Source organism: Helianthus annuus, chromosome 4, assembly GCF_002127325.2.
Source record: "Helianthus annuus cultivar XRQ/B chromosome 4, HanXRQr2.0-SUNRISE, whole genome shotgun sequence".
NCBI lineage: Eukaryota > Viridiplantae > Streptophyta > Magnoliopsida > Asterales > Asteraceae > Helianthus > Helianthus annuus.
Genome location: NC_035436.2, coordinates 14275910 through 14347998, shown reverse-complemented (window position 1 = coordinate 14347998; position 72089 = coordinate 14275910). Strand labels below are relative to the sequence as shown.

Below are 72089 nucleotides of genomic sequence, written 5' to 3'. Positions count from 1 at the left end.
AGGGCCTGAGGAAGGACCTGGTGGAAGAGCCTGAGGAAGGACCTGGTGGAAGGGCCTGAGGACGGACCCTGTAAAAGGACCTGAGGAAAGGGCTAGGGGAAGGGAACCCGTGAAAGGACCTGAGGAAGGGGCTTGCGAAAGGACCTGAGGAAGGTCCTAGGGAAGGACCTTGGCTGAAGGTCCTGAGGATGGGGCCTGAGGAAGGGGCCAGCGGAAGGGGCCCCGCGAAAGGACCTGTGAAGGACCTGGTACTAGCAAAATATTGTTATTTTACATTGGTAAGAGTGAGACATCATTACTCTTTTTTCTTTTTTCAAAAAGTAAGGTCACATCACCTTGGGAAGATAAAAGCTTAGCTTTTTTTTCTTTTTAGTTGTCAGGATAGTAAAATAGGAGTGGCTAGTATATCGGATAAGATTAAGGAGGGGAGGTTGAGATGGTTTGGGCATGTGAAGCGGAGGCAAACGACGGCACCAGTTAGAGTAGTGGAAACTCTTACTGTGGAGGGGAGGAGAGGAAGAGGCAGACCCAAACTGACATGGGATGAGCAGATTAGGCATGATTTACTAGAGTTGCATCTTTCTGAGGACATGGTCCAAGATAGGACTTCGTGGAGGCGTAGGATTAGGGTTCAGGACCTCTAGAGGATATTACAGTAAGGTCTTAGGTGTATTTTAGGGACGTAGGTTTTCTTATCCTTTAAGTGACTTTACCGGTGATTGTCTCCTTGTGTTTATGCCCAAATGATGTTGCATGCTATTATACATGATTTACATTGTATTGTGTCACTCTTATCACTTTATTGGTATTGGTCTTGCTATTGGTGACTTCTTTTTCTATATTCTTTGACTTGGTGTATCGGCATGCGGTTCGTTTTGGAGCTGAGGGTCTCTCTGGAAGCAGCCTCTCTATCCCTAGGGATAGAAGCAAGGTCTGTCTACATCCCACCCTCCCCAGACCCTATAAGTAGCTTTGCTATTTGTGGGATTTACTGGGTATGGTTGTTGTTGTTGTTGTAGTTGTCAGGATAGTAAAAGTCAAATGAATCTAAGGTAATTAATAACTTTCTTGTTAACTGTATATTTTAATTTGTATATAAAAATTAAAAGAGTTGTTGACAGCTCATGTCAAGCTTTACCACATTACTTTTTTGTACTTTTCAAAGTGGGCAAGAAGTTTTACCTTTTGACTAATATTTAGATTCCAACTTTTTAATATGACGAACCTTAACTTGTGTCATCATGTCCTAACAAGATCACCATGATTTATTAAAAAAAATCATTTTAGTGTGACTTAAATGGTGGCTAACTCATCCAAATCACCTTAAGACACTGTTAAAATAGTATATGGTAGAATGTAATCTAATACTCCATTACCCTGTAACGAGGGCATGTTTTTGCAATTCAATAGCATTTAAGTCCTAACAACGACCGTGAAATGAGCCGGTTTTTGCACCCTATATAGTGGCCATATATCTTTTTGTCTACGAAACTAATATGTTTCATAAAGAGAGCATGTGTTCCGTCCATGCCCCTTGCTTCCCCCCCCCCCCTCCCCCCCTTTTTTTGTTAAAAGCAAACATGGGTGTCTGAGATATCTAAATACATGTGTTTATGTTTCTAAATATAAAAATAAGTTTAGTATAAGGTTTGATCCTACCCCAATACTTAGATAAATATTAAAATTCTAGAGGTCACATGCATCTGTCACAAATACATGTGTACCAATGTTGGTTTTTATTAAAAGAAGAGTAAACTGCCATTTTCGTCCCTGAGGTTTGGTTACTTTTGCCACTTTAGTCTAAAACTCAAACCTTTTGCATCTGGGTCCCTGTGGTTTCGGTTTTATTGCCATTTTGGTCCAAAAATGAAATCAGGTCATACTTGTCTTATAAAATCCTGCAATTTTGTCATTTTCCTCATGGGCAAATCAGGTCATATTTGTCTTATAAAATATGGTATTTATTTATAAAAAAGAAATGATCATTTTGCCCCTGCAGAAAATGAAAAAATAACAGGATTTTATAAGACAAATATGACCTGATTTCATTTTTGGACTAAAATGGCAATAAAACTGAAACCACAGGGACCCAGATACAAAAAAATTGAGTTTTGGACTAAAGTGGCAAAATTGACCAAACCACAGGGACCAAAATGCAGTTTACTCTTAAAAGAAATAGAGTAAACTGTAATTTTATCCCGTGGGGTTTAGGCCAATTGGCACTCTGACCCCCTCTAACGAAATCATTGCAATTTTACCCCCAACGTTTGGTGTTATGTCGCAAGTTTACCCCCGACGTCAATTTTGTTAACAGATCTGTTAACTGGAATGTGAAATGACTATAATGCCCTTTAATATTACCCCCCGTGTTTTGTTCTACTCTGTAATATTACCCCTACCACCACTGCCACCGCCATTCACCACCACAACCACCACTGCCACCTCCAGCCACCACCCTCCAACACTCTCAACCAGGTACCACCACTGTCACCGCCATTAACCTCTCAAGATCCAAATCTCACTCTTCCACCTTTCATGTCACACCCCAACCGATGGCGGAATCATCGGGGCATGGCATTGAGCGAAACAGATTGTTTAGAAGTTTCCATAACAACTATCTATATAATCCAGTTAAAGATACGTCCCATACCGTATCCCGAATAAACAAATACATTATTACAGATAACATCCAAACAAGTAGTTCTGTTCCGACAACTCAGATTTAAGTTAATACAAAACATAAATATTGTTCAAATGCTCCTAAAGACCCAGCCTGACAAGATCTACAGACAACTATGCCCTAGTTGCTTGTTCCTGACAGACAACTATTTGTTGGGGGCCTCTAAAGCTTTATTCTAGCTTCACTTCCCTAGCAAGCAAACATCTTAAACACTTGTCACATACGTTAAAATAAAGTCAATACATAAAATGTAAAGGTGAGCAACAAGTTTAATAATAGCATATAGAGTTCGAATAGTTTACGCATAACCAGCACGTACACAGAGGGAAATGATGCATGTTAATTATCGACATGGACCTATCGATACCAACGACTGCGGGTTGACTGTCCGAGACAGTTCGCAATACATGATTACCACCGTAATCCATGCAAGTAATTGTCCTTAACAACCCCCGTGGGAACGTGTCACACCCCGATTTCCACGTGTTTCACCGGTGGGCCCGGTGGGGGATTACCGTGACGTAGTTGGCAACAATATAGTCAAACCACACAATATTTAAAGGCACAACGGAAGCATAAAGATAGATATATTTCAACTATCGAATGAAATATCCAAGTATCACGAATAGTCGAAATAAATCCACAGGGGATCAAAATAAAAATAGAAATATTGTTCAACAGATAGTGGCATCCCAAGCTTGCGAGACTCTAACGATGTAAGGAGTGGCCAGCCTATTTCGTGTAGAACCTGCATTTAATCTTTTGGGGGAAATACGTCAGTTTACACTGGTAAATACATTCAACCGACACTTTTGAAAAAGGTTTAATAAAATTAATTTGAATGCACAAGGCACAAACTCTTTATAACTTGGGATAATTTATAAATTAAATCTTGTAAAAGAATTACATGTTCACTATGCGTTCAGTCGCCCGGGTCATGCCGAGTTTAAGGTTAATAGACACGCCACATAGCATAAAGCCATGGCGGGAAAACCAACGGTTATACCTTTATAAATATAGACACATTGTCGGGTGTACGCCTACACCCGCGTGTCGAGGTCGTGGCCATTTCGTAAAATGATGCCAAGGATATCCGGAACACGGTCATTAAGCTCCCAAAGGCGTAAAGCCAACAAAACCAATTTTTAAACGGGTCACATTGAAAACACCCAACTACTAATGAGTTGGGGTCAATTGCCCGACCAAGCGGTATTTTTATATACCGTAACCCAAGCCCGTATAACGGAAAATAAGTTAAAAGTATTTACCTGAGCAAGTAATAACCTCAATCAAACAAATGCAAGTATCTTTTACTGGTCTCCTATTCTGGAACGAAGGTTTATAACAACTTATTAGAATCCTAACGGGTCTTTAATTTAGCCTTAGCTTAGACCGGTCAGTTTCAAAGGATAAATACGGTTTAATCGCGTGAAGGGCGAAAACCGGAAATGGAATGTGGTTTGGACCCAACAAGTTTGAAGACTTGTTTTATTTGGGTATAATAACCACACTCGGGATTTTGAAGTAAAAACGATAAGTTTGACCCGTTTCGGCTAGTTTATGTAAACTAGTGACATAAACCGAACCGTACGCGAAAAAGGCGTAACGGGTAACCGTAGGAGTCCTACACTGGTTTCCTAAGTTAATATGCTCTAAAGAGGTTGTGGTATCAGTAGAATACCTTCCATTATGCCCGTAACGAGTTTTAATCCCAATATACGCCCCATAGGGGTATTTCGGTCTTTTTAAAGATTATAAAAGTGGTTTCCGAGTTCTATAGGAAATATGAGTTTTACGAACAGTTTATAAAGTTCAAAATACTTTATTTATTATTGAAAATCAGTAGCAACTGGAATCGGGTCAAAATACCATGTAGAACTCAAGTTATGTTCGAAAAGGGTATATCCGGTATTTACCGAATCAATGCCATAATCGCAGGTTATGAGCAGGTTAAAAATAATTAAAAATCTTTAAAAATCTCAAAATATTATTTTACATCAGTGTATAAAAGGTTTGGTGTTGAAATTTGGGTTTAGATAGGCTTTATGCTAATTGCGCCGTTTAATTACTAAAGTTTCCGTAATTGCGCTATTTAGCATAACTCCTATTCTAGACCTCGGATTGACGTGAAATTTTAGGGACATGCTTAGAAATCAGTAACTAAAGTTATTGTCCTTTCACATATCCAAAATTCTCGTTTTAAAGTAAAAAGGGCGTTATGGTCAACTTTTAAGCTTTTAACGGAAATGTGCGAAAGACTCGGACAAACAACGAACCGGTCACAGAGGGTTATACCATCATGTAACCTGGTCCTAAGAGAGTCCTAAGGCATATCTAAATCATACCATAACGAGTCAGAACTGAAGTCAAAGCAAAAGTCAAAGTTTTGCGACTTTCGGTTCCGAACCGGGTCAAAACAGTAAATGGTCGGATCAAACAAGCTTAGACCATTTATATTACTTATTATCATGTTGTATGAGTGTTAAAATAGGTTACACGCCATCTACATTACTGATTATGCATAAAATCACAATTTAGCATTCTGTTGACTTTTTCTAAGCAAGTTTGACTCGACATTTGGACTAGTTAGAGTGGGAATCAGAGGGTGCCTTTTAAGGGTTTAAAGCCCACATAATTACCAACATATAACTACCTTTGATTCGACAAATCACTGGACCATTTGTGGTTTATCGTTAAGTCAATCGTTAATTACGACGGATTGACTTTTAGGCTATATCTAAGCAAAACTTAACCAAGAAAGAGTGGAGCATACTTACAAGAGTCCTATGCACGACTTGTGAAGCTTAGAGAGAATGCTTGAGCTTCAGAAATGATCAGAAAGCAGAATGAAGGTGTGAAGAACTTGGTTGCAACTCATGGCCCTTTTATAGTAAATTTGGGACCTTAGATCATTGCCACACAAGTCTACAAGTGTTCTTAGATCACAAACATGTGTCCCTGAGTGCTAGGGGACGTTTAGGGGTCGCCCATGCTGCTCATAATGGCCAATAAGTCGGTTAAAACACTCAACAGTGCTTCTGTCCGAATTTTCTGTATCTGGGAAGCTGACGCGGCCCGCGTAAGAGATCACTTAACTTTTACGCGGGTCGCCAGAATCCTTCTGACAAGCCCATATCTTTCCTGTGCTCGCGGCCCGCGTAAAGTCCCTTAATTCTTTTACCCAGCCCGCCTGAGACCTATTTTTCAAGATTTTCAAATCTTTTTAATAATTGCAGTTGGCCTTTCGGTTTCGAAGGGGTAACTTTGCACTTTGGGCCTCATTTATTACGTACAAGGGCCCCGTGACTTTTACCCGCGTCGTTAAGTCCTCGGTTAGTTCTAATACTACCCGAAAAGTCTTAACTTTCATTGTTGACGCTTTTAACCCTTCGCACACGAATTCGATCATAACTTTCTCGTTTTAAAACGGAACGTTGCGAAATTTATATCGTACATTCTTGTGAGCGTAATTTACTGTTACAAAGTCTTGGGTTCGTTAAAGGGTCACTCAGAGGTATAACTTAAATATGTTGGCACATTTAACCCCTGTAGTTTCTAATCTCTCACTTTCTTCCACATTTCGTTCCGTACGATCCATGATTTATTCGTTTGAAGGTACGAGCATCATTTAGGGTTACTGTACAGTATATTTATCCCTTGTTGACATTTCAAACCCTCGAATTCACATACTTTCAATGGTTGTCAACTTTAGTCCCTTTGGTATTATTTAATGCCACGTGTAAGCTTATGACACGTGTCAATACATTATTGGACGCAAAAATTTCGAGGTGTTACATCCTCACCCCCTTAAAAGAAATCTCGACCTCGAGATTATTGAAACAAATGAGGGTACTTTTCTTTCATTGTGGACTCTACCTCCCACGTGTACTCGGGACCTCTACGGGCATCCCATTTTACCTTCACAATCGGTATATACTTCCTGCGAAGTTTCTCAACCTGTCGATCCTCGATCGACACAGGTTTTTCAACAAATTTTAAGCTTTCATCGATGTGTACATTTGTGTGCGGTATAACCAGTGATTCATCAGCGAAACACTTCTTCAGGTTATAGATGTGGAACACATTGTTGATACCACTGAGCTCTTTCGGTAAGTTTAATTTGTAGGCAACCGATCCGACCCGTTCGATTACCTCGAAGGGTCCAATGTATCTCGGGCTTAACTTGCCTTTCTTACCGAATTGCATCACCTGTAACAACTCTCATCAAAAGTTATATTTATTTAAATAAATTGTCCAATAGGAAACCCTAATTGAGAAACCCAAGTGATTCTGAACAAACCCTAAAATTTTCAGAACATTTGGAATCAGGATTAGGGCCCCTAAAACTAAGGGGGGTAAACCCTAGTTATAATTATCTACACAAAATGCTGTCAAAAATGAAATTCCACGCAACGTCGACTCATCAGGGCTAGATAGGTAACGAAGCATGCCTAGTCTACTTTGACATCTCAGGCGACACGCGGCACGTGCCACGGATTCTTCCGCGACTAGCGGGAGGTGCAAATTTAGGGTATAAATACAGGGGCTTGGGACTTGATTCCTGGCTTCAGTTCGACGTTGAAATTCTTTACGTACACAAAGTTAGACACTGTTTACTACAAAAACACACACTGATCAAGAAGTGCTACCACAATTCAGGGTAATAACTCGATCGCTATTACGATTCATTTTCCGACCGATCAATATATCCAATGGATGTTCAAGTGTCGCCCACATTAGGGTTATACTTTGTCGTTCGTCGTTAATTCGATGGATGTTTAAGTATCGCACTTTGTCGTTCGTTGTGAGAATTTGATCTCGTGAGTTATCGTAACTGCTGTATTGATCACTAACCCGGTTTTGTGTACATTATTATTTAAACTAGGTTATCAAGGCTAATCCATATTCTGTCCGTATTAAATCTGCAATGTGAGTCATTCTCTTTTTATCAACTGTTTTACAATACTCCAAATTATTTTCAGAATTATAATTACAGTGATTAAGTTTATGTAATCACCAAATTACAGCCAGTATGTGGGGTGTTGTGCACATTACTACTGTTTCTATCACTTTAGGTGGGCGAACCTAAAATTAAGTGATATACGTCATTCATTGGGGCAGCCAATGGTGATACGACCATAGTCACAGATCCGGTCGAGTGACAAATACTGTGGGTAGTTGGTAGATATCAGAAACATATGTAAAAACTCTTAATACTGTAAATTATAATAAACAAGTCATTTTAAATAAATAGAATGATTCACTCAGTATTTCCCGCTGACAAAACCTTTTTCAAACATGTTTCAGGTGATCTATTGTAATTCAGGAAAAGTGCTGGGGAGCATTTCAAGCTTAAGAAAGTGGCTCATTATAAAATAGAGAAATATGTTTTCTAAAAATAAAGATTTCTCAGTAAAATCATGTTATTGTAAATTACCGGGATTTTATCCCGAGTTGTGAAATAAAATAATCGGGAAAAGTTTTTAGCTTAAAAAGATCCTGATAAATAAAATTCCGCTGCTAAAATCAATTAAATATATATCACGGGATTTCTGTCCCGCGGCTCCTGAAACGGGTCAAACCGGGTCGGGGGCCGTGACATCACCCCCTTCCAGGGTGATACCTTAAGTAATACCTTGTCGCCTACTTCGAAGTTGAAAGGCTTACGCTTCAAATCTGGTAGCTTTTCTGCCTATCTCGGGCAGCTTTCAATCGATCGCGGATTTGGACAATCTTGTCCGTTGTTTCAAATATTATATCAGGTCCTGTCATCTGGACATCTCCAACTTCTGGCCAACAAACGGGCGTTCTACACTTTCTACCATATAGGGCTTCAAGAGGTGCAGCCTTAATGCTCGTATGGTAGTTGTTGTTATAGGAGAATTCGACCAATGGTAGGTGGTTATCCCAACTACCACCTAAGTCGATCGCACATGCACGAAGCATGTCTTCCAACGTTTGGATTGTACGCTCACTTTGTCCATCGGTCTGAGGGTGGTAAGCCGTACTGAAGTTCAAACGTGTGCCCAAAGATTGTTGGAAACTTTTCCAAAAGTGTGACGTGTATCTGGTATCTTTATCAGAGATAATAGATACAGGCATGCCATGAAGGGCTAAAATCTTATCTACAAACAACTGGGCTAGTATATCGGAGCTATGAGTCTCCTTTATGGGTAGGAAATGTGCTGACTTAGTCAGTCTATCAACTATTACCCATATTGTATCGTTTCCCTTCTTTGTCTTTGGCAACTTGGTGATGAAATCCATCGTCACCATTTCCCATTTCCACTCGGGAAGTTCAGGCTGTTGTAGCAAGCCTGACGGCTTTTGATGTTCAGCTTTTACTTGCGCACAAGTGAAACACTTTGCTACATAGGTGGCTATAGACTTCTTCAAGCCTATCCACCAAAAGTTTGCCTTCAAGTCCTGGTACATTTTATCAGCTCCAGGATGAACGGAATATCGGGAACTATAGGCTTCCTGAAGGATAACGTCACGAAGACCCCCATAAACAGGAACCCATATCCTTCCGTTTAATCTCAGAATTCCGTCTTTGCCATAGGATAACTGCTCTTCAGTTACTCCTAGCTTTTCGTTTGGATAGTTAGCTTCTAACACAGCTTCCTTCTGTGCAGCTAACAATCGTTCATTCAGGCTGTTCTTGATTTCAATGCTCTTGGCATTGATCCTTATTGGTTTCACTCTTTCTTTTCTGCTCAAGGCATCTGCGACTACGTTGGCCTTGCATGGATGGTATCTTATTTCACAGTCATAGTCGTTCAGAGTTTCCATCCAACGTCGCTGCCTCATATTCAAATCTTTCTGATTGAACAAATGCTGAAGGCTTTTGTGATCAGAATAGATCACAAATTTAATGCCATACAAGTAATGCCTCCAAAGCTATAGTGCAAATACAACAGCACCCAACTCTAAGTCATGGGTGGTGTAATTCTTTTCATGCACCTTTAATTGATGGCAGCCTGACCTCAGATCAATCTTGGAAAAGTAGCTCGCTCCTTGCAACCGATCGAACAGATCGTCGATCCTGGGCAAAGGATATCTATTCTTGATTGTAACTTTATTAAGCTCACGGTAATCGATGCATAGACACATCGAACCATCTTTCTTTTTGACGAATAAGATTGGCGCTCCCCAAGGTGATGAACTGGGTCTAACAAAACCTTTGGCTAGCAGATCATCTAGCTGCGTCCTCAATTCTTTCATTTCCGTGGGTGCCAATCTATAAGGTGCTCTTGCAATAGGCGTGGCTCCTGGAATGATGTCGATACTGAATTCCACTTGCCTATCTGGTGGCAAACCAGGCAGTTCTTCTAGGAAAACTGTAGGATAGTCAGAGATGACTGGAATGTCTTCAATCTTGGGTTTCTCCTCACCGATAGTCACCTGTGCCATATAAATGACACATCCTTTCTTTAAACATCTGGATGCCTTTAGCATAGATACATGTGCAAGCAATCCATGTCGAGTATCTCCCTGAATGGTAAGTGGTTCTCCAGACGGAGTCTTGATTACCACTTATTTCTTGTTGCACACAATTTGGGCTTGGTTATGCGATAACCAATCCATACCCAACACTACGTCGAAACCAGCGGGTTTAAAGGGTAACAGGGATAAAGGAAATGAGTGATTCCTAATGGATATAACACATCCATCTAACACAGTTGAGACTGTTCCCATAGTCCCATCTGCTAGTTCTACTTCATATTTCACATTCAAGGTTTTAACAGGCAATTTTAACAACTCACAGAACTTATCATCCACAAAGGATTTATCTGCTCCAGAATCAAACAATACTCTTGTGAATACATCATTGATAAGAAACGTACCGGTTATGATGTTGTCGTTCTGGATAGCCTCTTGAACATTCATCTGAAAGACCCTGGCATTGGTCTTTTTCCCATCATCAGCCTTCTTCGCTAGCTTCGGGCAGTTAGTCTTGATGTGCCCTTTTTCATTGCAACTATAACAAGTTGCATCCTTGAGTTTCTTGCACTCAAGAGTCCTATGCTCAGAGGACTTGCATATCCCACATGCTTTCGGCTGGGATTTCTGTTCATATCTGCACTTTCCGAAGTGGTGCTTCTTGCAATCATTGCACTTGGGCCTATCGCCTGACTGTCGGTCATTCTTCTTGGTCTCCGATCCCTTCTTGTGGTCACGATTCCCCCGGTGCTTCTTGCTTGACCTACGTGAATCATCATCTTCACGTTTCCTCTTCTCACCGTCAGCATTTCTCAGAGATCTCTGCCTCACTGCATCCAGTGTGAGAAACAGAGATATATCCGCCACGGATCTAAATGTAGCAGACCTAGAAGCCTTTACGCTAGCTTTTATCTGGGGCCAAACCCCCAATGAAACGCGCGATCCGTTTGGGTTCCGGGGTCACAAGGTACGGAACCAATCTTGACAGGGTGTTGAAACTAGTGAGATATGCCTGGCAATCCAGGTTCTTCATGACCAATGATAAGAAATCAGATTCTATCTTCTCAACCTCGTGCTGAGGGCAGTAGTTTTCTTTGATGAGAGCAATAAATTCCTCCCATGACATGCTATACAAAACAACCTTCCATGAGGCTTGAACCAATGATCTCCACCATGCTAGGGCTTCACCCTTGAATGACTGTGATATAAACTTCACCACATCCCTCTCAGCACAACCGCTAATGTCCACAACTGTGTCCATTTCGTCTAGCCAGGTCATACAATCCACCGCGCCTTTTTCCCCAGTAAAATCTCGGGGTTTGCAGGAAACGAAGTACTTATACGTGCAACCCTTGGCGCGAGGTACATTATTGAACACTGTATTCTTAGGACGGACACTACTCTCATTTGATGAGTGCCGATCGTCGTCCTTCTTAGGCTTAGACGGGGTCGAGGGTGGTTTGCTGTGAGATTTAGAATGGGTTCTTGGCTTTGTGTGTGGTGTAGATAGGGTCCTGCTTCGAGACTCGCTGTACTCTTCATACTGCCGATCTAAGGCCGTCTTCACAGCGTTGTCTACCAAAGCTAATTCAGCGCCCGTTACATTAATTTGGGCGTTATCATTGTCATCCTCCTTTGAATGACTATTAACTTCATTTGGGTCAGCCATTTAGATCTTGATCTGCTACAAAGAATATGACAGAATTTTATTTAGGAGTTTATTATGGAATTGTCTCTTAAAAGCTTGAGATGTGAACTTTCCCGCATTATCCATCTGGATGTTTCTAATTTGATTATCGGGGAAATTGGCTCTCAATTGTATGATTTGAGCTAAAAGTCGGGAAAATGCTACATTTCGGGTAGCTAAAAGGCTTACATGTGACCACCTTGAGGATGCGTCTATTAAGACCAAGAAATAGCGAAATGGTCCACACGGAGGATGAATAGGCCCACAAATATCCCCTTGGATTCTTTCTAAAAATGATGGGGTTTCATGTATCAATTTAATTTGTGAGGGCCGAGTTATAAGTTTGCCCAGAGAGCATGCTGCACATAATAAGTATTGTGGTAGCAAAACTTCTAAATTTTTTTGAGAGGGTGCCCGGTTGCACTTTTGATTATTCGTCTTATCATTATGCTACCAGGGTGACCTAAACGGTCACGCCATATATTGAATGTGTCTTTATCTAACAGCTTTTGGTTACTCACCATGTATGATTCGATAGGATTGATATTAGTACAATATAATCCAAAGGATAAGGCTTCTAATTGTTCAACAATTGTTTCTTTGCCATTTTTGTTGGAAGTAATTTGAAGATATTCAATATTATTTTCAGATATTGTTTTTAGGTGGTAATCGTTTTTTCGAATATCTTTAAAGCTGAGTAAATTTCTTCTAGATTTACGAGAAAATAATGCGTTATCAATAGTTAATTGGGTACCCAAAGATAATGTTATGTGTGCTCTGCCGGAGCCTTCTATAAGGTTACTGACACCAGATATAGTACTAATCGATGTCTCTGCTGGAGACAACTCAGAGAAAAATTTCATATCTTTGAGAATAGTGTTAGTACTACCGCTATCTACCAGACATTCATCACCCATAATAGCTCTACTGGAGCTAGTATACATATTTCTTCAAGAAATAAAAATAAATAAAAGTTAATTCAAAGAAGTAAAATGAAACATTGCAAGAGTTTATAACAAATGCGTTGATATGCCTCAATGAGGTGTTTAGGGGTGCGACATGTGCGGGACCAATGATTTGACATCCCACATTTATAACAAATGTTGCTTTGGTTCCCGCTACTTTTCCCGTTTGAAGGTCACCCGGTATTATGTCGACTCGATTCACCACCGTTATTTTTTTAGTGTTCTAGGACTCTCGATGCCATGTATATCCCCGTCCGCTTTGAGAATTGGCCACATTCGCTTCAAGGAATGGGCTTGCATCGGCGGGTCGCGATTGATGGTTTTGTAGTAGGAGCTTGTTGTTTTGCTCCGCGACTAGAAGACATGATATCAGTTCAGAATATTTAGTAAATTGGTGTTCCCTATATTGCTGCGACAGGAGCATATTTGAGGCATGGAACGTTGAGAATTTTTTTTTTTCAAGTATGTCTTCATCAGTTATTTTTTCACCACATAATTTTAACTCAAAGGTAATGGGGAATAAGGCAGAATTATAGTCGCTGACAGTCTTAAAATCCTGTAGTCGTAAATGAAACCATTCATAGCGGGCTTTGGGGAGTAAGACAAACTTCTGGTGGTCAAAATGTTCTTTGATGTTTGTCCATAATTCAAGGGGGTCCTCAACAGTTAGATATTCCCGCTTTAGATCTTTGTGAAGATGATGGCGGAGGAATATCATAGCTTTCGCTTTATCTTGAGGTGAAGTTTAATCACCATCAATAATTATTTCCCCCAAATTATTTGCTGTCAAATGAATTTTAGCATCAAGAGTCCATGGGAGGTAGTTGTTCCCTGAGATGTCGAGTGCGGTGGATTCAAGTTTTGATAAATTCGATATATTATCTACAAAGGAAAGAGACATGCCTTAATAACAAGCATGTGTATATAATGGATACTATAGGAGAACTTCGGTTCTTAATAATTAGAATTTCAGGTTCTATTCAAGAAGACAATTTTCATATGTAGTGATGAGTTTGTATTTTTTTTTCATTAAAATTAAGATCACACCAAATTTGTTGATATTATATGATTAATATAATACCATTAGTATGTTGATATAAAATTATTAATATATTAATATACTATTAATATTCCATAACAGTTTTGATATAATACAGATGTAATGTAGAACAATTTTGTATATGGATATAATATTATTCTTAAACATAATAGTATATTAATATCATCTTTTAAAAAAAAAATCAAATTTTCCCATTTAATTAAATTTTCTTTATGTGGGTTACTTAGTTGATTAAAAAAAAACACAATCACATGAATGGGCCCTCAAGCTAAAATCCTATCTCAACCAGCCCATAATCATCTTAGGCCCACACGAATCTTCCGGGATTGCATGCAGTCACGCACTTTATCCATAATATCCCCCGTAATCTACACCAAATTCATATCCTCTCTTCACCAGAACCCACACAAACCCCTTATTCACCATTTTAGGGTTTCATTGGATCATAACCCATAGTGAATTGTGCTCTAAATTAGTAAATCAATTACAGTTGCTATCAAATTTAATTTTAATAGGTTTTCACATACAAATTCAGTGTTTACTTATATATTGTTTCGTCATTTAGTTGTGTTAGCAAACCCTAGGGTGTTCGAGTTACAATTGATGATTAGCTTATAGCTTTATGCGTTTATTGTTTATGTTAAGTTTCATCGTCTGTATGTATGGTTGTGATTTGATTGATTGAGTTGTTTTCGTATGGCGTCGAGCCGGAGAAAAGTTTTCAGGTCGGTTTCTGGGTTTCATTCTTTGATGAGGGCAGTTCTTTGTGAAACAAAAATAATTATTCCGTTTATGTCCTAATTAACAAAAACAGGGCGGTCCTAGTTTGTTCTAAAGTTCAATAGAAAATTGCAGAAAAATTGATAGTGTACCCGGATTTGATGAACGGCAATAATCTGAATCCAAGCCGGTAAATTCCTTGATGAATAGAGCGAATCGTTCTGATAACGTGATAAAAACCAAAGAGAAATAGAGATAAACTGAATACTATATCATCATTCTATTTAACATTACAATATATAGGTAAACATAACTATAAACCCTAAAGCCCATAAGTAATGGGTTAGGTCTAAAATGTCTGGTTTATAACACTTAGATGTTTAAATTTATGTTAATATATCTAATTTTTGAATTAATATTGTTCATAATAATCTAACCTTCTAAACTATTTTATGTTTTTCCAAAGTATTTATAAAGACATTTTATTTTATAGTACTTTGAAAACCATTTATTTTTCTATGATAAATTTTGTTATTTCTTGTAAGCAATGAATAATCCTTTAAAAAATAAGTAAAAAAGTTAATGTTCTTATTATTAATGCTTAATATTTAGAATAAAATTAATAGTTCCTTGATACATTTTTGTTATTTCTTGTAGGCAATGAATAATCATTTAAAAAATAAGTAAAAATGTTAATGTTCATATTATTAATGCATAATATTTAAGAACAAAATTAATAATTTCTAAATCTATACATTATTGAAATGAATACTATACTGACTTGAGCGTCGGACAACGATGGAATATTGGAATGGAAGACACTAGGTTAATTACCAGAAATATGGAATGTCAATATTACCTTATATCGTACTTTACTAAAATTTAAAAATCAAATTTAAGATAATGCAAGTTGGTTCAACGGTTTGAACAGGTAGAAATAGATTTACCGCGACTACATACCGGGCCTGTGTCCAATATTCGGTATTACCGATGAGTTCATACCAGTATTTCAAACATTGTTTATAACTATTGAAATCGAGGTTCACAACCCAAGTTCTAGGCATATAACATGTTAGTCATGAATTGTGCGTGGATAATATAACTAGGTGCCAGGATGTAACCGTAGTACCCTGGGCTCAAAGGGGTAGAATATCCGAGTCCATGACAAATTAACGTGTGGGTGGTAAAAGTGTTCACGATCCGGTTTTGACGGTTTTTAGATTAAACTGTGAGAATACTGTTACTAACTGTTTCAAAAACCAAAAACCGAATCGTTGAATTTTAAAACTGAACTACTACTAACGGTTTGGTTTTCACGATTTAAGCATAATATCATCAATATTAATAAAAATATAAATAAATTTGAAAATTAATCATTATTTTTTAAAGAGTTAAATGCCATTTTAGTCCATGTGGTTTGGGTCATTTTACCAGTTTAGTCCAAAGGTTTCATTTTCACCTGTGGGTCCAAAAAGGTTTAATCGTTGCCATTTGAAAATTAATCATTATTTATGTTAACGAGAAGGGCAATTCGGTTATTTTATATGTAATTCTGTTAACTAGAAGGGCAATTCGGCCATATCAAATGACCGAATTGCCCTTCTCGTTAACAAAAATAATGGATGAAGTTAACTCAGTGGACTAAAATGGCAATAGTGAAACATTTTTGAACCCACAGACATAAAATAAAACATTTGGACTAAACAGTCAAAATGGCCAAACCATATGGACTAAACAGACATTTAACTCTTTTCTAAATATTCTCGTCATTATTTAAAGTCAATGAATGTTAAAAGTCAAAGTCGGAAGTTGGTGCGTGTTGGGGATATAATTTTCTTGTGAGAAACAGAACAGCAGATCAGACCAAAACAAGATCAAGTCAACGGCTAAAATTCATAGCGTTGGAGTATTTGGTTGCTGTTTCGATCAACTATTTTGAGGTTATTTTTTTTTAACTCGATTCTTTAAATTTATGATGTAGTGATGGTTTTCTTGATTAAAAGTGGTATGTATGATGTTTGAAAGCTTGTTATTATTTAGTTCGGATAGTGATTTTAGTGTTAGATCGGTTGGTAAAATGTTTGATATCGGCAAAACTGAAGCTGATGGTGTTTGACTTTTCTAAGAAAGTCAAATTCTGGTTTTAAATCTGATCAAATCCGTAACTGAATCTTGTTTATCAAACGGATCACCTGAAATCAGATACACATATCGTTATTCATTAGGTCCCGAGATCACCATTCTATAACTTGGTTCAATTGTTTGACTTTCACAAAGTCAAACTTTTGCATTTGAAATCAGATACACATATCTTATTAACCCTGCTAATTAAGCTGTAACGTGTGATTACCAGCTTATTACATATAATAAATAAAATACACTCTTATGGGTTAAAAGCGTGATCCGTTGTTCCTTTGCAGTCATCTTCCAAGAAAAGCTTTGATTAAGTTGTAGAACCCGTAAAGCATAACTCCAATGGCGGCGTCTTCTTCAGCATCATTCGTTAAGGAGAGCTATCAATATGATGTGTTTTTGAGTTTTAGTGGTGAAGACACGCGTAAGAACTTTGTGGATCACCTTTATGAGGCTCTTCAGCGACACGGTATTCACACTTTCAAGGACGACGAGCGACTCAAACAAGGGAAAAACATCAATAACCAGCTTTTGAAATCTATTGAAGAGTCAAAGTTGTTTATCATAGTTTTCTCAAAGAAATATGCATCTTCGTCTTGGTGCTTAAATGAACTTGTAAAGATTATGGAGTGCCAAAAGTCAAACAACCAGATTGCTTACCCTGTTTTCTACGATGTGGATCCCTCTGAAGTTCGCAAACAACATGGTCAAGTTGGAGAAGCGCTTGCCAAGCATACCAACAAAGAGACCGGGAAATGGAGAAAATCTCTTACAGAAGCAGCAAATTTGTCTGGGTGGGATATGAGGAACACTGCTAATGGGTAATTTATTTCATCAGTTCTCTGGAAATATTCATTCTTTTTTAGTTTCTATCTTATTTTGAGGAAAGCTCAAGCATTGTTGCTATTGATATGCTATTATGTCTTACACTTCGTATATTGACCTGAAATATAACTTTTTGTGTGGATTCTTGAGTTAGCTAACTGAATCTTCTATAATTCACAGGCATGAAGCCAAAGTGATCAAGTTAATAATTGAGCGGATTTCACTTGAGTTACGACCCATTAATGTAAACCTTGATGATAAATTAGTAGGCATGGAACACCGGCTACAGTACATTGAGAAGTCTTTAGATATCGCAGCATCGAACGAGGTTCGCATGATAGGGATCAAGGGGATGGGAGGTGCTGGTAAGACTACACTAGCCAGAGCTGTGTTTGATAAAATATCAGTTCACTTTGAAGCTAAAAGCTTTGTTGAGAATGTCAGGGAAGTTTCAAAAGCTTCGTTATCTGGTTTATTGTCATTGCAAAGAAAGATCCTTAAAGATTTGCTGAATGATCAAGGCAAAAACGTAGATAGTGTCCATGAAGGGACAAACATGTTGAAAACAAAGTTGCGTGGTAGAAAGGTTCTGGTGATTTTAGATGATGTGGATCATAAAGACCAGCTTGAGGCATTAGCAGGTGATTTTTGTTGGTTCAAGCCTGGAAGTAGAATTATTATTACAACAAGAGACGAGCAAGTGTTGATAGCACACAAAGTGGAATGGATTCATGATGTCACTCTATTATCAGATGAGGAAGCGATTGGCCTCTTTTGTAAACACGCATTTGGGAAAGATCTTCCAATTCGAGAGTATGAAAAGGAATCACTACAAGTTGTAAAATATGCTGCTGGCCTTCCCTTAACAAACAAAGTTTTGGGTTCATTTTTGTGTGGTAAAGACAAACATGAATGGATAGACGCATTAGAAAGACTCAAAATAATTCCACTAGAAGAGACTCTTCAAAAGTTGGAATTAAGCTATGAAGGTCTTGAGGAGGATTACAAGGAAATATTCCTAGATGTTGCATGCATATTGAAGGGGTGGGAGAAACACAAAGCAATAAGTATGCTTGAAAGTTGTGGATTTCAGGCTATAATTGGTTTAAGAGTTCTTGAGCAGAGATCTCTAATAACTTTCTATGGTAATTATGGTTTTCTTTACTTGGGAATGCATGACCATATTGAAGAAATGGGCAAGAATATCGTACGTCGTTTGCACCCAGATGAGCCCAACAAACATAGCAGATTATGGATTCAGGAAGAAATTGAAAATGTACTGGATACTGACTTGGTAAGAATCAGATTTACTTGTAACATAGAGATGAGACAAACACAATTTTTTTACTTATGACATGAACTATTGTTGAATTACAGGGTTCGGAATCGACAAGGTGTATACATCTAACGCTCACCCCTAATATTGTTTTGGAAAGTCTTGGAAACATGAAGAATCTAAGATGCGTTATTGTAGATCATAAATATGACGTTTATGATGACTTTGTGAAGATTGATGAAGTTGGTCAATACTTTCCAAATGCATTACGATACTTGAGGTGGCATTGTTACCCTCATTCGTGTTTACCCAAAACCTTTCAAGCAAATAATCTTGTTGAGCTTCACATGTCTGGGAGCAGAATCGAACAACTTTGGGTGGGGGGAAAGGTAGGATGATTGATTAATAATTTTAATTTATTTATTGATCAGTTATTAGTATATTACATTCTTTTTGGTGTGATATTAGGTTCTTACGAAGCTCAAATCCATTACACTCTCCTGGTCAAAGTTGAAGACCCTTGACCTTGGGTTGACTCCGAATCTTGTGAGGTTAGATCTTTCATTTTGTAGGGATTTGGTAGAACTTCATGTGCCAGTTGGATGTTTAAAAAGGCTTACGTACCTAAACCTCAAGCGTTGTACAAGGTTGAAATCTGTTTCATTTATCAAGGATTTGGAATCACTTGAGAATCTTAATGTAAGTGACTTACATCTAAAGGAGTTCCAGGATATAATTCCGAGCCACTCGAACAGTAATTTGCAACAGCTTTATTTCTCTGGCAATGATATAGAAAACCTACCTTCGTCAATTGGAAATCTTCATAAGCTTGTTAATCTATCATTCACTAGCTGCTCTAAACTCAAAAGTCTTCCAGGAAGCATTTGTAGTTTACAACATTTAAGAGTTCTTAACCTTGGACTTAGTGGCATAGAGGAATTGCCTGAGGACATTGGCCAGTTGGAGTGTTTAGAAGAGCTATATTTAGGACTTTCAAAAATTAAACATCTCCCGAATAGCATTTGTAAGTTGAAACATCTTAAAACTCTCATTCTAAATAGTTATAAAGTTTGTAAGTTACCCGAGAATTTTGGTCAAATAGATTCATTGAATACACTAGATCTAAAATATTGCAAGATAAGAGATATTCCACCCAACATCTGTAAGCTAAAGCATCTCAAAGTGCTTGACCTTTCTAAGTGTTCTGAACTTGAGAAATTACCAGAGAACCTAGGAGATTTAGAAAGTTTGAATAGACTAGTTCTAACATCAACCAAGATAAGAGATGTTCCATCCAGCATCTGTAAGCTAAAACATCTCAAAGAGCTTCACCTTTCTGAATGTTATGAACTTGAGAAACTACCAGAGAACCTAGGAGATTTAGAAAGTTTGAATAAACTAATTCTAACATCATCCAAGATAAGAGATGTTCCATCCAGCATCTGTAAGCTAAAGCATCTCAAAATTCTTGACCTTTCTAATTGTTCTGGACTTGAGAAATTACCAGAGAACCTAGGAGATTTAGAAAGTTTGGAATGGATAGTTCTAGTGGATACTCCTATAAGTCATCTTCCGGATAGCATTTCTTTGTTGAAAGGTCTTAAAATTGCTGGATACAAAAGAAGGATTGATCCAGATGCAATTCTATTTCAAGAACAACAACATATTACATTTGCTCCCATAAGGAGAAGGGCCAATACTGAAGCAACAACAAGCGATGCAGGTTTTTGTTGAAATATATAATGTTATAAACTCGCTGAATAGCATATATTCTAGTGAGAGATGTATTTGAAATATATTTATGGTTTTGTAGGTGACAAGGTTAAAGAACGAAAGATGGAGGATCACTGATGAAACTTTGTGAAAGACTATAGCGGGAACAAGTGGAAGCTGGAGGGGCATATTGAAACTAGTCTTAAATCCGTGTTCAAAACATATAATCATTCTACTGTTGACATTTGTAGTGATTTGCAACCAGTTTTGGAAACGATTTGAAGGATGAATTAAACAAAGAATCATTTTATTATGAGACATGACATGAAAACAAAGGGTCAGCAATTCAATACTTAAGGGGTTCTTTTACGAAAATATTTATTTAACATTTCTTTCAACCAAGTTTCTACCTAGAGTCCATTTATCAGTAGGCTCTGACCAGGTTTTATGTTCATTTAAGTGACTCTGTTTTATGTTATTAATCACACAAATGCATTCATATGATCCATTTTGACACTTCATCGGCTCAATCAATCATCTCTGGACCCTATGTGGGTCTGCACCTGTGTGTCATATTGAACACACTAATTATTTATAAAAGTTATATAATGATTAGGAACATCGTGTTTTGCTAAGTTATGTATGATATTTTCTTGAGTTTAAAATGTTGATTGATATGAAGCTTGATGACATGCAAAACATGTCTCTGCATAGGGATTCTATACAGCAGAGAAAATTTAATTAAAAAAATATAAGAAACTGGACAAAACATCTGAAAATAATTGCCATTAGTTCCAAATTAATGTGTTTGTTTGGCAAAATCATGTGAATATTTGATACTTAAAAGAGGCTTTTATGAAAAATATCTATATATCATTTTTATCCAAACTTCATTTATCAATAGAATGTGACTAGGTTTTATGTTCACTTAAGTGGCCCTACATGTATACGGCTTGTATAGAGTTATACGGGCCGTATAACTGATTGTTACACAAAAAAAAATGTCAGGGAATGTTTTTTTACATGTATACGGGCCGTATAACATTATACAACCCATATAATGTTATACGACCCAAACCTCATATAATGTTATACGGCCCATATAATGTTATACGACCCATATAGAATGTTATACGGCCTAATATTTTCTCTAGGTATACGAGCCATATAACATTATACGAGCCATATAACATTGTATGGCCAAATATTTGTCATGTTAATTATTCTATACGGGCCGTAGAACGTTACTACTAGACTACTGAAGTGGGTTATGTACTTGTGGATTGAACAGGCCCAATGTGCATTGAACAGGCCCAAAGAGTATGTATACTTCACGGATATGTGATTTTATAAGTTGACTATTATTTGGAGGTGGGCCTGGTTTTCGTAGGACACAAAATGGACTTCTTTTAGATGAGATTATTGTCTTCTAACATGGGCCGATCTGATGGATAATTGTTAATTTGTTATGTTAGTGTAAGCCCATGCCTTCGAATTGACTGGCGTATTTATGTGGCCTTTTATAAGCCGGTGTTAGTTATATTTGAGGTGTGAGATCATGCAATTGCATGGGCCGGTTGCATCTTTTAAAGATCGACTTTACTACTTTAGTGTGTGTGTGTTTTTTTTTTAAATTTGTAAATTGACTGTTTGATTGTTTTTTGAGATTTCATAGTGCAAAAATGTGACTGGGCTTAGTTGTGCAGGCCGGGTTTATCCCATTGGCATAGGGCCCACGATGTTGATCTCAAATTCACCCACGACCGCACCAGCGGCCTAGACATCTGAAATGTTTTATTTTTTTTCGTATGGAGGGTTGCAAATTTGAGAATACCTTTTCATTTCTTGTTTTCCATAAACACCAACACGTAATTAGTATCATGACGCCTAGTAGTTTTTTCTTGACATCTTGAGCCTATGTTTCTCTCAGCCAAAGCTAAGAAGGTTATTATTTCACTTATAAAGTTGGTTGATAATTAATTTATCTTTACTATTGATTGATTAGTCAAGACTCCACCTTTCTTTATTTTAATTGGTCATGTCACTCTCTCTCATACCTAGACAACAACGACCATTTCTACTCTTTTATAAAGAATGTGTAGTTGTCTACTTCACTAAATCAAATTGTTTTGCTAAGCTTATTCAAAAAGGTATAAAGATTATTATTTTTTATAAGTTAAAGATTTTAATTTTGATATCTTATTATTCATATTGATTTTCTTTACGTGTATTTATATACATTTATTTTATATTATTTTACTTAAAGTATCTCTATATACTTACCATTTCTGTATATAATTAATTATTTAAAAAGAAATAATCGTTGCATTGTGAGTTAACATGTCGTAACACGCGTACATAGTTTAATGCCTTTAAGGCTAGCTTTTTGTTCGGTTTAACGATCCTGTCACAACGTGAGGGTCCTAAATACTCGTTTTGCTAAACAACGACTCCAATTACTCGGCCCAATATCATTGATAGCCCACTTGTGTCGTCCGAACTCCGAAGTTACCACACTCCAATTGTTATTTACCCTAATTTCTTCTTCACTCTTACAGCATTTCATCGATCATCCATCCAACGATCCCTGATTTCTCCGATCGGTCGAATGTAAGTTCATCAATTGAAATTATCGGTTTCATTTTCAGTTGAACTTGTTTGTTCAGATTGCTTCAATTTTATTGCATTTTGAAATTTGTAAAATTGCTCAAATTTGTTCATCAGTGATTTTACTTAGGGGTGCAAACGAGCCGAGCCGAGCCCAAGCTCGGCCAGGCTCGAGCTCGATTAACTTATGAGAGCTCGGGCTCGAGCTCGGCTCGATTCGAGCTTTGTTTTCAAAGCTCGAGCTCGGCTCGTTTGTATTTTATCAAGCTCGAGCTCGGCTCGGGCTCGGCTCGTTTATTATCTATTAATTAGTATATTAAATAAAAATAATATAAATAATAGACTTTTTAGGCTTGCGAGCTCGATAAGTAAAGCTCGGGCTCGTCTACTAAATAAGCTTATTTTTAGGTTCGAGGTCGGCTTGTAAACAAGTTTAAATAAGCTCGGCTCGTTTACACTAAGGCTCGATAAGGCTCGACAAGAGCCTAACGAGCTTCACATGTGAGGCTCGAGCATGGGCTCGATAAAAAACGAGCTTTGTTTTGAGGCTCAAGCTCGGCTCGGGCTCGATAAGGCTCGGCTCGGGCTCGATAAGGCTCGGCTCGTTTCGAGCTTTTTCTCGAGCCGATCTCGAGTAGCTCGCGAGTCGCTCGGCTCGTTTGCACGCCTAAATTTTTACTTTACTTTGTGTATTATGTAAAATACGGCCCAACTTACGGTGTGATTTTACTTTACGTTTAGTAAGTAGAGTTTAGGGTTTCAAAAACCTCCCTCGAAAAAAAAACTCATTTAAACCAAGCCGATCTGGCTTAGTTTGAGAACGAGCCAGCTCAGTTCTGGCTCGAATTATTTTTAATTTTTTGGTGATAAAGAACTTTAAAAAAATTGGTTGAACTTGATTTGGACTATTATGTTGGAGTAAATTGCCATTTTAGTACCTTTAGGAAACTGCACATGTCTTCATAAAGGTTAGTCGTTTTATCCATATATAAGAAAATTGTCTTGGTATAAATGGAATACAAACATCTGATAAGTTACATTTTCTAGACATAGAGTTGAACCTATGGAAATCATGCACCAATTGAGTTAAATGCTTGGTTGGTCCCTGTGGTTTTCAAAAATTGCAAACTTGGTCCCAATGGTTTACTAATTACACGCGTGGTCCCCAAACTTGTCAAAAATTCTAGAGGTGACAGATGCATGTGACCTCTAGAATTTTTTTATATACAAATTAAAATATACAGTTGATAAGAAAGTTATTAATTACTTTAGATTCATTTGACTTTTACTATCTGACAACTAAAAAGAAAAAAAGCTAAGCTTTTATCTTCCCAAGGTGATGTGACGTTACTTTTTGAAAAAAGAAAAAAGAGTAATGATGTCTCAATCTTACCAATGTAAAATAACAATATTTTGCTAGTACCAGGTCCTTTCGCGGGGTCCCTTCCCCTGGCCTCTTCCTCAGGCCCTTCAGCCAAGGTCCTTCCCAGGGGCGAAGGATTTAAGGGGCGGGGAGGGGCGCCCGTCCCCCCGAACTTTTCGTTCAGTAGTGTTATATATGTACGATTCGTATAGGATTTTGTAGGTATATACATTTTCGACCCCCGGTTTTATAAAAAAAATTTAGATATATACGTTTTCGACCCCACAGTTTTAAATTTTTTATTTATATAGCCCAAATAAAATATTTAATTAGTCTAAATATTATAGCCCAAATCATTATATTTGGTAGAATACTAGAATGTATATTATATAACCCAAATCAAATCATTATGTAGCCCAACTTAAAAGCCATCCTATCCAATCTTCATAAGGTTAAAGATTTGTGTTTTTTTATCTTTAAGTTCAATTTAGGGCTGCACTTTATGTGATTTATGTTGAAATTAGGGGTGAAATTGGTCCAACTTTTTGCCCTAAACTTGTTGAATGTTTCTGTAACTATTTCTAATTTTATTTGTTTAATCTTATTGTGATTTGATTTAGATAGAAACTAGAGTTTGAAATTTAAGGTGATTTGTTATTGTTTTGTTATTAGATTATGCCATGTGGAAAAATAAAATGATAATTTCTTTTTTAATGTTTGAGAACGTTTTTTATTTGATATTAATGTTTGACCCGACCCGAATCAAATCACCGACGTCCGACCCGAACATACACCTCAAAACTACGCTATAGAATTTTTTTTAGGTCCGTTACTTTCCGACCCCCCGAACTTTTTTTTCAAGCTTCGCTACTGGTCCTTCCCCAGGATGAAAATGACATGCCCAAACCTCAGCTAGCGCATCGAGAAATGGTACCTTTTCACCGTTTAAATTTAAAGGGCCGGTTTCTTTGAAGGCAGGGAAGAACGAAATTGCTATTTTTAGCATGACTGTAGGCCTCCAAGTAAGTTGCTCTTTTAATTGTTTTAACGTTTTCGTTTTATGTGTCTTACTTGTATCGATATGATGTGAGAGGAAACCGAATAAACCGACCAAACGGAAACAAAAAACCGAAACCAAAACGAAACAAAAAAAAACTGAAAATATTGAAACCGTGTCGGCCTAAAACTCGTTGCTATTCGAAACCCGTCCCGTGCGGGAACTCGTGTCGGCCTAAAACCCGTTGCGATCCGAAACCCGTCCAGTGCTGAAGACACATGTCCGAAGCCGGACATGATCCCAGAGACGAACCGGACTCCACTTGGGCGGACATCCAAAGCATGTCCGCCCCATATCAGAAAGCTCCGAGGACGAGCCCCCGTTCAAGTGCGTCTAGACGGATGACGTCATCTCAGTTGACTACTATAAATACCCCTTCAAGTACAAATCCAAGTACGATTTTCTCTGAACCTTCGTCCCTATTTTCTCTCTCTACTTTCTCTCTCTACCAATACTTATCCTCACGCCGGAGGGTGGTCGCAGAGGGGCCCTCCCATCTCTGCGGCGAGCCTAACGGTTTTCTGTTTTGCAGGAACCTCTCTCAATCTTTAACAGGATCCAAATCCCCATTTGCAGGCTTCGGCCTAGACTTGGTTTTTTGGTTCTTCAATTGGCGCCATCCGATCTTAAAGCTCTTAGTCCTTCACTTTAGTGAACTTCTTGAGCAAAGAACTGACAAATGGCGGCCCCAGGTTCTTTGAATCTGGGATCCACGGCTGTTAGTACACAAGTTACTGCACCAGCAAGTATTGTCTCTACGACCTCAGCTACTTTAAGCTCAGGTCCAGGAACAACTTTGCCGTTTATCTTACTCCCTACTTCGCAAACATCAGAGTTCGATGCAGAATTTCTCGCCAAAAATGCAAGTCTTCTACGAAGATTAAAAGCACAATAGGCCAGAGATGAACAGATCCTCGGTTTGCGAACCAGGCTCTTTCATGAAGAAGTTCCAACAGGGACTATGGGTCCCACAATGATCACTCCTCCTACATTTTCCACAGTCGTCACTTCGGAAACTTATACTGGATATGTACAAGGTTCCTCCGGGCCTTCACCAGTAATGACTACGCGAAATGAAACACAGATGGATGTAATTAGCGATCCGGAACTTACCAAGCCGTACCATCCAGTTTCTATGACAGCCAAGTCAAAGTTTAGTGCTCGCATAACACATGCTAAACTTCCTCCAAAGCTCAAAATGCCAACTACGGTGAAAAAGTATGATGGCACAACTGATCCGGATGATCATATGTTCGATTTTGACGGAGCTGCACGAGTTGAACAATGGCCGATGCCAGCATGGTGCTTTATGTTCGCACAAACTCTAACTGGAGCCGCACGAGTATGGTTTGATGCGTTGAATGAAGGTGAGATAAACGACTTTGAAGAGTTCCGAAGGTTATTCCTCCAAAATTTCAGCCAGCAAAGGCACTACTCTAAAGAAATTACCGAAGTCCACAACATCCGAAGAAAGGACGGAGAATCTTTAGACGGTTTCATTGACCGGTTTAACCGGGAAAGCATGCAGATCAGTGGGGTAGTTGACCAACTACGTATCTCCGGATTCTGTCACGGCGTTCGGAATAATCAGCTAGTTGAAAAGTTGCACGAAAATCTCCCAAAGACGATGGAGGTACTCATGGAACGGGCCAGAGCTTTCGCTCGAGGCAAGAACGCATGTAATCCTGCTCCAGAGTCAGATCACAAGATGTCTTCGTGGAAGAAAAATGGCGGGTCGGTGTTTGATAAGACCCCACCGGGGAGCAGGGGACGATCACACCCTTACAGTAGAAACGACAGACCTCCGCGCGGGAAAAGCTCCGGGTCAAGATTTTACAATTTATCGGATCTCTCCAAAACTCCCAGTGAAATTCTCAGTGCAGAAGGGATAAATTTCCCCGCTCCACCAAAACTTCGAAACCCAGGAGACAAAAATTCTAAGAAATATTGTGACTACCATCATGCTCGGGGTCACAATACAGATGACTGTTGGTCTTTGAAGCAAGAAATAGAAAAGGCAGTACGGTCCGGAAAGCTACCGCATCTAGTCAAAGAAGTAAAGGAAGGAAAATCTTCAGGGAATTCGGGAGATAATCCGAACAATCAACCAGCAATTTGCATGATCCGCAGGGCGAACAACCAAGGCATCAAGCGGTCCAATCAGCATTTGGCCGCCTGGATGCAGCAACCCATTGGTTTCCCGCCCGTCAGTCTGGAAGATATCAAGGACGGACCGGTCATAGTGTCCGCAGTCATTGCAGGACACAAGGTTCGAAGAGTATACGTTGACAGCGGAAGCGCCACCGAGATTATGTACAAGCAATGCTTTCAACAGTTAGCCCCACAGACAAAGGCGAAATTGCTCCGAGTATCAATGCCTTTGGTCAGTTTCTCCGGAGAGGTGGTCCAGCCTTTAGGCCAAATCACTCTGCCAACGATGATGGGGGAAGGAAGTTTGGTCTGAACTGTCAACTTGACGTATCTAATGGTTGAAGCAAGGTCCGTCCACAATGTCATACTCGGAAGACCTGGTATGTGCGCCTTCGGAATGATCAGTTCTACCATACATGGAGCACTAAAATTCCCCACCGAAGCAGGGATAGCAACACTGTACTCCGAATCAACGATCGGTGTAGCCGAAATACGACAGAGCAACGGTAATGCCCAGCCTCCTAATACTCTCACAGAAGAATGGGCTATACACCCACACTTTCCTGAACAAAAAATTGCAATCGGGGCTCAACTTCCCAAGCAAACCAAGAAGAAGTTGTGGAAACTACTGTCCAATTCACTCGACGTATTCGCCTGGCAAACCTCCGACATGGTGGGAGTACCCCGGTGTTTGGCCGAACATAAGTTAAAAGTGTCACACTCAATAAAACCAGTAGCCCAGAGAAAAAGAAACATGGCCCCGGCTCGTAACAAGGCCATCTCCGAAGACGTACGAAAGTTGCTGAGCGCTGGTATTATAAGAGAGGTACCCAGTGATGGTAACCAAGAAAGACAAAACCTGGAGGATGTGCGTTGATTTTTCCGATCTAAACAATGCGTGCCCAAAGGACTGCTATCCTTTGCCGGAGATTGATTTAAAGATAGATTCCCTCTCAAGTTTCCGTCTTAAATGCTTCCTAGATGCGTATAAGGGTTATCATCAAATCCAAATGGCTTCGGAAGACGAAGATAAGACCGCGTTTGTAACAAATGAGGGTCTGTTTTGTTATACTAAAATGCCATTCGGTCTAAAAAACGCCGGAGCCACGTACCAGAGATTAATGGATAAAGCGTTCAAAGATCAGATCGGAAGAAACTTGGAGATCTATGTCGATGACTTGGTCATAAAAAGCCTGGCCGAAGACGACATGATAGATGACATACTCGAAACCTTTACAAGGCTTCGGAGTATCAACCTCAAACTCAATCCCAAAAAATGCTCTTTCGGCTTGGAAGAGGGAAAATTCCTCGGGGTGTGGGTTACACGATCCGGAATCCAGGCGCATCCTGATAAAATCAAAGCAGTAGTCTCCATGCAGCCTCCTAAAACTATCAAAGAGATCCAATCTCTAAATGGAAAACTCGTCGCCCTTCACCGTTTTGTTTCAAAAGCGGCAGATCGCTCCATCCCTTTCATGAATGTATTAAAAAAGCGAACGGCAAAAGGCCAAATAGAGTGGACGTCAGAAGCGGATTCGGCATTTCAGGAGTTGAAGGTATGCCTCGGATCCTTACCCACTTTAATCGCACCAGCTACCGGAGAAACTGTCACGGTATATCTATCTGCTTCCCACTTTGCGATAAGTGCAGTACTCGTAGTACACTGGGACCAGGCACAAATCCCGGTCTATTACGTAAGCCGTATCCTGAAAGACTATGAAACTCGGTACCCGATGATCGAAAAATTGGCACTCGCCTTGGTACATGCTTCCAGACGCCTCCGAAGATACTTCCAAGCTTTCAATATAGAAGTACAGACTGATCTCCAGATCCAGCAAATCCTCAGGAAGCCAGAGGTCTCCGGACGTCTCACCAAATGGGCAATAGAGCTCAGTGCCTTTGATATCACCTATCGTACCAGAGGTCCAGTAAAAGGACAGGCAGTAGCAGATTTCCTTACCGAGGTCCCAACCGGAGAAAGCACCAAGGAAAAACCCATCTTACCAAAAGTATGGAACTTGTACACGGACGGGGCCTCCAGTAAAGAAGGGTCGGGAGCAGGATTAATCTTAATAGATCCGGAGGGAATAGAGTATACTTACGCGTTGCGTTTCGAATTTAAGACGTCAAACAATGAAGCAGAGTATGAGGCTCTCCTTGCAGGCCTGCAAACCGCAGCCAAAGCAGGTGCAACTTCCGTATTAGCTCATGTCGATTCACTATTGGTAGCCAATCAAGTTAGCGGCGAGTACGAGGCACGAGAGGATAATATGGTTCGGTATCTTCAGCAGGTCAACAGTTTAATCTCCTCTTTTGATTCCTGCAAAATAGTACACATACCGAGGAGCAAAAACAAAAAAGCCGATGCTTTGAGCAAACTGGCATCCGTAGCATTCTGTCATTTATCAAAAGAGGTTCTAGTCGAGACCCTGCAGATTCCGGCCATCCAACAGACGAAGCCAGTCATGTCAGTTTCCATGTCCGAAAAGTCTTGGATGACTCCGATCGTAGATTACTTGAAAAATGGGACGCTTCCAGAAGACAAGGCTCAGGCACGGAAATTAAAAGTGAAAGCGCTGCAATATCAGATGCACGATGGTCAACTCTACAGGAAAACCTTTTTTAGGTCCGCTCCTAAAATGCCTAACCCCAGAGGAAGCAAGCTACGTTATAAGGGAGATCCATTGGGGAATAGGCGGCATCCACGCGGGGCCGAGGATGGTTATAGCAAAAGTCATGAATGCCGGTTATTTCTGGCCAGGAATGCACCAAAGCGCGATAAACGAGCTCCAGTCATGTGAAGATTGCCAACGCCACGCTCCCATAAGCCATCGTGCCAAAAACAATCTCGTACCCGTAACCTCGGCCTGGCCGTTTCAGAAATGGGGAATCGACATCGTAGGTCCTTTCCCTGTCTCCACCGGAGGGGTAAGATTCCTGCTGGTTGCCATCGACTATTTCACTAAATGGGTCGAAGCTAAACCCCTCCGGACGATCACAGGAGACCAAGTGCTGAGGTTCGCATGGGAAAACATAGTGTGCAGGTTCGGAATGCCTCTTTGCATAGTGAGCGACAACGGAAAACAATTTACGGAGAAGCCGTTTAAAACATGGTGCCAAAGAATGAACATCGAACAGAGCTTCGCTTCGGTGGCCCATCCCCAGGCCAACGGACAAGTGGAAAGAACCAACCGGAGTATTGTGGAAGGCATTAAAAAACGTTTGGGGAAGGAAGGCGTTTCATGGGCAGACGAGCTTCCGCATGTCCTATGGGCACACCGAACCATGCCTAAAACGAGCAACAAAGAAACTCCTTCAGCTTGACATACGGCACCGAAGCTGTCATACCCGCAGAAGTAGGGATCCCCACGCCCCGCATACAATTAAGTCAGCAAGAGAATGAACGAGAACTCCGTTTAAACCTCGATTTAATTGAAGAGAGGAGAGAACTTGCGGCAATCCGGGAAGCCAAGTATAAAAAAGAGTTGGAAAAACACTACAACTCCAAAGTTAAAGAAACCCGGTTCAAAATCGGAGAATATGTTATGCGGAATAACGAAGCAAGCTTAACTGAAGGAACGGGGAAGTTAGCCCCCAAGTGGGAAGGACCCTATCAGATCAAAACGGCAGGAAAAGACGGCGCGTATACTTTAAGCAAGATGGATGGAACCTCCGTTCCACGTACTTGGAACGGAGTGCACCTAAAATAATGTTATCTTTAGAAGGTTTTTGAAACAAATAATTGTAAAACGGAAGCTATGAGCTCCGTCATCTTTTTAATTTTCCTGTAAAGCGGATGTTTTTTCCCGCACCAGTTAAATTACAAGAACCGCAGAGGGTCGTACCTGCGGATTGATTAAAAATGTTTTTACTTTGCATCTATCGGAGAAATTTAAACTCCGAACCTAGTAAATAAAATATTAGATTTCTCTAATAAAAGTTGCAACTTACGAATACTCATCGGCCGAATCCAGGGATCCAACCCTAAAAGGAAAAGACGAACTGGCATCGTTCGTATTTCCTTCAAGTTATCCTTAATAAAACAAAACGGATCCGCATTTAACAAAAGAACGTTCTAGAAAATTCAAAATGTACACCATTAACATGGACGCATGTGTAAAGTAGCTACATCAAATATAAACCGGACATAAACAACCGGAATAAGTATTAATACCATTCACAAAAGGATAATAAACAAAGGTAAAAACATCATTACAAGTCCAAAAAAGCAGGACATCTGTCAAAGTACCGAGCGTGCTTTTCGTTCATCCGGACTAACTAAAAAACACCTAAGGTGCATACCCCAAGAAGCTGGGCATGTCCACTTCATTCATCCGTAGAATCATCACTAGCGAAACGAAGGGCCTTCTTAATTTCAGGAAGGGGTGCGTCGCTAAGCTTCGGAAGATCTTCTATTACTGGGAACTTGAGAGTATCAAAACAAGCGACCGCCACCTTCAGCTCCTCCGTAGCATTGCGATTCAACAATGGAATCTCTTTGAAAGGAGTCTTTTTCTGCAAAGCATGGACGTAGCCGGAATGCAAGCCCGAATTAATTCCCACCGCGCTCATTGCATTGTTGACTCCAGCCACGGCAGCAGTCATCTCCTTGCCCTTGTGAATGTTCTTCGCTAGAAGCTGGGCTCCTTCCGTAAGCATCCAAACTTTTGTCTCGCGGAGATCATTCACTTCCGTTTTCAGAGAAGCATTCTCGCCCTCCATCTCCGCCAGACGACTCTTCAAATCAGCTTCCCTTGTTTTAAGCGCATCACGCTCTGGGAAAAAAGTTAGAAAAAACAGAAGAAACAAGAATTTAGTAAAACGGAAAGGCGAACGTACCAGCCATCATACTCTCGTACGCAAGACGAGCGCCGTTGAGGGATTCTTCCATTTTCGCCAAAACCGCCTTGTGCTCTTCGTCCTTTTGTTTCATGGACTCAGAGAATACTTTGAACTCCGAAGCAATTTTATCCCTGTCCTCCGCAGCGGCCGCAGCAGCCGCCTGCGACGATTGATTCAGAGCCATCAAGGAAGTGACATTTTCTTGCTGAGTCCGAAGGTCCTGAGTCAGCTGGGCTACCTTCTTTTCCACCTCCGGGCTCCTGAGAATTTTAGGTTTCAAAGAACGAACCTCCTTCTCCAAATTCTCCCGCACGGATTCCGCTTCAACCCACCTACGGTAAAGTTCCGTCACGAATATGTTAGATTGAGCCTGGTTAGTCAAAACCGCGGCCCCCAGATCCGGATTCTTCATCTTCCGACTTCGAACATGGTCCATCGGAGTATTTATATTAAAGAGCATCATCTTAGCGGTCAAAACATCCAGCACCGTATCTTTGTTCCGGATGTCCCAGTCGGGAATAAACTTCTCCTCAGCAATTGATGGGTCAATCTCCATATCCTCCGAGAACAGATCTGCATATCGAAAAAAGGACATCAACTCAGGTCCGAACCAAGATGAGGGAAGTGAAGACACTTGATCTTCCTCATCATCCATAAAATAGTCCGGACCCAAAGATGAGCCCAAGTGCGTACCTGAAAAAGTGACCACCTTCGGCTCACTTTGGGCTTTGCCCTTATCCACACCCACCGGATTCTCCGTCTCCATGCTCTCCACTTCGCTATCAGGGACAAAACCACCTGAATAAACTGGAGTCAGTTTACTACGAGCTAAGGCTGCCTCCTCCCTTGAACTCTTACCCCCAGAAAGATGTTCGTCAAGCTCCTCCATCACAGTGCCTTCGGAATAAGAACTCCCTTTCGTTTTCTTCAATTTAGGCATTGGGAGAGAATCGAAAGAACGTATCTGAGCCGATTCACCCTTCCTCTTGCGGGATCGGATTACCAGGTCAGTATCTGCCTCAACGCTTTTGCTCTTCAAAGATGAAGGCCGATGCAGGAGGGCCTCATCCAGACTGCGGATCTCTGGATCATCATCCACATCGTCAAGAATAGACTTTCGCCCAGCATGAGATCCGGACGAACCCCCCGCCTCCTTAGAAGATGCCGGAATATGGGAAACCGCTTCAGCAGCGGCTTGTTCAGATGAATCCTTTGGAACAGAAGAAGTCGTCTCAGCAGCAGACGATACGGGTATGTTCGGATCCGCCTGACCACGGACAGGATGAGCAGAGGGTGCCACCTGTTTCATGAACGGAACGTCCTCCTGCTGCTCAAAATCAAAGTCAAAGGAGTCCATGCTCGGAACCTTCAAAGCATCAAGAAGCGACATCGCAGCACCTACATTTCCAAAATAAATAAAGAGTTAGCAAAACAATTAAGTAAAAGAGCCGAAGGGGGTATAAAGAACCGAAACTTACGGTCACTCTTCCGGCGTATAATCGGCCAATCCTTATCCCCCCGAGCCCATGAAAAACTGACTCGACCTAGCCAAAGAAAATGCTCGGGAAGAGGACGAATAGGGGACTGATGCTCAACCAAAGCGCGGCCTAAACTCTCGTTAAAAGCAAAGTTTTCGTCAAGATCAAAAGACATAGACTGGTCCTTAAAACGCCACCTCATGTCCTCCGGAAGACAACGGTCGTCTAACCAAAAGAAATTATCCTTCCAGTTTTTTAAACTAGACCGTTCGTTGGAGGACGGAGAAGGGACATTCTTCCGGTGTGCAAAAGTGTACCAGTCTCCGGCCGAGATAAACTCATAAAAGTATCGGAAAACGCTTAAATCCGGTTTCTGATTGAGGGCTCGACAAGAAATCTCAAAATGGTTAACACGGCTAAGGCCAAATGGGTTAACCTGACAAACGTGAACTCTAAAAAACTGTAAAACCCTAATCAGAAAACGGGAAAAAGGAACCCTATAATTGGCGAAGTTGCAGACGCGAGTGTAAAAGGGGAACTTCCCTTGACGGAATGGATATATGGCTTCCGTATTGGAAGGGAGGACCGGATGTAGATCTAGGGGAATTCTATATTCTCTAATAAACTTATCCAACTGACGTTGGGTAAGCACACTCACACTCTCCGAAAGGTTTTCCTTACCCGGAGCCATAACTATAAAAAGTAAAAAGGAACAAAGACGCACCTTTTTCTTTGGAGAAGAAGAAGACACTAGAGAAGATAACAGCAGAGGAGATGGAAAAAGAGAGAAAAAACGGTGAAAATGAAATGGTGAAAAATTGAATTTATAGAAAATGTAAGTCGGTTGGGGCCAGTCACATCAACCGTCGCTTCCCACGATTCCCAACAGGGGTTTCGTTACCGTCACTTGTAGGTGACCGACGGTCCAGATAGTGAAGGTCACCCACACCATACAAAACACGCCACGTAATCAGTTCAAAACTACTCCCGCAGTGACACGTCATCCGAACAAGACAAAAAGCTTGAAATAATAGTTTGCCAAGTCTTTACAAAAGACTCCCCAAACTAGGGGACTTGAAGACACATGTCCGAAGCCGGACATGATCCCAGAGACGAACCGGACTCCACTTGGGCGGACATCCAAAGCATGTCCGCCCCATATCAGAAAGCACCGAGGACGAGCCCCCGTTCAAGTGCGTCCAGACGGATGACGTCATCTCAGTTGACTACTATAAATACCCCTTCAAGTACAAATCCAAGTACGATTTTCTCTGAACCTTCGTCCCTATTTTCTCTCTCTACTTTCTCTCTCTACCAATACTTATCCTCACGCCGGAGGGTGGTCGCAGAGGGGCCCTCCCATCTCTGCGGCGAGCCTAACGGTTTTCTGTTTTGCAGGAACCTCTCTCAATCTTTAACAGGATCCAAATCCCCATTTGCAGGCTTCGGCCTAGACTTGGTTTTTTGGTTCTTCAAGTGCGAAAACTCGTGTCGGCCTAAAACCTGTTGCGATCCGAAACCCGTCCAATGCGGAAACCCGTGTCGGCCCGAACCCAATCCAAACCGAACCGACCCGTCCCGATCCAAAACCCGCCACGTGCCAAAACCCGTCTCGGTCCGAAGCTCAATTCGAACTAAAACCATTCCGATCCAAAACCTATTTCGTGCATCAATTCACGTGTATTTTCTATTGAAGGGTTATGTCTGTCTAAATTAGATGGGAATGTGAGTTCTAGCTGTTAGTTGTATAAACATCGGTCACTGACCAAAGACCAAAAAGAATGCGAAGAATCACTCAAAGAATCCCCTACCAAAAACGCAATGGAAATCATTCAAACCGCTTTAAACATCTCCTACAACATCAACCGTATAGCCCAATCCATGACACAATCATTATATGAAGCATCCGTAGGCAATCTCAGCGTTATCACCATCACTAAGAACTGCCTCGACCATCTCGAAAACTCAGCCTACCGTCTCACATCAACAATCGACGCATTCCCACGTCGCGAGATCAAAAACTGCCGCGCATGGACAAGCGCAACGTTAACCTACCAGTACGACTGTTGGTCCAAATTACAATACATAAACAACGAGGACACAGACTTGATTAACGACACTATGTCGTTTGTAAACACTCTTGTGGGTTACACTAGCAACGCTTTAAGCTTCATGATGGCGTACGACGTGTATGAGGACCAAACAGCGTCGTGGAAGCCATTGAAGACGGAGAGAGACGGGTTCTGGGAGGGTGGTGGTGGTGATGGTGAACCAGAGTTGAAGATTCCACCATGGTTGGCTCAGAGTGATGTATCGGTTTGTAAGCCTGAATACCATATGATCAATGTACGTATGAGACAGCGCCGGAGGCTGTGAATGCAGCACCAAATTGGAGTAAAGGGTGGCGGTTTGTGATTTATGTGATGAAAGGGTGAGGAACGATTCGGGTTGGGATTGAAAAACAGCATGTGGTGATTACGGGGGATGGGATGGGAAAAACGATAATTGCATACTTTTGGTGAGTCAAGCTTGTGGCATACTTTTTTGGTCCAAGAATAAAGATGTGCAGAACATATAAATACTGATACAGTTTAGTTTAAGAAATAAAACACATTTAAAGAAAATAAAAATAAACAGGTTAATCCATGAACCGGCCAGGTTGACCTGAATATGACATGTTTAGCTAAACGTCTTTGAAAACGGACCAGGACCTAAAGGTGAATATAACACGAAGTTTGCATGTTTTGGTTTTAGTTTAAACAGTTTTGGGAAAATTTAAATATTGGGTCGGATCTGAGAACATGTTTGATTATCTCGATGGGTTTACGGGTTGGCCCCTTTCACCGTTTGTTATTTTTAAAATGTGTTTATGTAAAACTTAAAATTTTAGGTATTTTTATGTAAAACTTAAAATTTAGAAGGTTGATGTTTATAGAAACACATTCTGGGTTCAACATAGAAGTATCTAACATATACTTGAATTGTTATATTATTTTTTCCATTGAAAACTTACTAATAATTATTACAGGCTCTATTAGAAACATAGCATCGGCGTGACGACGTTACGAGGAATGGAAACTCTCTTTCATGAACAAAACATGAAGAAGTGGTTGATTTGAATTTGAAGTCTTCCAAATGTGTGAGTTCATCCCAACCTGAATCTGGTGGCTGTGCTTGGTGATGGATGGATGCACATCATGCATGATGCTGGTTCTACAATTTGCAAGGTCAGAAACATAAATATATCAATAGGAGTCCTCATGTTTATTGCTTTAGTATCATCATTTACCATAAATGTATGTGATCATTTCTCCCTTTTTTTTTGACTTTACGAACATTCAGTTTGTTCTTGAGTTGTCATTTTGTCGTGTGTAAAACGATCCACGTCACAAGTATTCTTTATTTGATATATCAGTTAAATAAAAAATTGGGATGAATTTTACGATACAATTTGATTCAATCTTTAGTCCTGCCGCAACGCACGGATTACCTACTAGTATCTATTAATACACGAGATTATAAACCTAAACCTTGGAACATAATCTATAACAATCTCATAAAAGGATAATCTACATCAGGATAAATGGAAAATAAATAAAAAATCAAATCGTCCTTGCCATTTTGTAAAAGAATTGGTGCAGAGTTAAATGCTTGGTTGGTCCCTGTGGTTTTCAAAAATTGCAGACTTGGTCCCAATGGTTTACTAATTACACGCGTGGTCCCTGTGGTTTTCAAAAATGCACTCGGTTGGTCCCCAGCCCTAACATCAGTTAAATTTCTCAGTTAACTCCATGTTAAATGACCAAAATACCCTTGCCCTAACACTAGTATTTTATACCCTTTTCAATTTGAAAACCCTAATCCCTTTTATCTCCTTCTACACTCACACTAAACCCCCATCTACTTTCCCTGTGCTCTTCCTTCTTCAAGAGACAGAAACCCTAAATACGATCACAACACACTCAATCCCTGCTCCTTCTCTCTCGATTACACCCACACAAATCACACCAACATCAGACCCTCAACCTCTTTCCTTCCCTCTCTTCAGCTGGCAGCCGACACCACTATTGGTGGCAGCGGCGTCGGTTTAACGGCAGCGTCGGCGGCAGGTCATCCGACAACAACAACCTCCATCTCTCTCACCCACCCCCTTCTCTCATCCTCCTCCTCATCCTCTCCGGCGGCGGAGCCGCCAATGGCAGTGACCGTGGTGGTGAGCAATGGCTGGCCAAGGAAGCGCGAAGAGAGAGAAACAGAGAAAGAGAGAGACCGAGAGGAGAGAGAGATCGAAGAAATAGGTGACGACAGCAGAACCGCCACGTACGGCGGCGGCGGTGGTTGTTTTAGGTCCTTGTTCTATTCCATCACAGCTTCGTGAAATTGGGTGGAATTTGAGGGAAATTGGTGGAATTGAAGTGAAATTTTGTGGATTTGAGAGGTGGGTGAGGATGAATTTGGGTTTAATTTGATGTTTAACGATGGAGATTGGAGATTTAGTGGGTGATGTATGAGATTTGAAAAGAAATGAACAGGGTGGAAGATTCAGGATTTACAGGGATGATGACGTGGAGATGTGTTGTACAGATGCAGAGGTTGGTGATGAAGATGATGATGGGGATGAAGATGATGCAGTGGTTTTACCACTACCAGTTTCTCCAACAATAATAGTGCTGGAATGAGTCTCCACCAGATACAGTAATCGAGACGAGAGAGATGAGAGGGAGAAAGAAGGGCGGCGGCAGCGACTCACGGCGGCAGTGACAGGGTGAGACTGGAGGTGGGTTGGTGATGAAGATGATGCAGGTTGGGGATGAAGATGATGCAGGTTGTGGTGGGTTTATAAAGAGAGTTAATAAGCAAGGGTATTTTGGTCATTTAACATGGAGTTAACTGAGAAATTTAACTGATGTTAGGGCTAGGGACCAACCGAGTGCATTTTTGACAAGTTTGGGGACCACGCGTGTAATTAGTAAACCATTAGGACCAAGTCTGCAATTTTTGAAAACCACAGGGACCAACCAAGCATTTAACTCTATAAAAATAAGTTTAGTATAGGGTTTGACCCTACCCCAATACTTAGATAAATATTAAAATTCTAGAGGTCACATGCATCTGTCACAAATACGTGTACCAATGTTGGTTTTTATTAAAAGAAATAGAGTAAATTGTAATTTTACCCTTGGGGTTTAGGCCAATTGGCACTCTGACCCTCTCTAACGAAATAATTGTAATTTTACCCCCCAACGTTTGGTGTTATGTCGCAAGTTTACCCCCTGGCGTCAATTTTGTTAACAGATCTGTTAACTGGAATGTGAAATGACTATAATGCCCTTTCATATTACCACTGTGTTTTGTTCTACTCTGTAATATTACCCGATGCCACCACTGCCACTCCATTCACCACCACAACCACCACTGCCACCTCCAGCGGCAGCCACCTCCAGCGGCAGCCACCACCCTCAACCACCTCCAGCCACCACCCTCCAACACTCTCAACCGGGTACCACTACTGCCACCGCCATTAACCTCTCAAGATCCAAATCTCACTCTTCCACCTTTCATTACACCTAAATCCTTCATGGGTCTTCAACCTTCACTCCAATTCACATAAATCTCAATCTCTTTTTACATCTTTCTACCAAAATCCCATCTGAGATTTGAACATTTATCTTCAACAAAATGGCACCAAGCTCTATACTCACCCATATTTTCCTCTCTCTCCTCCTTCTCCACAACCCCACCACACACCACCACCACCCACCACACACCACAACCATCCGCTGCCGCCAACATATCTACCACCAAAATCAAACAAGAATTACCGCTTCCTTAAGATCTTCCCCATGTAAATCCTTAAGAATGTCAAGAAACTTATCCAAAAGCAAAGCATCATACTCAATAAGCTTATTATCCTCAGATACTTTCCCAGGAACCAAAAGCCTCAACTGAGCATCAACCAATGCCAATTTCTCCAAATTTCTAGTAGCCATTACACACACCACACTTCAATTTTCCCCCAATCCTAAATAATTAAACAAAAACAACCCATTTTATTAGCCAACTGAAACTAAGCAAACATTTATGTAGAGATAACCTGAACAATATGTCACCGCCCCACCCCCACCCAAGCACCACCGTCCACCCAATTGTCGTTATTCACAGTCCCTGCTCAAAGAAATTGCAGATGCAGATGCAAAGTTGCCGTTCAAGCACAAACTCACTGGAAATTGCAGATGCAGATGCAAAGTCTCCGTTCAAGCATAAACTCACCGGAAATTGCAGATGCAGATGCCAGCACTAGTCAGTCACCACTAGGGAAGAATATTATCAATTTGGGATATGCAGGCGTTGTTGCTGCTGTTGTTCTTGAGATTTTTGTGGATGAAAACCCTAATATGAAGGAGAAGAAGATGCAGTGTCTTATAAATAATAATAATAATAATAATAATAATAATAATAATAATAATAATAATAATAATAATAATGATGATGGTTTGTTGGAAATTACCTTTTTACCCTTTGACCTTTACATACTTACGTTGACTGTTAACTATAATTGACGTCGGGGGGTAAACTTACGACATAACACCAAACGTTGGGGGTAAAATTGCAATTATTTCGTTAGAGGGGGTCAGACTGCCAATTAGCCTAAACCCTAGAAGGTAAAATTGCAGTTCAGTCAAAGAAATATTTGTGTACCGTGCGTAGGTACAACACTACTCCTCTTTTTTTTATATATAAAATTAACATTCCTATGATAAAGGTATATTTAGTGGGTCTTGCACAAACTGTTATGCGGTACAGCTCATATACATCACATGCTTCTGACATAAAACTTAGGGTATAATGAGTGGTTAAACACTTTAAAGTGGCAAACCAAAAAACCGACCAATCAGAGCGTGTCATGTCAATTAGGCAAAAGTGTTTAAACTTTGCTGAAAAGTGTTGACAATGGTTTAAACACTTGCTGAAGTGGTAAAGTTTTATTATTATTTTTTTTTTGCAATATTTTATTTAATATAAATAAATTTAGGATATATACATTAAATTAAAAAACAATAAAGTTTCATAAATTAAATTAAAAACATCAAAGTTACACTAAATTAAAAAAACAATAAAATTACATTAACATGAAACAATTTAAACTAGTCTTCGTCGGAATCGACCAAAAGATGGGGTAAATCTTGACTTGCGAGATGATCTATGAGATCGTGTTTGAGTCTCCAATGGGTGTCTTCATTCATCAACTCGCCCAGCACCGTATCGTCTAGAGCCGGCTCGACCGGAGGATCTCGAATGTGCACCGGTGCTATCGCCTTTCCATCATCTTTCAAAATCATGTTGTGTAAAATAATACACGTGTACACGACATTCCTAATTTTTTTTAACCGATCTTGCTCGCATCGGTCGACTCAATACACCCCATTTCCCCTTCAAAACACCAAAAGCCCGTTCGACGTCTTTTCTTGCCGCCTCATGTTGCCTCTTGAATTTCTTTTCGTTTACTTCGTGAGGGTAAGGGATCGATTTCACAAACACGGACCACGAAGGGTAGATTCCATCCACGAGCAAATAACCACGTTTGTATAAATGGTTGTTAACGTAAAATGGACATTTTGGCGCGGTTCCATTTCGTTCCATTAAAAATAACGGAGATTGTTGTAGAACATTGATATCGTTTTGAGAACCGGGTGGACCGGCAAAAGCATGCCAAAACCATAAGTCTTGAGAAGCAACCGCTTCGAGCATAACAGTCGGGTATCTATGATCTCCTCGCATATATTGGCCTCGATACTCTGTCGGACAAAAACGCCAAACGAAATGGGTGCAATCAAGGCTACCGAACATACCTGGAAGGTGATGTTTTTCCTCATGAGCTTGGTATAAAAGTGCCATGTCGTGGCTTGTGATGTGCGTGAAGTGTAATATATTTTAGATGTATATTTAAGCCCCTTTTTACACTTTTAGCTAAGTTTTAAATTTATAAAACACGATATTCACTAACACTAAACACACATATGGGCAAGTGCACCCATCGTGGACGTAGTATAGTGTTGGTAAGATACCGAGGTCGTCCAAGGACACAAGAGCTTTTAATACCGGTTTATCCTCAACGTCTAATCAAATCAAAAAGTGAGAAAAATGTTTTAAACTAAGAAAAATAAAAACTAACTAAATGCTGAAAAATAAAAATAAAATAAAAACAGATAGACAAGATGAATCACTTGGATCCGACATGTGTATTAGTATAACCTTTGATTATTTTCGCACTTTTGCACTTGTTTAAGAGATTATCTTAGTTATTGCAGTAGGCCCCTCTTTTGAAGGCGACGTTACCCTCAACCCAGTAGTTTGAGTCAGCAAGGATACAATCCTAAAGGGTCGGATTATTGAAAGATAATGAATTAAGTTATTAATGCAAATTGTGGTAGGCCCCGCTTTCGGCGGTGACGTTACCCTCGGCTAAGTAGTCCGAGTCAGCAGGGATACAGTCCTAAATAGCCGGGTTATAGTATTAATAGTAGTTAACTTATGAGGGGGTCAAAGAGTTTGGATCACCGCCATCCAATACCTATGGGCATTGAAGGAGATCCTACTAAAATTGACCCAGGTCCCAAGCAGGACCTCTAAACGCTGAACAAGGGCAAGACCCTTACCAAACCGTTCCCTTAACCCCCGACCAGGTAGCCAACATACCTCCATATAGACCGTGGAGATATGAATGGTGAAAATCTTTTATTTTATATAGACAGTAAAATAATGCCAAGACACCACGGACAAACGATAAGGAAAGATCACCTTCAACATAAGTAACTAGTTATTTAAAGTCATTAATACAAAACCAAATAAAAAGTGCAAAAGATTAAAAATAAAAAGTATTATAGTAAACACTTGTCTTCACCAAGTGATGTAAGAGACTTAGGCAAACATGGCCTTGATTGTCAAGAACTCTTACTATCAATCTTGGATCCCGAGACCACTCACACACTCTACGATGGACAATGGATGATGGTGGTGGATGATGGTGTTATGGTGGTGGTGGGTGGTGGATGAAGTGTGAGAGAGGTGGTGTGCCAAGGGATGAGAGAGAATGAAACCAAGCTCCTCTATTTATAGGCTGAACAGAAGGCTGGACACGGCCCCGTGCCCGTCTAACATTCTCTCTCTTCATTAATTGTAATTCACAATTACAATTAATGCGCCTGCTGTACTTTCACCACGCCCCCGTGCCCGCTGGACACGGCCCCGTGGTGGGCAATGGAAGCTTCTACTGGTTTGTCTTTTCTGCTGCTTCCTGGGCACGCCCCCGTGTTCGCTGGACACGGGGCGTGTTCAGACTCTGTTTTCTCTACTTTGCCTTGGGAGGTGCCGTTGAGGGTCCGGGCAGTTTACTTTTGTTCCTTTTCTTGTACTTATGCTAGAATTAGTTGTCTTTTTGCTTCTTTTGTGATTTTGAGCTCATTTCATCCTAAAAATACAAAAGGAAGACAAAAACACTCTTTTTCCAACATTAGTACTTAAAAAGGGTTAGTTTTATGCCTTAATTGATGTGATTTATATGTTGCATTTTACACACATCAGCTTGTCGGTCTACGTAAGAACTCTGGACCATATATTTTGCAAACCGTGTCACAAAAATATTCTAGGCACTCGCGGGAAGTTCTTTCGGCCATATGCAAGTACTCGTCGTTCTCGTCTGGAGTGTTTCCAGTTGCGAGCTGTTTAATAGTCGATGTCACCTTTTGCAAGGGCGTAAAGCACTTCCTACCTCGCGCATCGGGGGCCTCTACAAACCACGGGTCGTTCTCTTCCACATCGGACACAATTTTTAGAAACAAACGTTTCGACATACGGAACCTATGCCGAAAGATATCTTCGTTGTACTTCGGGTCTTCGACAAAATAATCCGCCATGAGTGTCTCATGCCCCTCCTCACGTTGACGTTCAATATATCTCCTTCGGTTAGATGTGCCGGTATCTTGAAGTTCGGTTTCTTCGATGAGATTTTGAAAAAAAAGAATGCTACTATCGGATGAATCGTCGCTACTCATGGGTGGGAACCATAACGGGAGTTCATCCGCCATTTTGTATGGTAAACTTTTAGAAGGAATTGGTGGTATTTTTTGGTTTGTTTGAGTATAAATTTGAAGGTATATGGTTAAATGGTTTATTGTGATATATATAGTTTAATTTTTAAAAAAAAATTATTATTTTTTTTTAAACGGTAATATTACCGTTGGAGGTGGCCCCCCCATGTTTCCAATCACTTTCCCGAGTCGGTAAAGGTTTACCGATTGAGCAAGTTTGCCGCATCGCCATATGGTTGGCGGCGGTGTTTGCCGATCGGCAAACTTGTTTGCCGAGCTTCACCGCGTTCCACTCCGTATGCCCTTATGCCCACATGTCTAAAATAAATATTTTTTTTGTTGGACTGTGTACAACAGTCTCCTCATAATATTGTCGAGAAAATAAAGCAAAAACCCACATGTGAAAACCCAAGTTGGGAGATAAACTATGAAGCTTCCTTCAAAAATGAAGATCCATAATTTTTCCTTTGGATACGTGTCTGAGCACTTGATAGGTAACATATACGTGTATCCCAAGGATGAGTATTTGTAATTTCAAATTTTAAAAAGGGGCTACATGTTGCAGAACTTCGTCCCTATCTTTTTCTTCTTCTATGTCGTTCTAGTTTTATAGGTAGAACATCTTCTTGTTTAATGTGTGTACAGATCTGTTAATCAGGTTGTAAAACATAAAGTTGCACGAAAAGTAGATGATTTCAAAAATCTAGTGGGTCTGCTGTTATTTTTCAACGAACATTTTTTATCATAGAATCCAAGAGGGCGAAATCTAGAACCTGTTAAACGGAGCTAAAAATGCAGATCTGAACTTTGTGTAGATAACGTGAAGGAAACAGATCTTGCCGTTTGTATGAAGGGACTGAGACATGCTTGTACTCAGTCCCACGGATGGCGCCAATGTCGAATCCCTAAATCCCTGAAGTCGTTCAAAGGGCTTGGCGGTACTAACCTTAGATTCAGTGAGCTCCAGTTTAGGTTCGTCCTCTCGCCGTCACGGTGGCAGTTCCTCTTGCGGAGTGTCGGGTCTTGGGTTGCATCCACATGTAAATCTAGTTAGAGGGCCCGAGGGGATTTACCCCGAGGGCACTTCGACGTTCAAGTCAGTATCTTGTATGGAGAAGATACTTATAAGTGCAAGTAACGGGTCTCATTTAGAGAGAGAGTAGGAGATATATGAGATAGAAGGATGAGATAGCCTTCTTTTTGTGGGGAAAATGTAGTCTGCCTCCTTCGGAGATGGAACTCTTCCATTTATAACAAAACACTTGGGCCATAACCCTAATGGACGGGCCCATGAATGGGCTTGTCAAGACATGGCCCACTCGAATCAATCAAAACATACCGAGAAAGACCCAAGTGGGCTCGAGCCCAGTCATCAATCTAGGGCGATGAGCCCAGACGAGGACCCCAAGCGGGGATCCTCGTCGTCAGTTCCATTGATACAGTTTGACGTTTTCTTTTTGGTTTATACGGATTCGTTTTGTGCTTATTTTAAATGACATTTTTAGTTAATTTATGTGTTTAATGCATGAGTTTGAACGGGATATCATATCGGGAGTATTTTTATTTGACAATTTATGTTTTTTTTTACTAATAATCAAGTATATCAACTAACCCGATCAGAATGAACCCAAATTGTATCTATGGGTTACAACTTATGAGTAGGATTCTTACAACAAAAAAAAACTTGAATAATTACTGGAAGCCCGATTAGAAAACCCTAACAACACCTCTAACTAAAAATAAAGTAAAGCAATTATGGGTGGGAATAGGTTTTGTATGTCTAATCCCAGTCCCATGCCCAACCCATTACTCGTTAACATTTTAAAATAAACTTTCATGTATGCATATGTTTTACTTTTTATAATTTTAAAATTTTTAAAATCTATACAATATATTAAATTATAATAAATCAATACATTTAATCACCACAAAACTATTAATCTCAAAAAATAATTTACTTTTTTTTTTATTTATATATAAATAATGTCATCAGAATATATTCCACAATTAAAGTTTTGTTTTCAAGTAATGAGGCCACTAGAAATTAAAGGGAAAAAGAAAATAAAAGTTAAAAGTTTTTGGGAATATGTTATGGGTAAGTATATGGTTAAGGTAAACGAATATATAGTTTCGAGTAATCTGAATCAAGTATCACCTAATCTCATAGACTCAAATACGCAAATTATGTATATATTTTTTTCAATCCCATGCACTTTAGGTATTAAATATACCCGCCTCAAATGCTTTGAAGTTTAGGTATACCTAGGGTTGTAAACAAACCGAACGCACATGAACGAGGCCATGTTCGTGTTCATTTGTTAAGGAAATGCAGACGTTTGTGAACTGTTCGCGAACACATGTTGAACAGAAGTTTATGTTCGTGTTTGTTGTTAAGAATTTTCGTTGTTCTCAAACGGTTTGCAAACATTGGGCACGAACACAAATGAACATAAAACGAACATTAAACTTGATATAATTAACCTTAAACAGCCAACCCAAGTAGTCAAATACAACTAAATGATTAAATAGCTAGGGGAAAGTACAAAAAAAAGTACAGCTTAGGAGGGAAGATGAAATATTAAAATACGTTAAATGCTTTTAACTTTTTTTTTGAACGACCAACTAAATACTGGATAAGCATCCTGGGATGCCCCCAATCGAGCAAATGCATTCTCTCCTCCATGACAGTTACAGTTGGATGCATACTCGAGCCAGTACCAAGCCAGCAGTTCCGGGGAAAACCCGCCCGCGCGAAGGTCCATTGCGATAAAACTCGGTTCGGCTCGGGTTCGAACTGGCGACCTCCAGAGAGGCCTAATTCTAAACTTCATTGCCACCACCAATGTACTTCAAAGTGATGCTAGTAGGAGCAGAACTTGGGACCTCAAGAAGAGAAGCCAAGTGACTAACCACTAGACCACGAACGAACGTAAACATACATGTTACCGAACGTTCACGAACACAATCGAACGAACGAGACCTTTGTTCGTTTCGTTCATTTAGTTAATTGAATGGAAAATCTTGTTCGTGTTCCTTCATTAACTAAATTAACTAAATGAACGAACATAAACGTACTTCCGGTCGAATGGTTCACGGACTGTTCGCTGAACGTTCAGTTAATTTACAACCATAGGTATATCGGCCCGACTTTGTGAAAGCAATGATTTTGGAAAGAGCTAATTACGTTTTTCGTCCCTGTGGTTTGTCAAAAATCACAATTTCAGTCCATTAGTTTAAAAACTACGAAAACAGTCCATGTGGTTTCAATTTCGTAACTATTACAGTCCACCTCTGTTAACTCTATCTATTTGTGTTGTTAAGTTTTGGTAAAATGACCAAACTACCCTTGGTAAATAAAATAAAACAAGTAAAGGTAGGTCCCACTTGACAAAGTTGCAAGACTTCTCTTTCCCCATTTCCGGTCATCTTCTCCGGCGTCCCCATTTTTTCCGGTCAACAACTTCTCTGGCGACCCCATTCTTTCCGGTATATTTTCTCTGACCGTTTAGATTTATACACGTCAATTTATGCAAGTAAAAAAGCTAAACAACTGTTGGTATTCTCTGAATTCATAATTTGCGATAAGGAAAATGTACACGATATAGATTTGACGGTAATTTCGATTGGTATTATCAGCTTTAAACTTTTGATTACAACACAAATAGATGGAGTTAACGGAGGTGGACTGTAATAGTTATGAAAGTGAAACTACAAGGACTGTTTTCGCAATATTTAAACTAATGGACCAAAATGATGATTTTTGACAAACCAAAGGGACAGAACGGAAAACATAACTAACTCCTTTGGTAAAAAAAAAAAGAAAGAAAAAAAATGAAGGGGCTAGCGGCTCTAGACGTTTAAGTTAGTAACGAAGCCGTCTCCGGAGCGCAGATACCGATGAAAGCTCCAGAAGATGAATCGATGCCTTTTAATGGAGCTTTGCTGCTGCTGTGGTGTTATCTCTTGTCAACACTCGTCTTCTTGTTGGTGCACTTGTGTCTGTACTTTGTCTGTAATCGGTCATGATAAAAGGGATGTCCTGTTTAGCGTTGTTTAGCGTTGTAAGTTGACCAAGTCAACCATCCTCCGGTTTGACTTGGACAACAATTGGTAAATGATTGAAGGATGTTCTGTGTCGAAGGATAACTCCTCGAAGGATACTGTTGATCCTTCGAGGTGCTCGAAAGATATGCTTCGAATGTCAGACCTCGAAAGGTGATCTTTCGAGGTCCATGCTGATCCTTCGAATGACTTGTCATCGATAGATGATCCTTCGGACCATCTATCGGATCCTTCGGACCAGACATCATGAGCTGGGTATAAATACCCATGCAGAGTGTTGAGTTCAGACATGATGCACACACCGAAAGTTAGAGAGTTCTTGAGAGCATTCTGTCCGAAACACTCACACACACTTTGAGAGTTTACATGTTAGATTTGTAAACATTGTGCTTGTAACCGAATCCTTCATTTGCATTAATACAAGTTGTGTTAATCAGTGAATCCTTGTGTGTTGTGTTTATACTTGCTTCATCCCGGTTTGCCTACTAGCTTGGATTCCGCACTCGCTAGTGGGTTAGTATAACAAGGTTTAGGTTTGTTCTCGATCCTCCGAGAGGGACCTACAAGTGGTATCAGAGCCTCGCTCTTTACCTTGTTTAAAACCGGGTTGTTCGAGTTCTTGGTGTGTTTGGACACTTGGTTTAGCACCCGTTTTTGGTGGTTTTCTTGCTAGTTTAAACTGAAAAACGGTTTCTAAACCTTCGGGAGTGTTCAAGGTTGGGTTGGGTAACTTGAAAACTTGTTTTTAAGTGACTTTGTATTTTCCGGCAAAAATTCCGGTTAAACTTCCGGTGACTGGTATTAGGATAAGGTTCTCCATTTTTGGTAAACTTTTCAAAGTTGGTGGGAAAGTACAATCTGCACATCCCCATTGCCGAAAGTTGACCTTACCAACCCATCACCTTTTCACCAACCTGTCAAATCAGCGTCAGTTGTGTCAGAGTGCTCGAAAGATATCCTTCGACATCGAAAGACCATTTTTCGATCAAGGAAGGCTCGAAAGATCATCATCCTTCGACCCATCCTTCGAAGTCTGAAACATATCTTTCGACAAAGGAAATCTATTCGAAAGACTGTTATTCGAAAGATAAGGATTTTGCTCGAAAGATAGGGATCTTTCAAATAGTGAATCCTTCGAGCTTGTGAATCTTTCGATATCATTGTTCGAGATTCAACAGTAGTCTTTCGAGTACTGTTGATCCTTTGAACAAGAGTTGATCTTTCGATTGTGGTCAGTTTATTGTTAATAAGTTTCTGTGATTTCAGATCTTTCGACTAGGATCCTTCGGCTGTGTGATCTTTCGGATTATTCACTTAGCATTTATTTTGCTTATTAATCATGAATCCGAATTGGTGGAATCCGGCCCCCGACAGTGGTAAATATACAAGTTCTGGTTCCACTCCCTCATGGTGGGGTACACCGGCGCCAGACAGTGGAAAGTACACGTCTACAAGTCTATCACCTTCATGGGCCGAGTCTCCGGTATCGACATCTTCTCAGGGAAATCAGTGGGCGTTGGTATCAAATCAAACTCCAAGCATTCAAAGTATTCTATTGAGCGAAAGTGAAACTGGAAGTTTGAATCGACCTCCAAAGCTGATGCATCTAAATGAATATCCGGGTTGGGCTGATCGTTTTCGTACATATGTTCTGGGTCAGAATACAGAACTGTGGATACGGTTCACCACAGATTTTGATCAAGCTATCGAGGTTGCTGCTTCTTCAACTGCCACATTTGCAGATCTTCCAGAGGATCAGAAGAAGACATATGATCTGGAGAAGAAAGCTTACGCCATTCTCACTCAGGCGTTAAGCAAAGATATTTATCACCAATTTGTTAGCTTCAAGACTACCAAGAAGTTGTGGGACGGTTTAAAAACCAGAGGAGTAGGGAATGAGGCAACACGTCAACTGCGTCATGATCTACTCAAGAAGGAATTTGATGGTTTCGCATGCTTGGATAAGGAGTCTTTGGGAGATATGACAAGCAGATTTTATCATTTGCTTACTGAGTTGAACAATTTTGGCGTGACAACAACTCAGACAGAAGTTGTGAAGAAGTTTGTTGATGCATTGCCACCCCAATGGAACAGTTTTCTGGAGATTTTAAAGTATAATGGGGTTATGGCGACTACAAACATCAACGACTTCGTGGACTTCGTGCAGTTGTTGGAGAACAAGGATCAAGAAGAAACCTTGAAAGCTAAAAGAGTTCCAGTGCCACAGAATCCAGAAATGTATTATGGAACTACAAGCTCTTCTTCTTCAAGAGCCATTGTGCCAAGCAGCCAACATGCTCCTCTGCAGACAGCATTTGTCACAAGCACTGATATGTATGGCAATACAGTGCAAGTTCCTGTTAAGCCTCCTCCAACCACAGACATGTATGGAAATCCAATACAGCCACCTCCTCCGCCTCCCGCTCAAACACAACGTGCATGTTATGGAGGAACATCATCTGCTGGTCAACAATCAAAGCCAAATACAGTGCAGCTCGACACTTCAAGCTTTTCTAAAGTCAGTATAGAAGTAGCTAAGGAACACATGGAGCTACTTAACACTGTAGTGAGCGCGTACTGCGGGTTAATAGAAGGTCAGATTGGCAACATTAATCTGACACAAGAAGATTATCGGCAGATAGATAAGGAAGAGATGGATCTGATGGATATCAAGTGGGCCTTTGCTAGTGCTGTAAGAAGGGCAAAGGATTGGATGGAAAGTACAGGCAGAACCAGCTTGGAAAGTAAGCGAGACACCAAGTATGGGTTCGATAAACAGGCAGTGAAGTGCTTCAACTGTGGTGAACGGGGTCACTTTAAGAGGGAATGTACAAAGCCAGCTCAGCACAGGAATCAAAACCCCTTCAGAAACCAAGGCAACCAGCAGAACAGAAACAATGAGCGTACATTGGTGCATGTCAACAACCAAACTAACCGGGCACTTGTAGTTCAGGTGGATGAAGGTTGTGACTGGTCAATCCAGCTGGGTAGTGATGCACCCGATGGAACAGCGTGTTTTGCTCAAGTTGTGAAGGAGCTAGTTCACACCAGTGGTGGAGAATCTTCTGCCAGTGGTGGTGAATCGTCTGAGGACGAAGACTCTTCTGGGTACAGCAGGAGTGTTGATGAGGAATCATCCAATTCTGGTGATGATCATGTGGGTGAGACATCAAGTGCAGCAATCGATGAAGACATTGATGAACTTTTGGAGGAATCTGCAGCAGAAACTCAAAGAAGATCTATTCTGGTGGATCAAGCTGCTTTTACTTCGTCTTCTCTTCATTCAGCCTTTATGGCTAATGTTGGCAGTTCATCAAGTCAGGTATGTGTCGATGAACCCATTGCTGATAATTGTGTTAACTGTGATAGTTTACATGCTAAATGTGCTGATTTAGAAGTAAACATGTCTGAGTTGCAAGCCAAACATGATGCTTTACAAGCTAGTTTGTTTGACTTGCAAGACAAACATGGTTCCTTAAGTGCTGAGTGGTGTGAATTGCAAAGCAAACACGAGGCTTTGCAAGAGAAATATGATGTGACTTTCATCCACAATCAGAAGTTGACTGTGGATCTCTCAAAATGCATAGAAGCCAACATGTTTTATGAAAACCATGAAAAGGAATTTAAGTCAGTAATTGAAACATTAAAGAAAGATAAAACTGAACTGACTAAAATGGTTTCAAGAAAACAAACTGATATTAATTTGTATATTTCTCGCCTTGAGATTATGCAAAAAGAGATGGCTTGTGTGAAAACAGAAAGTGATGCGATTCAGCTCAAGCTAGACAGTTATTTGAGTTCTAGCTATGTGTTAGATCACATCATCGATGTTCAAAAGGAAAAGAGAGATGTCACATGCATAGGGTATAAGAAGTCTCCACCACCAGTTAGACACAATTATGATGCCATGCCAGATGAGGAGGACAGAGTGTTCTTTGAACCATCTGTGCCTCTAGATGTGAAAGAGTTTGCTGCAGGGCTCGGATACCAAAAAGAAGTATCCTCAGATTCAGATGTGTCAGCAGATACATTTGTAAGTGCTGAACTGAATCAGGATCCTCCTGTCATTATTGAGGATGCTGATTCTTCTGATGATGAATCTGATGATACTGTCACAGCAAAGTCTGATGCAGTGATTAAGGATGAGGACATACCTCTTGAGAATTACATTCTATGTGATCCTCTTACCAAATCCGCTAAGACTGTTGCAATCGAGCCCGTGTCTGAGAAAGAGTCGAAGAGTGTGAATTTGCTGTACACTCTGGTTGGTGATGATAAGATCTATTCAGACAAAGACTTTCCGATTAAAAATGTTAATCAATCTTTAATCAGTAAAGTTTTTGAAAATTCGACGAGTAAGTTCTTAGGAAAGGCAGGACCTAAGGTTACAGTTACACAATGTCCTCCTATTCCTAAGGCTGAAGTTCGAAAGCAATTTGGCAACAAGAAATTACCAACAGTGTCAAAACAGCAAAATCACACCAAACCCAAAGGTAAATCACCGGCTCAAGCTGAAAAGAAGCCGAACCAAAAGAAGAAGAAAAATGTTAACTTTGTGAAATCGACGGGAACAGACAAAATTGAAAAGTTTGAAAATCAGTCTAACTTAGATTTTGTCAAGAAAGCTATTGTCGAGAAAAGAAATGAACCAAGCAGTTCAAAGCCTAGTACCTCGGGTTCACAAAGTTCAACATCATCGGCTAGACGATCACATGACTCTTCGGGGTTTGTTGAACGAAGATCATGTTTTGAGTGTGGAACCATTGGGCATATTATTAGAAATTGCCCATATCTTCATAAGCAAAAAGAAAAAGTTGATGCTCCCCGTGACCACAATGACCGTAAGCGATCTGTTTCTGCAAAACAAGATCCCCGCCTTGTAAAAGAAAGGGAAAAAAAAAACAGAAACGCCAACAGGTCAAAAAGATTGAAAAAGCGATTAAAACCGATGTGGTTCAAAAACAATCTGTTGCTGTAAAACCAGAAAATTCTAAAACTTCAAAAAATCAAGAAGTTAAAATTTTAAAGAAAAATACTGGTGACATGAAACAGACTTGGAAACCAAAAACGGTTGTTAAATCAGGGGGACCATCACAATTCACCAATCATCAAAGACAAGAGGTTATTGTTATTGATGAAAATGGAAGACCCAAGACCACAATGGCTTGGGTCCCCATCTCCAACTAATAATTTGAGTTCATGTGCAGGGTGTTCCAGGAGGAACTATCAGTAGTCACTGGATTGTTGATAGTGGGGCATCCAGGCACATGACGGGCGACATGAAGCTCCTCTACGACGTCAAATCTATTAGAGGCGGTTATGTTGCTTTTGCTGGAGATAAAGGTGGATATATTACGGGTGAAGGAATGATATCCAACGGGGTTGTCAGCTTTGACAAGATCAATTTCGTGCAACAACTTGATCACAATCTTCTTAGCGTTTCTCAAATTTGTGACAAGCAATTCTCAGTGCACTTTGATGCTAATGGATGTTATGTGCTGAAGCCCGGCTTCAAAATTCCAAAAGAATGGATTCTCTTGTCGGCTCCAAGGATAAATGATTTGTACGTCCTAGATATGAGCCAGGCTATTACTACGTCTGCACAAGCAACATGTTTCGTTTCTAAAGCCACAGAAAAAGACACTATCTCTTGGCATAGACGTATGGGTCACATTCACTTGCGCAAAATGAATCATTTGGTTTCAAATGAATTGGTGAATGGTGTTCCTCTCAAAAATTTCCATCTTCAAGACGTCTGTGTTTCGTGCCAAAAGGGAAAACAAACGAAGAAGAAGCACCCTACGAAGAAGATCAACACGGTGGCAGTTCCCCTTGAACGTTTGCACATGGATTTGTTCGGTCCTGTTAAGCACAAAAGTATTCGGGGTGATCAATACTGTCTCGTCATTACTGATGATTATTCTAGATTTTCTTGGGTCGCGTTCATGGCACACAAGAGTGAAACCTTTGGAATTATCAAAAACTTGATCGTTCAGATTGAGAATTTGTATAAATTGAAGGTTAGGCGGATACGTAGCGACAATGGTACTGAATTTAAGAATCATGCCATGGCGGAGTTTTGCACTACAAAGGGTATTCTTCATGAATTTAGTGCAGCTTATACTCCTCAGCAAAATGGCGTCGCTGAACGTAAAAATCACACATTGATCGAGACTGCTAGGACAATGTTGGTAGAGTCGCAGCTGCCCATTCCATTCTGGACTGAAGCTGTCGCCTCTGCATGCTATACATTGAACAGAGTCCTTACAGTCAAAAGGCACAACAAGACCTGCTTTGAGCTTATCAACAAACGGAAACCAGATCTGTCTTATCTTGAACCGTTTGGAGCTCCATGCACAATGATCGATCCTAATGGAAAGTTTGGGGCAAGAGCAATTGATGGATACTTTCTTGGGTATGCCACCCCTAACTTACGTGTCTGGAATCTAGAGACAAAAAGGGTCGAGGAATGGTCTGAAGTCAGAGTTCAAAGGCACACTTTGCCAGTCAAATGTCCTGGTCAGCCATGGATGTTTGAGTACGATGACTTTTTCAATTCGATCAATGTTGAAGCCGTTGAAGAAAATGCTGTGGCTAGGATGTTTTTCGAGAGTGACAATGCAACTGTTTCACCGGTGGTTCGTCCCATTCTTGTTAATCAAGAACCATCTTCTTCGGTGAACAACAATACTCTCAACAATGAGGATTTTCATGATGCAACCGAGTTGAACGAATCTTCAGAGGATGATGAATTTCTAGATGCAGATCAAGAAGCTCCTACTACAGCAGTTCATGGTACTTCAGAAGGTACTCCTCCAGTGAATACCAACAGAACAGCTGAAGCTTCTGCATCATCCTCTTCGTCAATTCCAGGTCTTGATTTGGTTGTTGATCTTAATCTCAACAACCTGGGTATCAATATTCCAGTTCGAGATAATCCTGAAACAAGGATTCATAATACCCATCTTCAACAAAACATCATTGGAAATGTGCATAGTGGCATTCAAACGAGAAACATGTTGCGGAACAACAACAATGCAGGACTGTATGCAGCTATTAGAGAATCCGGGCAACAAAACGATTGGTCTTTCGCGTGTTATGTCTCACAGGAAGAACCAAGAACTTGGAAAGAAGCCTTGAAAGATAACTCATGGGTGGAAGCCATGCAGGAAGAATTGCAACAATTCCAGAAGCTGGGTGTCTGGAAACTGGTAGAGAAACCTCCTGGATACAAGAAGATTGGTACCCGTTGGGTTTTCAAATGCAAAAAAGGATGACCGCGGAGTTGTTATCCGAAACAAAGCGCGTTTAGTCGTTCAAGGTTTTCGTCAGATTGAAGGCATCGACTACAACGAAGTGTATGCACCAGTGGCACGTCTCGAAGCAATTCGAATTTTTCTAGCCTATGCGTCCTTCAAAGGATTCAAGGTTTATCAAATGGACGTGAAAAGTGCATTTTTACATGGTGTGGTTGAAGAAGAGGTATATGTCGAACAGCCTCCAGGTTTTGAAGATCCTATCCATCCCGATCGGGTTTGGTTGCTCAACAAAGCTCTCTATGGTCTTCATCAAGCACCGAGAGCTTGGTATGCAACCTTATCACACTATCTGCTGGAGAACGGTTTTCGAAGAGGTCTTATCGACTGTACTCTCTTCATCAAAGAACAAGATGGAGATCTTCTACTGGTACAGGTATACGTTGATGATATTATTTTTGGTTCTACTAATGATGTCTTGTGTAGGGAATTCGAGCGCATTATGCAGGATAAATTCGAGATGAGTGCTATGGGAGAAATGACCTTCTTCTTGGGCCTTCAAGTGCAACAAACGGAGTCTGGGATATTCATCCATCAGACTAAATATGTTGGTGACATCTTGAACCGGTTTCAGATGTCTGATGCAACGCCCATTGGTACCCCATTGCCAACCAATCACGGGATTACTCCTGACTTGAAGGGTGAAGCTGTTAGCCCCTCCAACTATCGCGCAATGATCGGATCTCTTATGTACCTCACAGCATCAAGGCCAGATATCATGTTCCCAACGTGCCTGCTTGCCAGATATCAAGTTAATCCGAAGGCCTCTCATCTTGCAGCTGTTAAAAGGATTTTTCGTTATTTGAAGGCTTACCCGGACACCGGTCTGTGGTATCCTAGGGATAATAACTTTGAATTGGTAGCATTCAGTGATTCTGATTTTGGCGGATGCAAAATCGACGACAAATCCACAACGGCTGGATGTCAGTTTTTAGGAAATCGCCTAGTCACATGGCAGTGCAAGAAGCAGACGTGTGTCGCTACATCAACATGCGAAGCTGAATACATTGCTGCCTCAAGTTGTTGCTCCCAAGTTCTTTGGATCCAACAACAATTGCGGGACTACGGTTTTGAATTCCTAACTACTCCTATTTACGTTGATAATTCTGCTGCTTTAGATATCACTAGAAATCCTGTGCAGCATTCAAAGACCAAACACATCGAAATCAAATGTCACTTCATACGTGATTGCTTTGAGAAAAGATTAATCGATGTTGTTAAGGTCCACACCGATGACCAACGTGCCGACCTTTTTACCAAAGCATTTGACAAATCAAGATTTGACTTTTTATTATTGGTAAACGGCATTAAGGCCAAGCCCGAGTAAAACCAACATCGGAAAATCATTTTTGTAAATATCTTTGTGTTTTAAATTTATCTTAGTTTGTTGATTTTAGGGGGAGTAAATCCAAATCTGAAAATCCAAAAACATTGAAAAATTTCAAAAACCCAAAAACAATAGAAAAACAAAAATGAGTTTCCTGACGAGAAAAAGAGAAAATGATAGTACATCAGTGGTCTATCCAAACCTCTTTAAACCTTAAATGAAAAACGATAAGCAGCTCTATATAAGATGTATCGGTAGGCTCACAATCATTTTAAAGTGTGCAGGGTGATATAAATCTTAAACCGGCTGAAGACCAGGTGGGAACCATTCATTGGCATATGGTCTTTGTACCGAAATTTCGTTTGATAGATTGCCGAGGTTCTGAGATATTCGGTCTTTATGCTGCTTATCATCTGGGTATCATGGTTGCTTCTATAAATAGACTAAGTCTAAGATCTTCCATGATACTATACATACGTGTACATAATACATACTGCATTCGACCTCAATAAGTGATAAACAATCACATGTCCAAATCAAATAAGTAATAAAATATCACATTTATCCGGGAGTCAAGTTCGTCTCTCTGCTGTACGGAAGTACTGACCTGTTCACGGACTTGCTCCTGTGCCCTCATGCATATGAAAATCAAGTTCCTCATCAATAAGTGATTATATCACATAGGGATTGTTTTTCAAATCAAAATAAGTGAGAATCTCACATGAATATACGGTCAAACAGATGATAATCGGTATACTCACCGGTAAGATGAACCCTCGTGCATACCTTGATACGGGAATGTGTCGTGATGTGGATGAACACCGGTCGGTAAGTATAAATCATACATTAACGTATCCTCCATACATGATTACATCTGATAAGTTGAGTTTAAGTGGACAGCAATACCGATAATTGTTATAGAATGTTTATCTTAATGTTAACTAACTGAACAACAAGAGTGTTTTGGCATGACCGTACACTGATATGATTCTCTTACCCTCGAAACTCGCAAAAAGAATGTCTGTATATATTTATTTACTGCTTTCAGTCTTTACATTTAGAAAAGTCAAAAATACCAAAAAGATTTTAGGTGTGTTTTAATTTAAACTTTATAAAAGCCAAAAAGATTTTATTTCTTCTTTATTTTCGATCGTACGATGTTGGAACTCGAGTCTTCGTTGCCTGAAACCTGAACGAAAACCGAATTGACTAAATCTTCATAAACGGTCGAAATTTGCATGTTTTGAAAGTTAGAATTTGAAATTGATAAATTTATAAAACTTTCAAACTGTCGGACGGTGTCTGTTTGTGACATGGTCATGAGTGTGTCAATTGTTTATGATTAACTATATTCCAAGCAGTTGTTCTCATTACGCGTTTAGATTTCTTGCATGTGCAGATTCTAAAGGCTAGGAGAACATGGTCGATGACAAGCTTCGGAATGAAGACACGACGTGAAGGCACTCAAATGATGAAGATGATCGAGTTGCCGCTGACCATCATCAACACCTCAAGGATCTCACTTCATAAAGATAAAGTTTTTCACGAGCATAACTCAAGGGGGAGCTTATGTTAAGGGGGAGTTTGTCAACACACTTCCTACATGATACGGGTAGTTTTGTTGGTACACTCTCTGCTTTCAAGACGTGAACACTTTGAAGATCCTCCGACAATGAAAACTTGAAAGGACATCAGAGCTTTGGGAACTCGAAGTCCAAAGACCATCGAAGTTCGAGACGAGTCTACAACTATAGAAGATCAAGACAAGATCAAGACAAAGCTACAGCCAAGGGGGAGTTTGTTGGTGCACTTGTGTCTGTACTTTGTCTGTAATCGGTCATGATAAAAGGGATGTCCTGTTTAGCGTTGTTTAGCGTTGTAAGTTGACCAAGTCAACCATCCTCCGGTTTGACTTGGACAACAGTTGGTAAATGATTGAAGGATGTTCTGTGTCGAAGGATAACTCCTCGAAGGATACTGTTGATCCTTCGAGGTGCTCGAAAGATATGCTTCGAATGTCAGACCTCGAAAGGTGATCTTTCGAGGTCCATGCTGATCCTTCGAATGACTTGTCATCGATAGATGATCCTTCGGACCATCTATCGGATCCTTCGGACCAGACATCATGAGCTGGGTATAAATACCCATGCAGAGTGTTGAGTTCAGACATGATGCACACACCGAAAGTTAGAGAGTTCTTGAGAGCATTCTGTCCGAAACACTCACACACACTTTGAGAGTTTACATGTTAGATTTGTAAACATTGTGCTTGTAACCGAATCCTTCATTTGCATTAATACAAGTTGTGTTAATCAGTGAATCCTTGTGTGTTGTGTTTATACTTGCTTCATCCCGGTTTGCCTACTAGCTTGGATTCCGCACTCGCTAGTGGGTTAGTATAACAAGGTTTAGGTTTGTTCTCGATCCTCCGAGAGGGACCTACACTTCTTCCTTCTCTATTTCCTATTATTATTCAGGTTACATTTTCTTAGGCCCTTCGGGGCGTCTTCGGTAAACCGAAGCGGGGTGGAGAGAAGGAAGGCGGTAAGACACCGCCAACCCTTCGGTAAATGAAATCGGGGAAGAGAGAAGGAGGGAAGCCGGTGGCGGCTCACCGAAGAGAGAGGGAGGAGAGAGAGAGGGAGTGACCAATCACAGTTTTTCTTTTCTTTTTTTTTTTTTAAAAAAAAAAAAACCCAATTCACCTAAGAGGGGAGTGGCGCCATCAAATTGGGGTGTTAGGGGAGTTTAAGAGGGGAGTTGACGTGGCACACGGGGATTGGTTTGGCGTAAGAGAGGGGACTCACCTATTAGGTGAGCACCCCCTTCACCCTTATTACCTACTTTCATTTTGTTTCTTAATCATTCCGTTAATAGCGTTTTGTGAATTCATATATGCTGATAATCGGAAAGTTGATACAAACATTCTATATTTACATTAATTTCTATAAACATTTTGTATTTGTATATTTTTGGTGTACTTTTAGTTTGTTTTGGTGATACGAGCAACAAACACACACTCACTCACCTTCAAGCACATCTGTACTTCTTTTTAGTTTATTTCATGACCTATTGACTTGTTGTATTTTTAGTGTTTCTGAAACCTTGTGAGAACTCCATCTAACTATTGATATTTGTGTTTCCTTTTTTTTCGAGGTTTAGTTTTTAGGGTTTATTTTTTAAAGTTTAGGGTTTAGCTTTATCATTTAGTTTTCAGCTTACGCCCCGCTTGCGGTATGCGCATATAATATATATATATTTGTGGGCACTCCGAGGGCAGAAGTGGAAGTGCACTCATTTTAACATTATTTTACTAATTTGGTGGGATTTACCGAGTATGATGATGATGATGATTTAGTTTTTAGCTTTTAGCTTTTAGATGTTTGACTTTAGGTTTTAACTTTTACAGGTTTAGAGTTTAATAATGGTTATTGGTATTTAACCAAATTTTACCTTCAAAAACCGGTCTTGTCCGGGTAGTGTACCATATTGTACCGAGCATTTTCGGTACCAATACCGGTACCCATATTTGGCGATTTTCGGTACCGGTAATTTTCGTACCGAGCTCATCCCTAGACTTAGATATGGGTCCAAGTGTTTATATTTTACTAGTAATTGTTGTTTTGTTTGATTGCAGATTGGTTAAAAAATGGTCAAGACAGAGGAAGATGCCTCAGATACACCAACTGAGAAGGTTTGTGGAGACAACTTTTCACATAATTTTTCAATGGCTTCGGAAAAGTGTACCTCTCTGTGTATGTTGTACCCCCTATGTATACGAGTGTATACTAAATGAATACGGGCGTATAACACTTTTATATGGTTGTATACAAGTGGTTATACGAATAGGACTACCCATTGTTACATAAGAAATATAAGCTCACTCTCTGATTGTTTTAGGTCAAGCTGTATATAAATGCATCCTTACGAGTAGGGCTGTTCATAAAGCTCGCGACTCGTAGCTCGCTCGAAAGAAGCTCGAGAAAAACAAGCTAAAAAAACTCAATTTGAGATAACGTGAACCAAGCTGGCTCATTTTGTAACCAAGCCCAGCTCGAGCTAAGCTCGGCTCGGCCCATGGCTCGGCTCGTTGGCTCGTTCTTAGGCTCGTTTAACTCCAACGTAAAGCTCAAGCCAAGTTTAGCCTCCTGAATTAATTTCGAGCTTTAGCTCGACCCACCCTGGCTCGACTCGGCTCGGCTCGTTTACAGCCCTACTTACGAGTTACGACTCTTGCTAGATCTATGTCATCATGTTAAAAAAACACAAGATTTTGGGCATTTTGTTAAATGCATGTGTATGACGAGGTCCTTTTTGTGTTTAAGTAATCTTTTTATGATTTTTACACATTTATGCCATGCCTAATTACAAAGTAAAAAGATTATTACAGTCCCTTTTAATTTGTATGATGATATACATTACATTCTATAGTGTCGTTTCTTCAGGAGTTGTATTTTCCGGCTAAAGTGAAGATTAGATGCCGCATAGAAGTAGCGACAGAAATCCGGGATAGGTTGAGACCAGGCTCTGCTAGGTCGGAGTTATTTCGGGGAACGTGTTTTGGACCATGGCTAGATGTACGATCTACATCTATCGACTCGAGTTTACTCCATCTGATACTACAAACTGAATATACCCCGACCCCGGTCGTGCATCAAGATGCATTATTTTTTCATGTTGGAGGTCAGGAGTTGCGGTTTGGACCTCAAGAGTTTTGCCTCATTACAGGAATGCGATTCGGTCCTCATCAACTTTTGAGACAACATCGGATGCACGTGGGGCCCAATACGACATTCATGGGGAGGGTATTTGGTCATGTACAAGCTAGGGTAAAGGTTTCGGATCTCAAAAATGTCTTTGAAAGCTCTCTTGATCAGTTATCGGACGTTGATGCCGTACGACTTTGTCTGCTGATGTTGCTTGAGGTCGGATTCATGGGCTGTCAGTCTCATCATTTGGTTAACTCGGATGCTCTAGAACTAGTTGAGGATCTGGACTCATGGAACACATTTTCATGGGGTTCATATGTCTGGAAGGTTGTGTACAGGCAGCTACATAATGCGCTGCCAAAACGTTCTGCGCGACGCGCTTTTTTCGACACTTAATTATACGCTAGAGGGATTTATTTGGGCCTTCAAGGTTATGTTATTTTGTTTAAGACAAAATTTTATTGTAATTTACTTCTCTGAAATTTATTATGTTGTGATTTTTTAGAGTGTGCCACTGATTGGTGGCGCGCTAGCTGTCAATTTTTTGAGGGCTATGCTAATGATTTTTCACCGTTGTTGAAGAAGGCACGATTATCATCGGTACCTCAGCCGTCGGTTATGGTCCGTGATCAGCTGGTAGGCAACATTAGCAACACGGCTACTATGCTTGTAGAAGACAATACCGACAGCACCACCATGCCCGTTGATGACATTGCCAGGACCAACACCATGCCGAGCTCTAACAACACAACTAGTCATCAAAATACCGGGTGGACACGCCTCACTAGTCTAGACACACATGTTGATGTAAGTATCCTAAACTCTTTCTTTACAATCACTTAAAAAATCTTATAATATTTATCTATTACGCATGAGCCATGATTGTGTAAAGATAGAGATGCCAACGGCGTCAAACTTGCTTGCTTCATTTGACCACATTGTAGAGGATTGTGTTGTAAATCATCGAAATCTATATAATGCCAACCAAACCTGTTTGACCCGTTACCTAAATCAACCTTCCTCGCTTGTTTTTCAGCTTCCAATATGTATCTTCATATTATACACAGGAAAATTTTCATCTCAAAGTTGTAAGCTTGGACTCGAGGTTAAACGAGCCGGCTTGGCTCGAAAACTTTTAACGAGCTGAAATTTTGCTCAAGCTCGGCTCGGATAAAGCTCGAGTCATCTTATTTATTTTTGCACATATGAGCGAGCCAAACAAGCTAGCTTACCTTGACTCGAAATTAGCTCAGCTTGTTTATTTTCGAGCAAGCTTCTTTCCGGCTATTTTCGAACGATATATGAACAACCCAATTCTTTTGACCCATTAGACCACCCAGTCATTTTGCCACATCTAATCCTTTTACTGAACAGGAAGGAAAGATTTCATCTCAATCCGACATAATTTGTGTCCAAGGGTACAAAGTGAAGCAAAGTGTTGCACCGGTTCTTGAGAACATTTTCAAGAAACACGGTGACATTGCAGCAGATTGTGTATTCAAACCCGTCTCTATGAGATCATCTTTCCTTGAGATCGTTTGTGAAGTTGTCGGTCGAATTCAAACCAATGATGATATTGACAACATGGAAGAAATAGAACAGCAAGTGGTAGCTACAGAGGCAGCCAACATTAATGTGTCATGGCTTCGAGCTCACTTGGATGTCATCCGCAAAAGGAAGGAGGCCAGCAAGAAGTGCGGTTTGCTTATGGAATTGAGAGTGAACACCGTTGTGGTTGAAAAAGCCGCCCAAATGGATCTGCGAGAGAGATGTGTGGAGCTCATGGCTGCGCAAGAACGGTTTGAAGAGGCTGAAAGATGTGTGAGAGTACTCCATCTTGTTAATAATAATCTAAAGGACAGGATCTTGGAATCCAAAGGTAATGTAGACTCATTGGCAAGACAACCAGTTTTATAGGATAACTAGATCATGCTAGGATGTGTAATAGTTACAATATTGCCTGAAAAAAAAAACTTATATTATCTCGAATCAAAGGTGTAGAAGGCACAACTCTAGTAAAACTGTTGTACTTGAAACACCCTTTTCTCCTGCTCATTTTGGAAAATATTTATAGAGCGTTTCGAGTTTATTATTTTAATGTATAGTACTTTTAGAGACAGTTTTCTCTTGATATAACAAGTCTTAGCCAGGGGTGGACCCACATGATGCGGGCGGGGTCAACGGACCCCAATGTTTTTTTAAAAGTCATTTGCGTGTCAGTTAATTACTTGTTCAAGTTGACTAAACGTCTTGTATAAAGGTCAAGAGTCATAGAACCAGGTATAAAAGTTTCCTGGTCGGTTTGACTGGTTCGGGTCGGGTAAGGCAATATCATCACATGGACATAGTTTATGGCCATTTAATATTTCGTCATTATCACTAAATGGAACCAAGTATTAAACATGGTGAAGTCAAACAAAAACTTATGATCCTAATTACATGAAAACTTAAAAAAAGTATCTTTTTAAGTGTTTTAATTCAAAAACTTATGATCCTAATTACATGAAAACTTAAAAAAGTACCTTTTTAAGTGTTTTAATTAACAATAAGCCATTTGTGACGAAGGTTTGGAACAAGTGGAAGCTGGAGGGGCATAATAAAACGAGTCTTAACTCTTAAGGTTTGGAAAAACCAATGGTGGATCCAAGATTTATTTCCTAAGGGTGCGAATGAGGGATTTAACCATATTTTCAAGAGGTGCGATCGGGGTTTTTGCCTAAAAAATACATTAAAATTTATTTTTTCAAGGGGTACGTCCGCCCACCTACCCATCAACATAGATCCGTCCCTGGGAACAACACATTAATACACATTATGCCGTAAAGTATAATATGTAGGCTAGTAGGGGGGGACTTAATTCAACGTTTCCATTACCACCGCTAATAATTGAAAGTATTTATATTTAAAGATTGTAAAATGATAAAATCTCACTAAGTGCTTATTAATACTCAATACAATGATATTCTATCGTTTAGAAACCTCAATAGGTATCTTCATTATCAAACATGTTTTTTATAAGATTTTGTATAGTAATTTTAATATATGAGTGATAATTAAGAAACATTTAAATACATAACTATTCGTTTGATTCAGGAAGAGATAACTATAGACCTCATTTACAATTAAAACTATTAAACCCCTGACAATCCTATATTTTTTTTTTACTCTACTATATTAAATCGAGTTGTCGAGTCCTCGAGTCCCGGTGGGCAGTCAATGAAGCTCGTCAACGTTGCAAAAGATCGGCGTCGTCTTCCTACAAAAAAAAAACACCGTTTGCCTCATCACGGAGGACCCCGGAGGGGGAACCCGTGACCAAGCTCTGGCGTGAGAATAAGTAACCTTTCCGGAGAACGAGGAGCTTATTCTGACGAGTATGTAATCGCCGGAATATCCCCAATGGTGTGAATGCTAGGCAGTATGCCTTTAATGTGATCCGAAGGAATGTTCGGAGTAAATGCAATGTGAGTATTTAATGAGAGGAAAGATTGAATGCATACCCCAAATGATGTTCCTCTTCTGCTTATATAAAGAGCTTCACTTATTTTCTTGGGAGATACCGCCCATCTCGTCTAACGGTTTGATCAGGCCTTTGGGGAACTCAGACACAAGTCTGAGCCCCAACGGCTAGATGATTCAATCATTAATGATGCCAGCTGCTGGCGAAGTACTCTTTCCGGTGATACACTCTTTCTTTCATTTCGAGCAATTAATGATATCTCCGAGATATCACATCCTTTTTTTCCCGCCACATCTCACAGTAATGAATACTAGATAATTAAAAAAATTAAAAAATTCTAAAGATATTTGTCCGGTAATTGAGTCACTGTTCCATACGCGTTGAAGAGGTAACCGCTAATTGGGCCTGAGGCAATATGTTTGAGCCCAATGATAAGGATCTACAACAGCTTTAGTTTAATCTTACAAAATGTTGTAAGATAAAAAAAATAAAAAAGTATAATACAAAATTTAAAAATCTTTCTTAGATGTTTAAATTTATGTTAATAGGGTGGGAGTTGGCTACAAAGTCTATTTTTCCTACAAAGTGTAAAAAGTCATAAAACACCACAATTTCAGCCTTAAAACACACTCTAAACTCTCAAATAACAAAGTGAAGATTACTAAAACGCCATATCTGTGGATTTTGTGTTGTGTTTTGGATGATAAGGCTTTGATTACCGAATGACTAACATTAGTGTGTTTTATATTGATTATCATGTTGTGTTTTATATTCATAGTTCTACAATGATGTATTTAAAGTTTTTATGAAATGTTAGGGTTTGGATATTGTGTTTTAGTGATCTTCACTCTCTTATTTGTGGGCTTTATGTGTGTTTTATGGCTGAAATTGTGGTGTTTTATGACTTTGTACAGTTTGTAGGAAAAATGAACTTTGTAGCCGAACCCCACCCTATGTTAATATATATTTAATATTTTGAATTAATATTTTTCATAATAATCTAATCTTCTAAACTATTTTATGTTTCTTCAAAGTATTTATAAAGACATTTTATTTTATAGTACTTTGAAAATCATTTATTTTTTTTATAATAGATTTTGTTATTTCTTGTAGGCAACGGATAATCATTTAAAAAATAAGTAAAAAAGTTAATGTTCTTATTATTGATGCTTAATATTTAAGAATAAAATTAATAGTTCCTTTGATACATTTTTGTTATTTCTTGTAGGCAATAAATAATCATTTCAAAAATAAGTAAAAATGTTAATGTTATTATTATTAATGCTTAATATCTAAGAACAAAATTAATAATTCCTAAATCTTTATATAACATTGTTTGTAACTATTGAAATGAATACTATACTGACTTGAGCGTCAAACAACGATGGAATATTAGAATGCAAGACATTAGGTTAATTACCAGAAATATGAAAGGGCAGTATTATCTTAATATCGTACTTTACTAAAATTTAAAAATCAAATTTAAGATAATACAAGTCGGTTCAACGATTTGAATCAGTAGAAATAGATTTACCACTACTACATACCGGGCCTGTGTCCAGTATTCGGTATTACCGACCAGTTCATACCAGTATTTCAAACATTGTTTGTAACTATTGAAATCGAGGTTCACAACCGAAGTTCTAAGCATATAACATGTTAGTCATGAACTGTGCATGGATAATATAACTAGGTGCCAGGATGTAACCGGGTACCCTGAGCTCAAAGGGGTAGAATATCCGAGTCCATGTCAAATTGACGTGTGGGTTGTAAAAGTGTTCACGATTCGGTTTTGACGGTTTTTAGATTAAAATGTGAGAATACTGTTACTAACAGTTTCAAAAACCGAATCGTTGAATTTTAAAACTGAACTGCTACTAACGGCTTGGTTTTCACGATTTAAGCATAATATCATCAATATTAATAAAAATATAAATAAATTTGAAAATTAATCATTATTTTCGAAAGAGTAAACTGTCAAAATGGTCTCTGAGGTTTGGTCACTTTTACTACTTTAGTTCAAAACTCAAACCTTTTGAATTTGGGTTCTTGTGGTTTCAATTTTGTTGTGATTTTCATCCAAAAACAAAATCTGGTTAAATTTTTCAGTTAACATCTAATTTTTTTGTCTTTTTCCTCTCTTTTAATGAAGGGCAAAATGGTCATATTTTTTTTTTAATTTGTTGAAATAAAACGTTAAAAGCCTATTTTGCCCTTCATTAAAAGGGGATAAAAAAGACAAAAAAAAGTAGATGTTAGCTGAAACTAGATTTTGAATTTGGATGAAAATGACAACAAAACTGAAAACTCAGATTCAAAAGGTTTGAATTTTGCACTAAATAGGTAAAAGTGACGAAACCTATGGACCATTTTGCAGTTTACTCTTTTCTAAATATTATCGTCATTCTTTAAAGTCAATGAATTTTACAAGTCAAAGTCGGAAGTTGTTGCGTGTTGGGGATATAATTTTCTTGTGAGAAGCAGATCAAAAAAAGAACAAGTCATCGGCTAAAATTCAAAAGCGTTGGAGTATCTGGTTGCTGTTTCGATCAACTATTTTGAGGTACTATTTTTAACTCGAATCTTTAAACTAATGAAGCAGTGATGGTTTATATGTGGTGGTTTTCTTGATTAAAAGTGGTATGATGTTTGAAAGCTTGTTATTATTTAGTTCGGACAGTGATTTTAGTGTTAGATCGGTTGGTAAATTGTTTGAAATCGGCAAAACTGAAGCTGATGGTGTTTGACTTTTCTAAGAAAGTCAAATTCTGGTTTTAAATCTGATCAAAACTGAATCTTGTTTATCAAACGGATCACTTGAAATCAGATACACATATCGTTATTCATTAGGTCCCAAGATCACCATTCTATAACTTGGTTCAATTGTTTGACTTTCACAAAGTCAAACTTTTGCATTTGAAATCAGATACACATATCTTATTAACCCTGCTAATTAAGCTGTAAGGTGTGATTACCAGCTTATTCCGTATAATAAAAAAAATACACTCTTCTGGATTAAAAGCGTGATCTGTTGTTTCTTTGCAGTCATCTTCCAAGAAAAGATTTGATTAAGTTGTAGAACCCGTAAAGCATAATAAAAAAAATACACTCTTATGGGTTAAAAGCGTGATCTGTTGTTTCTTTGCAGTCATCTTCCAAGAAAAAATACACTCCAATGGCGGCGTCTTCTTCAACATCATTCGTTAAGGAGAGCTATCAATATGATGTGTTTTTGAGTTTTAGTGGTGAAGACACACGTAAGAACTTTGTGGATCACCTTTATGAGGCTCTTCAGCGACACGGTATTCACACTTTCAAGGACGACGAGCGACTCAAACAAGGGAAAAACATCAATAACCAGCTTTTGAAATCTATTGAAGAGTCAAAGTTGTTTATCATAGTTTTCTCAAAGAAATATGCATCTTCGTCTTGGTGCTTAAATGAACTTGTAAAGATTATGGAGTGCCAAAAGTCAAACAACCAGATTGCTTACCCTGTTTTCTACGATGTGGATCCCTCTGAAGTTCGCAAACAACATGGTCAAGTTGGAGAAGCGCTTGCCAAGCATACCAACAAAGAGACCGGGAAATGGAGAAAATCTCTTACAGAAGCAGCAAATTTGTCTGGGTGGGATATGAGGAACACTGCTAATGGGTAATTTATTTCATCAGTTCTCTGGAAATATTCATTCTTTTTTAGTTTCTATCTTATTTTGAGGAAAGCTCAAGCATTGTTGCTATGGATATGCTATTATGTCTTACACTTCGTATATTGACCTGAAATATAACTTTTTGTGTGGATTCTTGAGTTAGCTAACTGAATCTTCTATAATTCACAGGCATGAAGCCAAAGTGATCAAGTTAATAATTGAGCGGATTTCACTTGAGTTACGACCCATTAATGTAAACCTTGATGATAAATTAGTAGGCATGGAACACCGGCTACAGTACATTGAGAAGTCTTTAGATATCGCAGCATCGAACGAGGTTCGCATGATAGGGATCAAGGGGATGGGAGGTGCTGGTAAGACTACACTAGCCAGAGCTGTGTTTGATAAAATATCAGTTCACTTTGAAGCTAAAAGCTTTGTTGAGAATGTCAGGGAAGTTTCAAAAGCTTCGTTATCTGGTTTATTGTCATTGCAAAGAAAGATCCTTAAAGATTTGCTGAATGATCAAGGCAAAAACGTAGATAGTGTCCATGAAGGGACAAACATGTTGAAAACAAAGTTGCGTGGTAGAAAGGTTCTGGTGATTTTAGATGATGTGGATCATAAAGACCAGCTTGAGGCATTAGCAGGTGATTTTTGTTGGTTCAAGCCTGGAAGTAGAATTATTATTACAACAAGAGACGAGCAAGTGTTGATAGCACACAAAGTGGAATGGATTCATGATGTCACTCTATTATCAGATGAGGAAGCGATTGGCCTCTTTTGTAAACACGCATTTGGGAAAGATCTTCCAATTCGAGAGTATGAAAAGGAATCACTACAAGTTGTAAAATATGCTGCTGGCCTTCCCTTAACAAACAAAGTTTTGGGTTCATTTTTGTGTGGTAAAGACAAACATGAATGGATAGACGCATTAGAAAGACTCAAAATAATTCCACTAGAAGAGACTCTTCAAAAGTTGGAATTAAGCTATGAAGGTCTTGAGGAGGATTACAAGGAAATATTCCTAGATGTTGCATGCATATTGAAGGGGTGGGAGAAACACAAAGCAATAAGTATGCTTGAAAGTTGTGGATTTCAGGCTATAATTGGTTTAAGAGTTCTTGAGCAGAGATCTCTAATAACTTTCTATGGTAATTATGGTTTTCTTTACTTGGGAATGCATGACCATATTGAAGAAATGGGCAAGAATATCGTACGTCGTTTGCACCCAGATGAGCCCAACAAACATAGCAGATTATGGATTCAGGAAGAAATTGAAAATGTACTGGATACTGACTTGGTAAGAATCAGATTTACTTGTAACATAGAGATGAGACAAACACAATTTTTTTACTTATGACATGAACTATTGTTGAATTACAGGGTTCGGAATCGACAAGGTGTATACATCTAACGCTCACCCCTAATATTGTTTTGGAAAGTCTTGGAAACATGAAGAATCTAAGATGCGTTATTGTAGATCATAAATATGACGTTTATGATGACTTTGTGAAGATTGATGAAGTTGGTCAATACTTTCCAAATGCATTACGATACTTGAGGTGGCATTGTTACCCTCATTCGTGTTTACCCAAAACCTTTCAAGCAAATAATCTTGTTGAGCTTCACATGTCTGGGAGCAGAATCGAACAACTTTGGGTGGGGGGAAAGGTAGGATGATTGATTAATAATTTTAATTTATTTATTGATCAGTTATTAGTATATTACATTCTTTTTGGTGTGATATTAGGTTCTTACGAAGCTCAAATCCATTACACTCTCCTGGTCAAAGTTGAAGACCCTTGACCTTGGGTTGACTCCGAATCTTGTGAGGTTAGATCTTTCATTTTGTAGGGATTTGGTAGAACTTCATGTGCCAGTTGGATGTTTAAAAAGGCTTACGTACCTAAACCTTGAGCAATGTAAGAGGTTGAAATCTGTTTCATTTATCAAGGATTTGGAATCACTTGAGAATCTTAATGTAAGTGACTTACATCTAAAGGAGTTCCAGGATATAATTCCGAGCCACTCGAACAGTAATTTGCAACAGCTTTATTTCTCTGGCAATGATATAGAAAACCTACCTTCGTCAATTGGAAATCTTCATAAGCTTGTTAATCTATCATTCAGTAGCTGCTCTAAACTCAAAAGTCTTCCAGGAAGCATTTGTAGTTTACAACATTTAAGAGTTCTTAACCTTGGACTTAGTGGCATAGAGGAATTGCCTGAGGACATTGGCCAGTTGGAGTGTTTAGAAGAGCTATATTTAGGACTTTCAAAAATTAAACATCTCCCGAATAGCATTTGTAAGTTGAAACATCTTAAAACTCTCATTCTAAATAGTTATAAAGTTTGTAAGTTACCCGAGAATTTTGGTCAAATAGATTCATTGAATAGACTAGATCTAAAATATTGCAAGATAAGATATATTCCACCCAACATCTGTAAGCTAAAGCATCTCAAAGTGCTTGACCTTTCTAAGTGTTCTGAACTTGAGAAATTACCAGAGAACCTAGGAGATTTAGAAAGTTTGAATAGACTAGTTCTAACATCAACCAATATAAGAGATGTTCCATCCAGCATCTGTAAGCTAAAACATCTCAAAGAGCTTCACCTTTCTGAATGTTATGAACTTGAGAAACTACCAGAGAACCTAGGAGATTTAGAAAGTTTGAATAGACTAGTTCTAACATCAACCAAGATAAGAGATGTTCCATCCAGCATCTGTAAGCTAAAGCATCTCAAAATTCTTGACCTTTCTAATTGTTCTGGACTTGAGAAATTACCAGAGAACCTAGGAGATTTAGAAAGTTTGGAATGGATAGTTCTAGTGGATACTCCTATAAGTCATCTTCCGGATAGTATTTCTTTGTTGAAAGGTCTTAAAATTGCTGGATACAAAAGAAGGATTGATCCAGATGCAATTCTATTTCAAGAACAACAACATATTACATTTGCTCCCATAAGGAGAAGGGCCAATACTGAAGCAACAACAAGCGATGCAGGTTTTTGTTTAAATATATAGGGTAAAGTTCTTGTACAAATAATCTTAACATACTAAACATACAAATTGAAGGAAAACTCAAAAAGACAAGGTGGCATTTTTGTAATTATCAATAACTATCAAAGTTACTCTACAAATATACCTTAAAAAACCTAACCACCCCCCCCCCCACCCCCCAAAAACCTAAAAAAACCTAACCCCCCCACCCCCCACCCCCAAAAACCTAAAAAAAACCTAACCCCCCCCACCCCCCAAAAACCTAAAAAAACCTAACCCCCCCCCCCCCCAAAAAAAAACCTAACCCCCCCCCCCCCCCCAAGCTAAAATGCTAAAAACTAAATCCCCCAAAAAACCTAAAAAAATCTAAAAAAATAAAAAAAAAAACACACAAATTATTTTATTTTATTTTTTTAACATTTTTTTATTAAAAAATCGCTACATTTCGTTAGCAAAAAAAAAAAATTGTGTTTT

General features: G+C 39.6%; 5 protein-coding genes across 6 annotated transcripts in view; 3 read left to right on the top strand and 2 right to left on the bottom strand.

The window, feature by feature from the left end:
- Positions 1–16375: 16375 nt before the first annotated feature.
- On the top strand, positions 16376–20822 carry LOC110886834 (disease resistance protein RPV1-like). Its single transcript, XM_022134684.2, has 6 exons — positions 16376–16495; positions 16976–17509; positions 17694–18807; positions 18891–19178; positions 19258–20512; positions 20603–20822. Exons 2-6 carry the CDS (start codon positions 17031–17033, stop codon positions 20638–20640), a joined length of 3174 nt encoding a protein of 1057 aa, XP_021990376.1. The 5' UTR covers positions 16376–16495; positions 16976–17030; the 3' UTR covers positions 20641–20822.
- A 20552-nt stretch (positions 20823–41374) lies between these two features.
- On the bottom strand, positions 41375–41896 carry LOC110883516. The gene has a single exon (XM_022131246.1). The coding sequence runs from the start codon at positions 41894–41896 to the stop codon at positions 41375–41377; it is 522 nt and encodes a 173-aa protein (XP_021986938.1).
- Positions 41897–43578: 1682 nt separating this feature from the next.
- Positions 43579–44085, bottom strand: LOC110883515. Its single transcript, XM_022131245.1, has one exon. The coding sequence runs from the start codon at positions 44083–44085 to the stop codon at positions 43579–43581; it is 507 nt and encodes a 168-aa protein (XP_021986937.1).
- A 16354-nt stretch (positions 44086–60439) lies between these two features.
- On the top strand, positions 60440–63591 carry LOC110883514. Its single transcript, XM_022131244.2, has 4 exons — positions 60440–60487; positions 61239–61866; positions 62008–62309; positions 62877–63591. The coding sequence occupies exons 1-4, from the start codon at positions 60443–60445 to the stop codon at positions 63417–63419; spliced, it is 1518 nt and encodes a 505-aa protein (XP_021986936.1). The 5' UTR covers positions 60440–60442; the 3' UTR covers positions 63420–63591.
- A 3807-nt stretch (positions 63592–67398) lies between these two features.
- LOC110886833 (TMV resistance protein N-like) overlaps positions 67399–72089 on the top strand; it is a 5120-nt gene continuing 429 nt past the window's right edge. Inside the window, exons 1-5 of one of the 2 annotated variants that reach the window (XM_022134683.2) lie at positions 67399–67525; positions 68111–68616; positions 68801–69914; positions 69998–70285; positions 70365–70447. In XM_022134683.2, the coding sequence (XP_021990375.1) occupies positions 68138–68616; positions 68801–69914; positions 69998–70285; positions 70365–70447 (1964 nt within the window). In that variant the 5' untranslated portion in view covers positions 67399–67525; positions 68111–68137. Of the gene's footprint in view, positions 67526–68110; positions 68617–68800; positions 69915–69997; positions 70286–70364; positions 71620–72089 lie in introns of both variants that reach the window. The other variant, XM_022134682.2, reaches the window with a different exon arrangement.

What these genes read in the sequence shown, in the direction of transcription:
- LOC110886834 (XM_022134684.2), top strand. Translation starts at nt 17,031, where the DNA reads ATGGCGGCGTCTTCTTCAGCATCATTCGTTAAGGAGAGCTATCAATAT. An exon ending in ATGTACTGGATACTGACTTG is followed by an intron (nt 18,808 to 18,890) that starts GTAAGAATCAGA and finishes GTTGAATTACAG; the next exon opens with GGTTCGGAATCGACAAGGTG. An exon ending in AACTTTGGGTGGGGGGAAAG is followed by an intron (nt 19,179 to 19,257) that starts GTAGGATGATTG and finishes GTGTGATATTAG; the next exon opens with GTTCTTACGAAGCTCAAATC.
- LOC110883516 (XM_022131246.1), bottom strand. Translation starts at nt 41,896, where the DNA reads ATGGCACTTTTATACCAAGCTCATGAGGAAAAACATCACCTTCCAGGT.
- LOC110883515 (XM_022131245.1), bottom strand. Translation starts at nt 44,085, where the DNA reads ATGGCGGATGAACTCCCGTTATGGTTCCCACCCATGAGTAGCGACGAT.
- LOC110883514 (XM_022131244.2), top strand. Translation starts at nt 60,443, where the DNA reads ATGGTCAAGACAGAGGAAGATGCCTCAGATACACCAACTGAGAAG. An exon ending in ACATAATGCGCTGCCAAAAC is followed by an intron (nt 61,867 to 62,007) that starts GTTCTGCGCGAC and finishes GTGATTTTTTAG; the next exon opens with AGTGTGCCACTGATTGGTGG. An exon ending in GTCTAGACACACATGTTGAT is followed by an intron (nt 62,310 to 62,876) that starts GTAAGTATCCTA and finishes TTTACTGAACAG; the next exon opens with GAAGGAAAGATTTCATCTCA.